The sequence below is a fragment of the Triticum urartu genome, chromosome 1 (assembly GCF_003073215.2).
Source record: "Triticum urartu cultivar G1812 chromosome 1, Tu2.1, whole genome shotgun sequence".
Classification (NCBI taxonomy): Eukaryota; Viridiplantae; Streptophyta; class Magnoliopsida; order Poales; family Poaceae; genus Triticum; species Triticum urartu.
Window position 1 is genome coordinate 321,076,984 of NC_053022.1, and position 72,089 is coordinate 321,149,072.

The window sequence follows — 72,089 nt, forward strand, 5'->3', positions numbered from 1 at the left end:
GGTAATCACACGGCCTCCTCTGGAATCTTTGTACTGCTGAAACCATTCTACAGCTTGGTCTTTGAGTTGGAAGTAAGCGAACTTGACAAAGTCCTCAGGCCTGACGTTACTGCACTCGAAATGCTTGCATATGTCCACGAGCCAATCATCAGCGTCTATTGCCTCAACACAATTGCTGAAGGTCTTTGGCTGGTTAGCAAGGAACTGGTTGAGTGTAGTAAAGTGATTCTGATTGTTGCCTTGGCCCTGGTTCCCTTGATTGCACTCTTGAAGAAGTTGCATGATCAGCTGCGTGTTTGCATTGGTAGCGGCCATCACAGCTTGCCATGCCTCCGTAGGTGGAGGTGGTGGTGGCGGATCAGGATTCGGAGTCGTGCGCGTTGGAGGAGCCATCCTGAAGAGGTTGACATCCATTAGCACATTGACAAACAAAATATTGAAGCTGAATCAAACGGGTTGAAATTGCAACATATAGTCTTCACATCCGGACAAAATGAACGAATGCATTCCAATTGAAATGGTCATATATCCATAAATTGAAGAAGCCACTAGAATTGAGGTAGAAGAAAAACAACAAGGTACGGAACAAGAACGAATACTCGGTAAGGATCACCCAATCTCAAACCAAATATCCGTGGAAGAAGAACTAGAGCTACAAGAATTCCCACCTATGAAACTCCTGAACCTTTCCGGTTATGCAATCAGGTGTTGGGGATACAGGGGAAGCATAATATCTCACCCAAATCTAGCAAATCCTACATCCAGCTGTATCCATCCTTCAAACACATAACCGAGAAAAACTTCGGAAATCGTCTACCTCAACCTTCGAAAAGCATCCGTTATACAAGTTATGGCAATACTCCCGAACTCCCGCCCCAGTACTGGGTGGCGTCGAGGTTATCTCACCAACAACTGCATAAAAGAGATTTTCGATGTCGGCGAAACTCAGGTATTCCAGAATCTCAACGATAAAATTGTGACGACAACACCTCGGAGCTCAACTCCCCGGGACACTGCCACAACCCCTAAATGACAGGAGGCACCAAGAACAATGTTCTCGTCACAAATCGATCGGAACGATTCCAAGATACCCGCGTGATCCTAAATTTTTTTAGTGAAATTTGAGAAGAGAAGAGTCAAAACTCTACGTCAGGATGCCTCACCAGAGCGATGAAGGGACTGGGGAGTAAAAAGAATTCCTAAACTCTCCGATATATATAATTCCTAAATGACTCAAAACATTTTTCTAGACTCAACAACGCCAACGATTCGATCAAGCAGGGGGCTCCTAAGGTCGGGGAAGGCTCTGATTACCAACTTGTAACGCCCTCGATGCGGCTATATCTCCTACGTGTCGAAGCACGACTTAGAGGCATAACCGCATTGAAAGCAATGTCGCAAGTAAGGTAATCTTCACAACAACCCATGTAAATAGATAATAGGGGAAAAGGTACATAGTTGGCTTACACTCGCCACGTCACACAAATACATGAATAACATTACAATCATCCAATACACTCATGGTCCGACTACGGTACCAAAATAAAAGATCAACCCCAACATGCGACACGGTCCCCGATCGCCCCAACTGGGCACCACTACTGATCATCTGGGAAAGACACATAGTAACGACGAAGAGTCTTCATCGAACTCCCACTTGAGCTCAAGCGCATCGTCTGAGCGGTATCATCGGTCCCTGCATCTGGTTTTGGAAGTAAACTGTGAGTCACGGGGACTCAGCAATCTCGCACCCTCGCGATCAAGACTATTTAAGCTTATAGGTAAGGCAAGGTAATATGTGGAGCTGCAGCAAGCGACTAGCATATATGGTGGCTAACCTGTTCGCAAAAGAGAGCGAGAAGAGAAGGCAAAAGCACGGTCGAACAACTATGATCAAGAAGTGATCCTAGAACAACCTATGTCAAGCATTACTCCAACACCGTGTTCACTTCCCGGACTCCGCCGAGAAGAGACCATCACGGTTACACACGCGGTTGATTCATTTTAATTAAGTTAAGTTTCATGTTATCTACAACCGGACATTAACAAATTCCCATCTGCCCATAACCGCGGGCACGGCTTTCGAAAGTTCAAATCCCTGCAGGGGAGTCCCAACTTAGCCCATCACAAGCTCTCACGGTCAACGAAGGATATTCCTTCTCCCGAGACATTCCGATCAGACTCGGCATCCCGGTTTACAAGACATCCTCGACAATGGTAAAACAAGTCCAGCAACACCGCCCGAATGTGCCGACAAATCCCGATAGGAGCTGCACATATCTCGTTCTCAGGGCACACCGGATTGTCCAAGTTCCGGTAGGCCAGCCCAGAGTTGCCCCTGGTGGCCACCGGCAGCTGACAGGTTGGACCAACACTCAGAGGAGCACTGGCCCGGGGGGTTTAAAATAAAGATGACCCTTGAGTCCGGAACCCAAGGGAAAAGAAGGCTAGGTGGCGAATGGTAAAACCAATGTTGGGCATTGCTGGAGAGTTTTATTCAAGGCGAACTGTCAAGGGGTTCCCATTATAACCCAACCGCGTAAGGAACGCAAAATCCGGGAACATAACACCGATATGACGGAAACTAGGGCGGCAAGAGTGGAACAAAACACTAGGCAAAGGCCGAGCCTTCCACCCTTTACCAAGTATATAGATGCATTAATATAACAAGATAATATGGTGATATCCCAACAATAAACAATGTTCCAACAAGGAACGATCTCCAATCTTCACCTGCAACTAGCAACGCTATAAGAGGGGCTGAGCAAAGCGGTAACATAGCCAATCAACGGTTTTGCTAGGACATGGTGGGTTAGAGGTTTGACATGGCAATTTGGGAGGCATGATAAGCAAGTGGTAGGCATCGTAGCATAGGCATAGCAAAAGAGCGAGCATCTAGCAAGCAAAGATAGAAGTGATTTCGAGGGTATGATCATCTTGCCTGCAAAGTTGTCAGAGTTGACTTGATCCTCGTAAGCAAACTCAACGGGCTCCTCATTCGAACTCGTCTCCCGGCTCTACCCAAACAAGAAAACAAGCAAGGAACACAATCAACCACGTGCAATGCTCAAACAACATGATGCAAACATGGTATGCTATGCGGGATGCGATATGTGATGCATATGCAAGATTTGACAAGGAATGATTGAACCTGGCCTCAACTTGGAAATCCAAGAGTGCCACTGGAAAGGTTGAGGTGATTTCGGTTGAAATCGATATAAAGATCACCGGAATCGGATGCACGGTTTGGAAATGGCAAGCAAAACAAATATGGCACCGGTACTGCGATAAACAGCAAGTAGTCATCTAAATGCATCAAGATAAATATGCTACAGCACCCAAACATGACAACAAAATACATGGCAGGGATCCATTCATGATGCTTGACAAAAGATGAACACTGAGCTACGGCTAATTCATCCATTAACAGGTTCAAACAAGCATGGCAAAAATGCAAATGATAACAGGTTTCAGACTTAGTGCAATTAACACAAGTCTGGAATTTAACATCAGGAAGCACACTTTAGAGCATGAAAACTACATGCTACCGGAACTTAACATGGCAAAGCAAGGCATGGCATGAAGCTACTCAAAGCACTTAACAAAAGTCCCTTAGTGACCTTGAGCCAAAAGGGATCAGAAAATAAAAAAACTTAGTGCCAGAAACGGCAACAATTGGGTTACATATAAGGTAAATTACATCCGGGGTGTTACAATGGGCTGTGCAGAAAGCTTGCTGAAACTGATCCCAAGTGACATTGGCTATGGGGAAAGTGGCTGTGTAATTGTCCCACCATGAGGCTGCGGGTCCATCCAATTGATGTGCGGCAAAACGCACCTTCTCAGCATCTGTGCAACCTGCGGTGGTCAGCTCCCTTCTAATCTTGCGGAGCCAGTCATCAGCAACAATTGGCTCGGTGCTACTGAAAAACACCGGCGGATTCAACCTCAGAAAACGGGCTAAGTTGTCAATTGGAGGTGGTTGCGGTGGGTTGTTATTGTTGTTGTTGTTGTTGTTGCCTTGGTTCTGGACTTGTAGCTGCATCAAGGCATTTCGCTGTTGGATCAACTGGGTGAGCTCTGGTGGGAAGACAAATTCGGGGTCACGTCTCGGAGGCATCTGATAGGTTTAGAGGGGAGAGATTAGAATAGAGTGAGGTCTAGAGAGAAAATCACTACCCATATGCACATGAGACAAACACATTCATATCACACCACTCAATTCAAACAAGGGCATACAATCGATCTAACTATCGTTACAAAATACTCGGACTAGTACTATATACATGGGGGAATACTATTGATAATATGGTGGTCGACTAGAAATTTTGATCGCAAGAAGACTCCATGATATCTGCTCCAGCTTCGCCTTCATAATCATCATCACTGTCGGGGTCGGAATCGGTGTCGTTGATGATGATGTAATCTTCAGGATGGTTGTCCTCTTTTGGTGCGGGGTCTCCCATGAATATTCCTAGTTTCTTCTTTAGGTCTTCATTCTTCTCCAGTAGTACATCAATTTCCTCTTCATATCCATGGCGTGTAGACTTGAGTTCCTATTCTAGCTCCATGTTCTTGGTCATCACCTTCTTCAGGTCTATCATGCTGGCGCACATCTGGTTCTCCTGACGACGAATGTGTTGGTTCTCCTGGATGTAGGCTGCAATGGACTTGTCCTTCCTGGTGCAAATCATCTCCCATTGCTCATCTCGGCGTCCACATATCTAGTAGATGGTGTCCTTAAGATTCTTGTGGTATACTTCGTCGATGCATCCCATGGCGATGTGAGCTGCCATGCTCTTTCCTAGACTCCAGGTTGGTGCATCAAAGGAAAACTCTATGGGCTCAGTAACTGGTGTGAATGTCCTTCCTGGAACATGTACTCGAATTTTCCAACGCTCTTCTTCTGGTAGAGTGGCGGTGTAGGTCCCCGTGAAGCTTGGTATTCCGATGTTCAGGTATCTAATGGCTTCCTTCAAGTGTCGTCCAAAAGGGGTGTCTTCATCCGGTTGAGCAAACTTGTTCCTTGGGTCCGCCATCTATAGAGTGGAAAGTGGAGAAGAGTCAGAAATAAGTAGAGAAGAATGTCCTATGGCTCATCTTAGTGGTCGCGTCCTACAGCCAGAGCCCATACAATCCCCTACATCCACTAGCCCATCATGGGAAGGTTTCCCGCAACTTACTCAACTATGCCAGAGCCCATAATGGCTTGTGGCTGCACACAGAAGTTTCCAGCATGAATAACATAACGATCCCTTTGAGCCTGGGTGGCGAACCATAGGAAAAATCACACGGATACCTCGGGATTCTCCTTTGGACAACACTGGATTTCCCCAGGTGCCCACAAACAATCCGCCCAGATGTGTGTTAAAGTAGCCACCTTAAGTAATCCGTTAGTTCATAATAATATTCACAACTATCATGAATCACTCAAACCAAACCACGTCTACGAGCATAGCATAGCAAAGTATAATAAGCGTAACGTAGTAACTCCCAAGGTTTGAATGAAAGGGCAATAGGTACTACCTCAACAACTACTTCTCAATACCCACATGTTAAACAGATCGTACTCATGCAATGCCTGAGGATTGAAACTAATGCAGAAAAACTGGGTAATAAGGGATATGATCAAAGTGTTACTTGCCTTGTTGGCAATCTGAAAACCCTAGTGATTCGTAGTAGTTCGCACTCCGGAAACTCTATCATGAACAAACAATAGCTTACATAAGCACTCAAGCATAAGATGCAAGGGTAAAACTCAAATAAAAAGATCTGAACTGACAGTTCAACTGATGAGCTCCGATTTGCAAAAAAGAATCAAACAAATCGGAGCTACGAAACACAAACTATGATCATAAGAAGTTCAAATTCAAATCTGCTTGCAACCAATTTTTAAATTATCAAAATCATGTTCAAGTTGATTATCTGAAAAGAGGGGAACAAGACAAAGATTTTGGCGTTGGTTTCACTGGATTTGGACGAACGAGCAAAAAGTTGCGAGGGTTTGAAGATTAGGGACTAATCTGTGATAAAAGTATTCACGGATAGGTCCCTGGCTGAAAATAAAATAAAAAACCTATCGAATGAACATTCTTTAACAGAACCAAATGAACGAACGTGTTCATTAAAACGAACTAAACAGAGAACGTTCGCTACTTAGAACCGATTGGAAATAACCGAGAAAAACCAAGAAAACCAAAATAAACCGACAAAACCCTAAAAAGGTTTTTACCTAAAAGCCGGCGGGTCGGCGGTGGGTTTTCTGGCGAGACGGCGGCGCGGGGCTGCGGTGCGGCGGCGCTGCGTCGGGCGGTGGCAGCAGCTGAGTGCGGTGGCAAGGCGGCGCGGCAGCGGCAACAACAGGCGGCGGTAGGCGGCGGCTTGCGGTGGCGAGGAGGCGGCGGGGTGAGGTGAGGAGGAGGGGCGGCGGCGGCTCCGCCTTATAAAGGCCGAGGGGGGTGTGGCTTGCGGGAGGGGGCGCCGGGACGGCTCGGGAGTCGTGCCCCGGCCGGACTCGGACGGCGGCGGCGGGGTGTCTCTTCGCGCGGGAGGAAGGCGGCGGCGCTGCGGGCCGTCCTGCTCGGCTGGGCCTTTGGCCCAGTCGGGCGGGAAGTTTTTTTTTAAATAAAATTTCGCCCGAAGAAAATTCTAATAAAATATAAAAAAATTCTAAAAATATCAGAAACAATTTTTACTGTCTAAATCTAATATTTAGAACAAAGTGAACATTTTTCTGACCTATAAATACAATTTTCAAAAATGCATATTTTTTAATTCAAATAAAATAGCAAATAAAATCTAAAGAAAATATAAATTTGATTTTAAAATTTCTTCTCCAATATTCCTTTCTTTTGAAGAAGTCATATTATCTTCTCTCATTTATTTTTATTATTAGAAATAATTGGAGAGAAAATATTAAAATCAAATTGATCTTCTTTTTAAATTTGAGAAAAATTCAAACATGAAAATAAACGAAATCTTCAACTCTCTTCTTGAATCCTTGAGTTGCTTAAGATTTCTAGGATCACAACCAAAAATGCAAAAAAAATATGATATGCATATAATGACCTATGTATAACATTCAAATTGAAAATTAGGATGTTACAGAGTACGGAGTCATGATTTCCAGGATAAAAACCCAAGGTCTGGCCTTTATCGGTTGTGCTTGGCAATGACCTTGTTGAAGGCATTATTTTTCGGGAACACGGTCTTTCTCTAGGGTGAAAACCTATGATATTTGATCGGGTAAAGACAATGCTTGTGTATTGTTTCCTTTCTGAAGGCGTTGCTTTTATAGAACCTTCTTTATAGTCCGCATGTTGTCTTTTGTGGTGGTTACAGTGCTGCTATTACGGGTAATTGATCATCGTGATAAGGTCTTATTTTTCATTTTTTTCTCTTTTTATTTTATTGTTTGGTTGTATGCATCCTGAATGTTTTTAGATATCTTTTCTTTTAAACACAGTACAGACGCAAGCGCTCATATACACGCGCATACACGTGCATACACTCACCCCTATGAACGCCAACACGTAAACCCTACCCCTATGAGCACATTCGAAAGACTGAGCCGACATATCATCTTAACCCTGATGGGTTGGGGATACCATAGTCTCTCTAACCATCCAAGTCCAACCACAGATTGGTTCACTTTAGACATATTGTTGATGCAGAGGTTGGGTTTATTTGATATCCGCTTGATATCAATATTTATATATTCCCCTTTTAAAAAAATATACCCACCTCGCTTTTTCTTATATACTCTCTCCGTTTGGAAATACTTGTTATCAAAATGAATAAAAAGGGATGTATGTAGTACGGAGGGAGTATTCTTCACGTTGGTGCATACACTAATAAAAAAAATTACAAAATGTACATGCCCTGAAAAAAAAGTCCAAGCTCCAAAATAAAACACCTTACCATTTTTTGTTTCTTTCCGAATCAAATAGCTGCTCCAGGCACCCGGAGTCAAAATCCACCTGCTCCATGGTTTCCTCTCCACCGTCCTGTGCACCATTCTTTCCTCTTCTTCGTCCTCTCCCTAGTCCTGACCTACCCAAGCTCCAACCCGACCGCTGTGCCCAGCCCTAGAGCTGCCGCCGTGCCGTAGCTCATCGCCACCCCTCCGCCTCACCCCCGCAACCCCTCCGCCTCTCACGCGGTTCGCCGCCGTCGCCGTCCCCGTTCCACCTCGTCGCGACCCTGCCGTCTGGACCCCGTCTGCAATTTTGGCCATTGGTTTTCGAGGTACGAGCTTTTTTGCAATCCAGCGATTGGTTAAACCTCACTGGCCTCCACAAATTCTGTGCGCGCCCATCTGGATCCACCCCTAATGTCTGCATGGTCGAATTGGGAAAATTTTGAAGTAGTTTTATTCAGAAGTAAGACTAAGACGCCCTTCAATTTCAATCGAGCTAGGAAATTACTGCTAGTCGTCTGGGAAAATCCTTTAGTTCCTGCTGTGTGGAATTATGTAGCGCCGCGAGATTTTATCGCAAAGCTGTATGGTTTTATTTTTAAACTAAGCAGGGGATTATTATTTTTTACTTATGAGCTTTGAACCGTGACATTTAGATTTTGGCTGCGGTTGGATCAGCTTCAGCTGCCTGTCCTTACCAGAGCTGCTAGTGACAGCTTTAAAGCTGGAATGGGGCACACTTTGTTAGAAGTTGCTTGGTACCTTCCAATGAAAAGCTTTTGCATTCAGATTGCTCAAGTTAGGTAGACAGAGTTTTTCACCTTTTTGTATATTTTTAAATAACCCGCCTATGTTGTACCTAACATGATGTTCCCTTAGGTTGCTTTGTAGTCTTTTCCTTAGTCGCTATCTATTGGTTAGGGATCCTTAGAAGCATTCCCCAGCTGTTTGTAGCCTTGGCCTTTCCAGACATGCAGCATGGCTTCCAGTATTATATTTATGAACCATGACACTTCAGGTAGGATTACGAAATGTCCAGGCTTCGTTGGTCAAACCAGGAGCATGCAATTGGTATTTGATGATTTTCGCCCTTCATAGTCTAGATTATATTACCCAGTTCGTTACATACTTACCTGTATGTACCCGTTTGTCTAGAAGTTATCGCTTCCTAGTTGACTGTTTAGTTTCAGTATGTTACTGTGCTGTAGGAAGGCACTACATTGACTAACATGCAAACCTGGTGAGTATGCAAACTAGGAGCATGTTTATTATGTTGGAGATAAATTCCAGATGCTAAGTTAAATATTCTTTTGCAGTGTTCCAGTTTCATTTATAAATATTTGTATGTCTGGCATAGTTCAGGGAGGGTGGTTTAATTTCTTTAGATCTGTATATGTTGGTATGTAACCCACAAGTGACCACTAGGTAGCTGGCCTATGTACTTTTCTGGACTCCTAGTTTATTGCACTTTTTTTTCGAGAAAACGCAAAAGACTTTGCGTTTCATTTCATTGAACAGGAAGAGAATACAGGTACAGGTACAACCTCCCAGCAGGAGGGACACACGCACACACACCACCGTCCTCACCAAATGAGCAGGTGAGGAGGTGCCACCACCTACAGACAGCAACGACGAAAGGTCTCACCTTGTCCAGCCTCTAACCATGAATGGTGAGGAAGCTAGACTCAGAGTGTCAAGGCCACGTCACAGCCATTGCCAGGCGGCAGGTGCCTCCAAAGAAGACCACATTTCCAGGGCTGCCTGGGCCAACGTACCTTCCACCCCTGTGCCTAGGAGAATTGGCAGGCGGATGGCAGGATCTGGACGGAACTAGGGAAGCCATCGTCTTGGACACGCCGGCACTGGCGTACATTGCGCCCTAGATGCCCATGCCCTATGCTGCAGCCCACATCACAGCAATGCATCGCCAACAAGCCTCGCCGGAAAGACCGGGGAGGCCACCATCTCCAGCTGCCACATCAGGGACTCCAAGTGCAACCCAAGCAGCGCCTTCAAGAAGGGGACGGCGATGAGCCGCTGCCGCTGCCTTGTCCAGCGAACTAGACTAAGGGTTTCCCCCGGTGCTCGAGGAGAGGGGCCAGTCAGGGCCTTGACAGCGCCTCCATGGAGGTAACGGCATCCTCAGGTGTCGCCGTTGTCAGCGCAGGCCGTCGCCGCGCAGGGATTTCGCCCTGGCCCAAGACCACAGACCCCCAAAGACCACCGATGCAAGGGCAGACAGGAGACAGGGAAGCAGATCACCGGAGAGGACCACCAGCACCGAGAAGGAAGCCACTTATCATCACCGTCGAAGTACGGGAGCACCGGCTAGCGCAGTGCAACAGCCGCCGGGTGGCGCTAGTGGCACCATCACAGGGATCTGCCACCCTGCACCTCGCCGCCGTCGACCGTGGCTGCTGACGCGCCAGCTCGCAGCCTCCGCCGCCAGGATTCGCTGGGGCACAGCCAAGTAGCCGCAGCCACGTCCCCACAGGGTCGCGCCGCGCTGCTCGCGTGCTCGCCACGCCAGGCCCAGTGAAGCTCCGCTCCGTCAGCCTCGTCGAGCCCACGCTCGAGGGGGAAGCCGCTGGGGAGAAAGGTCCCACCGCCGCCGGATCTGCCTGGGCTTTGCCCGGCGGCGGCAGGGGGAGGGGAGGGGCGCTCGAGGGGGGTGGGGGGGGAGGGGGAGTGTTAGCGGCTAGGGTTCTGCCCGGTCTTGGTCGGAGACAGTAGGGGAAGGAGGAGGAAGGGCGAGGGTTTGAGCGCGGCGGCCGCCGGCGGGGCGCCGTCCTGGCGCGGTGCGGCGGCGGCGAGAGAAGGAGGCGGCTAGGGTTTAGGGTTTCCGGCTCCTCTGGGAGCCGGGCAATAGAAATAGTCTTATTGCTTAATTCCAAAAAGAGTCTTACAACCTATATTTATATCCTAGATAACTTGCAGAAGAATTAACCTAAGATAACTTGTATAAGAATTAACCTAAGATAACTTGCATAATCTGAAAATAAAAACTAAGATAACTTGCGGACCTAAGCCTGCCTGTTGGGCCTCCTTCGGCCATAGACCTGGCCGGTCATAACATCTCTCCCCGCCTGCGCAAACAACTCGTCCTCGAGCTGAAAGTCGGGGTAGTGCTGGAGGAACTCCTCGCGCTGCTCCCAAGTAGCATCCTCCTCTGGTAGTCCAGTCCACCGGATCAAGACGTACCAGGAGCCTCGGCGCAGCTGAGCCTGCAACGCCTTCTTTGGTTCAGGAAGGAGACGCCCGTCCGTGACCGGTGGAAGAGCCGGCGGTGCCGCAGGTGGCTCGCCGCGGAATGGCTTGAGCAGCCCGACATGGAAGACATCATGGATCCGGGCGCCTGCCGGAAGCTGCAGACGGTAAGGCACTTTTCCAATGCGTTCCAGGATCGCAAAGGGACCGGCATAGCGAGGACCGAGCTTCTTCCTCGCGCGGGGGTCCAAGGACTGCGTAGAGTGGTGAAGTAGACACAGCCAGACCCAATCACCCACCGCGTACTCCGCCTCGCGATGGTGGCCATCATAGTAACGTTTAGCCAACTGCTGGGCCTGCAGGAGTCGTTGCTGGATCTCCGCGATCATCTCATCACGACTTCTCAGAAGGGCCCCGGCTACCTCGGTCCGCGCCGAGGCCGGATCAACCGGCAGGATCGGCGGGGGTGGCCGGCCATACACCACCTCAAAGGGCGTAGCTCGCAGGGCGGAGTGATAAAGAGGTGTTGTAGCAGTACTCTGCCCACGAGAGCCAGTCCACCCATGCACGAGGGCGATCACCTGTAACACAGCGCAAATACATGGCAATCACCTTGTTAACGATCTCAGACTGGCCGTCCGTCTGAGGGTGGAAGGCTGTGCTGAGGCGTAGCTTCACGCCCGCCAGCCGGAAAAGGTCACGCCACACGTGTCCCGTGAACATGGGGTCCCGATCACTGACGATCGAAGAAGGGAACCCATGGAGACGGACAATGCCATCGAAGAAGGCCCGGGCAACCGATGCCGCTGAATATGGATGGCCGAGCGGTATGAAATGAGCATACTTGGAGAAGCGGTCGACCACCGTGAGAATGACAGACTTGCCGCCCACCTTGGGAAGGCCCTCGATGAAGTCCATGGAGATGTCCGCCCAAACCTGAGTAGGGACCTCCAAGGGTTGCAGCATGCCAGCCGGCCGTAGAGTCTCCGTCTTGTTGCGCTAGCACGTCACACACGACCGTACCCAGTCACGGACCAAGGCACAATCACCGGGAATGTAGAAGTCGGCGCGGAGACGATGGAGCGTCTTCTGCACTCCCTCATGGCCCGCCGAGTGAGCGAGGCGCAGCACCTGCTGGCGAAGATCGTCGTGCGCCGGAACGAAGACCCGGCACCCATGGAGAAGCAGGCCATCGGCAAGGCGCCACGGTTCCTCCAGCTCACCCGCCGCCAACTGCTGCTGTAGGAGGAGGGAATCAGCCGCAGCAGCAGTCGCCCGGCGGATGTCGTCGTAGAGGGCGAAGGAGGGCCCGGTGATGATGCAGAAGGCCGCCCCCTCCGCCGCACCGTCGTCCACATCGGCATCACGCCGAGACAGGGCGTCGGCGACGGTGTTAAGGCGACCCGGACGGTACTCGACGGTGAAGTCAAAGCCAAAGAGTTTACTGATCCATTGGTGCTGGGGCACCGTCGAGAGCCTCTGATCTAGCATGAACTTGAGGCTGTAATGATCCGTGCGGATCCAGAAAGAGCGACCCCAAAGATAGGGCCGCCAATGGCGTACGGCCTGCACCAACCCAATGAGCTCACGCTCATACGCCGCCAACTTAAGATGATGTGCGGCAAATGGGTGACTGAAGAAAGCGAGGGGTCCCTCGCCCTGGTGTAGGACCGCACCGAACCCCGCACCGGAAGCGTCGCAGTCGACGGTGAAGGGGAGGTCAAAATCCGGCATCTGCAGTACGGGTCCCGTCGTGAGGGCCCCCTTGAGGGCCTCGAAGGCTGAAGTGGCCTCCTCGTCCCAAGAGAAGGCGTCGCGCCGGAGGAGACGCGTGAGTGGGGCCGCGATGAGGCCAAACTCCCGGATGAACTTTCGGTAGTACCCCGCGAGGCCAAGAAACCCGCGAAGAGCACGCGGAGACTGCGGAATCGGCCAGGCGGCGACGGCCGCGACCTTGTCGGCATCCATGGCCACTCCCTTGGCCGAGATGACGTGGCCGAGGTAAGCGACCGACGGCGTCCCGAACGAGCACTTCGAGCGCTTAAGATGAAGATGATGCGCCCGAAGCTCGTTGAAGACGATGGCCACATGCTGGAGGTGCTCTGCCCAAGAGGCGCTATAGATAAGAATGTCATCAAAGAAAACGAGCACAAACCGGCGTAAGTAGGGCCGAAGGACATCGTTCATCAAGGCCTGAAACGTCGCCGGGGCGTTGGAGAGGCCAAAGGGCATCACCAAGAACTCGAAGTGGCCGTGATGAGTCCGAAACGCCGTCTTGGCGATGTCGTCTGGATGCATGCGCACCTGATGATACCCTGATCGAAGGTCCAGCTTGGTGAAGAAGCGTGCCCCGTGCAGCTCGTCGAGAAGCTCATCGACAACCGGAATAGGAAACTTGTCCTTCAATGTGAGAGCATTAAGGGCACGGTAGTCAATGCAGAAACGCCACGTGCCATCCGACTTAAACACGAGGAGGACCGGTGCTGTAAACGGGGACGTGGAGATGCGGATGATGCCGGCGGCAAGCATGAGTGCACACTGTCGCTCCAACTTGTCCTTCTGCAGCTGTGGATACCGGTAAGGCCGCACGGCCATAGGGGCCGATCCCGGAAGGAGGTGAATACGGTGGTCGTAGATCCGGGCCGGTGGCAGACCCTGCGGCTCCTCAAAGAGATCCCGGTGCTGCTGCAGGAGCCCGTCCAAGAGCGGATGCTTGGCCTCCGTGGTCGCTGTGGCCAGCTGAAGAGGGGGCGCGGGTTCGGCCCCCCGAATGCCCTCCCACCGAATGCGACGACCCAAACGCCAGAAGGTCATCGTTAGCGCGTCAAAGTCCCAAAGGATAGGACCCAACGTGCGCAAGAAGTCGACGCCGAGGATAAAGTCGAAGCAGCCCAAATCGATGCCGGCGCATGTGATGGTGAAGTGCTCGTCGCCGATAGTGATGGGCACGTCGCGGGCGAGCCCATGGCAGCGTAGACGGTCGCCATTCGCGACCGTGACCCGTAACTGCTCTCCTCCGGCCGGCTGGAGCGCAAGACGCCGCATGGTGGCCTCTGGCAGGAAATTATGCGTGGAACCTGTGTCCAGGAGGGCCACCAGGCGCTCGCCATGGATCATGACCGGTAAAAGCATCGTCCGTTCATCACGGATGCCGGCCAGCGCATGAAGGGACACCACGAAGGCGGTAGCCGGGCCCGGTGCGGGTGCCGCTGCGGGCTCCGCAAGAGTCAGGGCGCCGAGGTCGGCCTCCGGGGTGTCATCCTCGATCTCGTCCGTCGTCTCCAGGTAGAAAAGGCGCGGACAAACATGGCCCGGCGCATATGGCGCATCGCAGTTGAAGCACAGGCCCAGGCGCCTGCGTTCCAGCTGCTCCGCCTGAGTGAGGCGCCGGAACGGCCGTGTCGGGGCTGGGATAGCGGCCGGGGCGGTGGTAGAGGACGCCGGTGCTGCCGGAGGCGGGCGGGGAGGCTGGCGGCCCCCACGCGGCGCGGATGGCCGTGGCGACGTCAAAACCTGGGCACGCTGCTCGAACGCCCGCGCGTAGTACATGGCCGTCTGAAGGTCTTGTGGTCCCTTCATCTCAACGTCCACGCGGATGTGGTCGGGAAGGCCGCCGACGAAGAGCTCCGCCCGCTGTAAGGCTGTCACACCAGGCGCGTGGCACGCTAGAGCCTGGAAGCGGTCGGCGAAATCCTGCACCGTGGAGGTGAATGGTAGGCGGCCCAACTCGGCCAAGCGGCTCCCGCGTACCGGTGGCCCGAACCGAAGAAGACAGAGCTCGCGGAAGCGATCCCACGGTGGCATGCCGCCCTCGTCCTGCTCGAGGGCGTAGTACCAGGTCTGGGCGGCCCCGCGAAGATGGTAGGAAGCCAGCCACGTGCGCTCGGACGCGGGCGTGCGCTGTCCACGGAAGAACTGGTCACATTGGTTTAGCCAGTTAAGCGGGTCTTCGGAACCGTCGTACGTGGCGAAGTCAATTTTGGCGAACCGGGGCGGCTGCTGGTGTGGGGTGCCCGGGGCCACGGCCTCGGCGATGCGGAGGGCGGAGGACGGCGCCCGGTCCAGGGTAGACGGCCCGGCGTACTGCCCTGGGACGCCCGACGCCTCGGGCTGCCACGGGGACCCTGACGAGGGCCGGGCCTCCGTGGGAGCCGACGGCGGCCCGTGGAGCTAGTCGGGCAGCGGCGATGGCGACGAAGGAAAGCGGGCCTCCTGGATAGGGAGGCCGCTCGGCGAGGACCCGCCCGGCCCAGGGTTGGGCGGTGGCGGTGGTGGAGCGCGCGCCGTGGCCGCCGGGAGGGACGGCGCGGTGGAGGGTGGCGCGGATGGTGGAGTCCAGGTCGGCCACTGCGGTCCCTGGGCGGAGGCGGATGGCGCGGTTGGCGCCGTGAACGGCGTCGGCCATTGTGGCCAGGGCGTCGTCGAAGCCGTCGGAGCGGGAAGCGCCGGGTAGCCGCCGGTGAGAGCCGCCGGTACGGGGTACCACGGCAGCGCCTGCTGGCCCGTGGCCGCGGTCTGGTGGAGCGGTGGGGGCGGCCCGTATGGGCTGGCCAAGTAGAGACGGATGCCCTGGACCGCCACGACTAGGTCATTGAGCACGCCGGCCATAGCTTCTGGTGTGAACTGCGGCGGCGGGGGGGAAGGCGGCGGCGATGGCTGCTGGATGGGAAGCTGCGGCGATGGCTGGATGGGAAGCTGCGGCTGGCCCTGGCCCGGCGTGGTGCCGGGGGCGGAGGAGAGCGGCGCCGACAGGGAGGCCGTAGTGCCCGTCGACGCGGCGGCGGTAGTGGAGGAATCGGTGGCAGCGGCGGTGGGGGAGGCGTGGGGCAGCGGTGGTGGGATTGGCGGGGAAGACATGGTCGAAACCCGGGTACCTGATACCAAGGTGTTAGCGGCTAGGGTTCTGCCCGGTCTTGGTCGGAGACAGTAGAGGAAGGAGGGGGAAGGGCGAGGGCTTGAGCGCGGCGGCCGGCGGCGGGGCGCCGTCCTGGCGCGGTGCGGCGGCGGCGAGAGAAGGAGGCGGCTAGGGTTTAGGGTTTCCGGCTCCTCTGGGAGCCGGGCAATAGAAATAGTCTTATTGCTTAATTCCAAAAAGAGTCTTACAACCTATATTTATATCCTAGATAACTTGCAGAAGAATTAACCTAAGATAACTTGTATAAGAATTAACCTAAGATAACTTGCATAATCTGAAAATAAAAACTAAGATAACTTGCGGGCCTAAGCCTGCCTGTTGGGCCTCCTTCGGCCATAGACCTGGCCGGTCATAACAGGGAGTTTATTGCACTTTGATCAGTTGTTGCCAGTTATTTCTTATACAACATACTAAGGCACACATCTGTTTTATTACTATCTGTTTGATGTTCTGTTACATGTATTCTGCAGGCTCAGTCATAAGTGGCTTCACATGAGCTTTGTGGAGTGATGCCTTTATTGTCGTAGGCTTTTCCTAACATGTAGCTCCAATGCTATGCTTGTACTGGATTTACTTTTAGAAGAAAGAGATGCAGAAGTCTGACCATCACGAGCAGAATCTTACTTCACCAAGGGGACTGATCCATAAAGTGCTTCGTCGTACAAGTAGCAGGCGATCTCCAACTGCAGCAGAGCAAGATCCTTCTCCTGTATTTCCAGAAACAAGCAATACAAAATTCTTAAAGCAAAAGAATGTAGAAGGTGCAAGCAAAGATCCAGAAAAGGGGAGCACTCACGATAACCGAATTGAAGATGAGAAGTCTGATTTGTTAGGATACGAAGTTTGTTCTGGGAAGCTTACATTAGATAACAAAGACAGAAGCGTTTCAGGTGAACAGTCGGGATCAGGGTCTAGTGGTAATTGTTTTGATGCTAGGCTCACCACTGAAGCCTTAGTATGGGGCTCTAACATCCTTAAGCTCGAGGACATTGTATCTGTAAGTTGTTAGCTCATTGACTTCAGTCTGCAACTAGCATATATGTGTTTCTGAGTTTTACCACAAGCATATATCACATTAATAATAAGCTCTTGTTTAACTTAACCCACAGGTATCATACAATTCTGGGCTTCGGCATTTCACCGTGCATGCATGCCCTCTTGAAAGGAGATCTAATGGACTTTCCTGCTTTATGAAGCCTAGAAGAATCCAGAAGGACTTGCGTTTCCTATCTACTGCTCCACATGAGGCCTTTCGGTGGGTTAATGGTTTTGCAGATCAGCAATGCTATGTAAATCTGTTACCACACCCCATGGCATCAAGCAAAAAGCATTCTTCTGAACTCATTCCATTTGATGCCATGCTTGATCCATATGTTAAATGTCGGTCTCCGCCAAAGATACTTGTCATCCTGAATCCTCGATCTGGACATGGTAGATCTAGCAAAGTTTTCCATGGGAAAGTGGAGCCCATATTTAAGGTATGTCTAGTTAAGTAGAAGCAGTTAATACCGAGATCACATCTACTTGGGTGGTTGCCAAATAAGATATTAATTCAGTTTATAAGCAATTAAGCATGCTTTCAAAATTAGATTAGTAAGGTATTTCACATGTTCAACGGTGGTCGCTACGATGATCTTCACCCAACTTAAAAATGTGTTCTCATCTAAAAAGGAAAACATGTTTCCATGTATGTGTTTTAGATTTCCTTGTTTACCACTTCCTGTATTGAGCAATTTAGTTTAAGTTACGAAGTGATGAATTAGAAAATTATTCCCTCCATAAAGAAATATATTTCTTTACAGAGGGAGTACCTCACATCGACACTGTCATACCATTGATTACCTTCAAATGCAATGTTGTTAGGATCACGATCCTAAGTAGAAACCTTTTTGTTTGATGTAATCGGATCTAGATCCGGCCATCGAATCATTGTTTTACCAGATTTTTGAAGTTGACACAATTCGTGTAAAAATGAGTCATTTATGCAAATCTGCAAATTTATACTGCAAAGTTGTATTTGGGTTGTTCTTTTTGTAAACTGGGAACACTTTCTTACATTACATTCAGTTGAACTCATTTCTGGTCTTATTCAATTCATTTTGTGGTTATATTGATTACTAAGATGTATAATATGTGGATCTTAATATATTTTACTTAGGGTGGCATGTAGAAGGCAAAAAGGCAATACGATAAAATAAACTGATGTACTTTAGATTAGTAACGTGTAATACTGAGTCTTGTATGCTGTATAGTTTAAAATCCCAATCTCAATCACTAGCCTGATTTTACCTTTGATTCCATTCATTAGCCTGGCCCTACATTCGGACCACGGTTCTATAAACATTTCGATCCATGTCATGTCGGCTCCATGGCCTTTGACATCTATATTGACTTCTTATGTCAGTTACTCAGTTCTGGGATGCTGAATTTATTAGGAATGCCATTTCTGTACTCTTTGACATTTTGCCATTCAGTTATATATAAAAAGTTTATAGGTGATGCTCGTTTATGCAGATGTTTTTTTTTGTACCTCAAGTACTTTTGTCTGGTTTAATAATAATAATAAGTGTTAGAGACAGCTTGCAGGTTTCAAGATGGAAGTGATTAAAACTACACATGCTGGTCATGCAAAATCTCTTGTATCAACTATTGATTTTAGTACCTGTCCAGATGGTATATTTATCTTTACATCTTTCCTTAGTAGTTTATGTTGATCATCTAAATCATTTTTTGCCTGCACTTTCTAGGAATTGTATGTGTCGGTGGCGATGGAATTGTTAACGAGGTTAGTGTATATTAATTCCATGCATATTCTTTTTGTTGGTCTCTCTGTCATGTTAGTTTTTTAGGGTCTAGTGTGGTATAGTAACGAGAAAAGATAATCCTAGTGTCAGTCTTATTACTCTTATACATCTGGATTTTCTAAATTTTCCGAACTTTCCCCCAATGGCCACACAGCATCAGTTTGTGCTTTGGGATTCATATATTTTCAGCATATTTGCCAACCGCCATAGCAAATACTCATTTCACACATTTGTGGTCTGGATTCGACTACTACTTAATTTTTGATTAATTTTGAATGCCTGACATGCGGGGGGGCGGGGGGGGGGGGGGGGGGGGGGGGGGGGTTATAGTCCACAGAATGTACAAAATCCACACTCTTATTAGTAATAGCTACAACGAAGAGGTTGCCACAATACCCTGAAAGAAATTCTGCACCTTTATTTTGTTACCAATGTTTTAGCTCCCTAACTTCACCCACTCGATTGGTAATTACTAGGTTCAGGGGTTTTATCTAGGGACATAAAAAGTTTGCATACACCATATTCTACTTTGCTATGCCACAACAATTTTGAGTTCATTGAACAAAGTTGCTGGGTTTTGGATACTCAGAAGGTTTAAATTGTTTCAGTAGTACTACCAACTAAATACTAATCTTTAACATTTGAGGGCCATGTATGTTTACTACTGTTATATTTCCATGAGCACTCAAGGAGCCTGTTTGTTTGGTAGTTTCCCGAACTCATCCTCTCCCTGTTGTCAAAATAGATATTTGTGTGCTAGGTGCTAACTACAGGTCCTGATGCAACAATCAACTTATTCCGTAGGTACTCAATGGTCTTCTGTGCAGAGATGATCAAATTGAGGCAGGCTCTCTTCCAATTGGTATAATACCTGCAGGATCTGATAACTCACTTGTTTGGACAGTCTTGGGTGTTAAAGATCCAATTTCTGCAGCATTGTCCATTGTCAGGGTAAATAACATTTCATTTGTACAGTTTTACTGACGGTTTTCTATGTATGTTTAACTCCTCTTTGCAACTTTGCATATAATTTGTTGACGTCGCATTTTAAAAAGTTTATTAAAGAACCTAAATGTTACTCATCATGTTGGGTAGGATTATGTTCATAGATACACCTTTAGGGATTCAGTTCCCTGATGTAAAACAATTTAATCATGAATTAGGTTCAGCTAAATCTCATCAATTGTGGTTAATGGTGCTTGTACACTGAAATGCCAGTATCCCAAATATCTTTCGGTTTCTGTTTCTTTTCTTTTACAGATAAATATTCTTCTTTCATTTGTAATTGTCTGCCCTCCCTATGGTTCCATTTGTGTGGGCCTGTATGTCACTGCCCTAATGTTAGCTGTTCTGTTGGACCTTCATCCCAAATTCACGTGACTATAGCGTGTCCTACTGTTGAGCCTTTCTTATCATACATCTTTTCTCATGTTTATTATATGAGGCAGGTAGCGACCGCTAGACAGTACATCTTCCTCACATGGTCACATGCGAGTTACTTCTTTGTAATTGTTCATTAGGCTTCCCTGAGATCCCTCCACAATGGACCCACACAAAAATACAACACAGCTCCACTCTTAATACGACCATAACGCTCCTCGATGTAGCTTTCTTTCGATTCTGCATTACTGTGTTATTGTCATGTTGCCAGCAACACCCAACCATGTCTTAACACTGACGCCAACAAAGTGAAAATATGTTGTACAGTACCTGTATGTCATGTTTGCTATTGACTATGTAGTTTCATCTAAGAGATGCTACCCTATACTTATTTGAATTGTTTAGTGTCGATACCATCAATTATTGTGCTTGCAACTTTATTATCTATGTTTTTTCATATAATATCTAGTCAAAGTAATAATATTCATTAAATTGTTTGTTCGTTGCAGGGAGGTTTTACACCTATTGATGTTTTTTCTGTTGAATGGATTCAGAGTGGGACTACGCATTTTGGCACAACAGTCTCGTATTTTGGCTTTGTTAGTGATGGTACCACATACTTGAATTTTCAGGAAATTTTCTCTTATTTTTAAAATATAAATTAGCTTCTTGAACTAAAGTGAGTTTCCATTTATCTGCTGCAGTTCTTGAACTCTCAGAGAAATACCAGAAGCGTTTTGGTCCTCTCCGTTACATTGTTGCTGGTTTTCTGAAATTCCTGTGCTTGCCAAAGTACAGTTTTGAATTGGAGTATCTTCCAGTAGCAGATGTTGATGGTGCTGGGCATAAAATTGTGGAGGGACAAGAAAAGGTTGATACGTCAGACCTCTATGACGATGTAGTTCAGAGGTCGAGAGCAGAATGTTTACCACGTGCCTCAAGTTTGTCTAGCATTGATTCAATCATGTCTACGAGCATAATGTCTGGGGGAGAACCAGAAGTTTCTAGTCCACGTGCTAATAATGAACCATCTGAACTTGTGCGGGCACTTGATCCGAAATCAAAACGCCAGTCATTAGGGAGGACAAGTACTTTCAAGGAACCAGAAGAATCGCTCCATCCTCAGGCATCAACTCCCAGCTGGCGTAGATCCAAATCAAAGTCAAGGACAGAAAAAGCGTGGCCAGGTTTGACTGCTACAAATGACACTAAACCTTCTAAGGGCACCACAACACATGATAAAGAAGACACATCATCCACAATTTCAGATCCTGGACCTGCGTGGGATACAGGACCCAAGTGGGATATGGAGCCTAAATGGGATAATCAACCTAATTGGGAACCTGAAACTCCTATCGAGCTACATGGTCCATCAGATGACATTGAGCTTGGTCTGACTAAGGAACTAGTCCCAAGCTTAGATGAAAGATGGGTCATTAGGAAAGGGCGCTATCTCGGTGTATTGGTATGCAACCATTCATGCAAGACCGTGCAGAGTTTAAGTTCCCAGATTGTTGCTCCCAAGGCTGAATATGACGACAACTGTCTGGACCTGCTGCTGGTTGGTGGAAGTGGGAGGCTAAGGTTATTAAGGTTTTTGGTGCTTTTGCAGTTTGGAAAACACATTTCTCTTCCGAATGTGGAATATGTAAAGGTGGGATTTGGCTCCTCTTTGTCGAGCATCCAGTTTTACTCATCACGACAGAAACAATTATCCAATTCTAGTTTCATTCATTTGACAAACTGCTGTGCTTATTTTCAGGTACGATCCGTGAGACTTAAGGCAGGCCCGAATACACATGATGGGTGTGGTATTGATGGGGAGCTCCTCCATGTCAAGGGGCAGGTCCGGTGCAGTTTGCTACCTCAGCAAAGTCGTTTGATCGGGAGGCCAGCCAAAAACCCTGTACAGTAACTGTAAATACATCACCCTGCAGCCCTATATCTGCCTGGAAATTCGCACCTGTACAACCGGCAACTTTCTTGATCTTTTTACCTCTGCATCCAGAACAGCCTCACTGACAGACAGGCACATATAACTCCAGCGCTGTACATTGGTGCTTGATGACCGAAAGTGCCAGATGGTGACATTTATCCAAGAAATGTAAAGCCTATTTGGTCTGCAGCCCACTGCGCTCTCTTCGTTTCGCCTTTTCTTTGGCTGGTATCGGATGTGCTAGAGCGCCATCTATCTGATCAGCGTACTTGGGGGGACGGTTCTGTTCAGAACAGCATGGTGCCTACACCTGGTGTGTGCGGTTGTTTGGAGGTCCCTGGTGCCGGCCACTTGATGCTTGTCACCCCCCATTAGAGGGACAAGCAAAACACTGCCAATGCTATGTCCCTGATCAGCTTGTGCCGTTTACAGAAAGCGCGAACAGATTTCTATCATGTCGTGTTCCCGGTATAGTATAGGATTTGGACGAACCAAAAAAGGAGAGAAGATATTTGTGGTGCTGCTGGCTTTCCCACCTATAGTTCTTTTTGTGTTTGTGTTTGTGTTTGTGCGCCAAGTGTGATGTATTGAGTTGTAATTTGTCCCAGCTGTCTGCCATAAACGTTTTGGATCATAAATCTTTGTCAAGATAAACCTGCAGGTACATATGTGGTACTAATGTGTTGTTCTCTGCTGGGGAATAAATAGCATGGTTTGATAGTATGACATTGTTGGTTACATATGCCTGATTTTATCATTTCGTCCATGAGGACCATACAACCCCTGCAGGGCTGAAACTTATTAATCATCAAAAAAGGCAAAAATACAAAGGTGAACATGGGTGTGCGTGCACCCACGTGAATAGTAAATTCATAAAAAATACTAGAAAAACTAAAAAAATTCTGAAATTTTTGCGGTATGAACCTTAGTCGATCATTCTACTCACGTGTGAAGTATCATCATGTATTGACATCCATGGTATTCTTAGTGAAGAAAATACAAATGCGGTCATACTATTCATTAAACAGTGTTTTTTAATATAGATTCGATTAGCTTTGATTTTGTCATTTTTTCCCAGATTACCACGGATGTAATTTCTTCGTGAAACTTCATATGCGAGTACACCGGTTGACTATGTATATTAAAAAAAATATTCCGAAATTTTTGATTTTTTCTATCATTTTTTTGGAATTTATTATTCATAAAGGATGCGCGTGCATCCATGTTCACCAAATCCGTGTCCTCAAAAAAGGTCTGTAAAGCATTCGGCACGGACAAACCGACAAACGCCACGCTTCTGGTAACCAGGATCATTAGAATCTTTATTTAGGTACGGAAACCATCACTGGCAAAGATATATAGAACCGTTGGTTTGATAATTGTAGGACGCAGTTGGTAGCTAGCACGAGCTGGAGGTTGCTAAAAAGGGTAGCGAACAAAAGGCACCTGGCGATTGCGACTCTTTCCTTAAAAAAAAGAAGGGCATTTCTAATACGGATCCTCAAATGGCCTGCGAAATGTTCGGACAGTCCAGACGCACTTTTGTCATTTAATACGTATTTGTCCGCAAACGTGTCTGTAGTCCGTTTTCTCACAAATCAGACGCAAATCAAGGGGAGCTTTGCGTTTGGACCTCTGCCACGTACGTGTCCGGCAAACGGTCCCATTCGAAACCCCTCTCATGCAGACACTTGCCTCTCTTGTGCGACCGCTCCAGCCGTCCCGCGCCACATTCTATCGGTTTAGAGTGGATGCGACCGCTCCGCAACATGATGTAGATTGAAGGGACACACTGGCCAAGAGCGTCCCTGGCGCCGTGTCCGCTCGCTCGCTCTCCGCGCAGTGTTCAATGCCGTCTCAGAGCAAAGTGACCAGACTGGGCGACGAGACGGCTTCCTACTGCATGGATCCCGGCTATTCGTCCGTCCGCCTACTCGGCATATAACAAGTGCGCCATCCGAGAAACCCACCGCCCGCATTCAAACCGCTGCTTTGCTTGATGGATGCCTGCTATAAACACGGTCGCACACAACCCAAATTGCACCACCTCTGCTTCTCCTTCCTCATTCGTCCATGACCGCTGACGCAATGATGGCGATTGGCAGAGCGCCGTGGAAGCGGCTCTTGTCGGCGCAGAAGCACGAGAAGGCGGTCCTTGCTAACAACCGCCAGGCCCGCGTGTATGGCACATAGAGGGCGGACTGTCTCCGAGCTCGCTGGAGGAAAGATGGAGGATGATGACCGCACAATGCAGGAGGCGTCTGACGATAAGGTCGAGCCCTCAACCGTTTCCGCGCCGGTTGTCGGCTTCACCATGACGCGGGCGCAGTACGACTCCGTCATGGTAGTGGAGTAGGAGCCAACACAACCTGCACTGTCGGTCTCCGTGTTTTGGATGCTGCAAGAGGAGCAGCGATACAACCTCCGGCTTCTCGAGCAGCACTGGCTCGGCAAGGGACAAATCACATACGAACGAAGATGCCGTTGTGGCCATGGTCGCGGAGAATTCAGGCTCCCGGGATGAGCAGCGCCGCTGTTCCAATCCATGCGCAGCGCCACAACATTGGCCGCGAGTGATGGCAGCTGGCCGCCCTGCGGGCAGAGACTGACGCCCTGTTCAGGAAGATCGATGCGGAGGCACACACAGAGGCGATGCAAGCGATCATGGACGGGAATGTTGCTGCCTACGTCGCCAGCTCCGTGCCGGCCACACCGTTCACACGGTTCTTGCCCGGTCGCAACGACCACAAGACCAGCTCATCCATGTCGATCGTGGACCTCATCTCGACCTATGACGTTCATACGACAGACTCCGGAGAAGAAGAGTAGAGGTGGGACACATACGTAGGCACGTCTCGTGCCTCATGTGGGACAGCTCCGTGTCCCATGTCCTACTCTCCTCCTCGCCGATTACCCACAACTTCACTTCTCGAAGCCACGAACATAGGGAAGAATAGGACATGAAACACGGGGGCCTCCACGGCACGTGGAGATTTAGACTAGGTTAAAAAAAATGTCATGTGCACTTTTGTTAATGAAATGTGTCAAAAATATTATTCTCTCCGATCTGAAAGAAGTGTCGCAGTTTGAACCAAGGTTAGTTCAAACTTAGTTCGAAGGCATGACACTTTTTTTCTGATCGGAGGGAGTATTAACTTGGTTCAATTTGTCCAGTTTGCTTAAATTCAGGTTTAGAAGGACAGTGACTCTAATTTGAGAAACGGCTTTTGGCCTTAGGACGCGTTCGGCAGTCCTCGCGGAGCGAAGCGCGTAAAGCGGGGTTTAACCAACTCCTTAAATTATGGTGTAAATTAAGGGCCTGTTCGGCCTTCCGCCAGCTCCACAGATCTGCGGAGCGCGTATATCCCAGCTTCACCTTTTCAGCCTGCAGCTCCGCCGGCTCCGCGAGCTGACTCGGGAGTGGAGGGATTCCGAACGCTCCCTAACTGGATTGCCGTTCTGCTCCGGCGCGGAGCCGCGGAGCGGAGGGAATCCAAACGCGGCCTTAATCTGTGCATGCAGAAAAACGCAGGAGCAAACAAAAGCCACCGACTGCGCAGGTGAAAACACCCAACGCAATATTGCACAGATCGTACCACTCAAACACACACAGAGGGGAAAAAAGGCCGGGAAGAACCGCTGGCGAAGTGCAAGAACATGGAAGCTGCCGCGCGGCAGGCTAGCACCTGCAATGGCAGCCGCGTCCCCTGGCGAAGCCGAGCGACACGCAGCGGCCGCCGCGGCGGCACCCGCCGTAGTGGCACACGTCCATGCAGGCGCTGTTGGCCGCCGCGTCCCCCGGGTCGCACTGCTCCACCGGGATCGTCGCCCCGCACGGCACCCCCGACGGGTAGTCCTCCACCCACGCCGCCCTCGCCGAAGGCGGCGCCACCAAAACCACTGCAAAAAACGGGTCACGCCACATCAGACGCATGCATGCACACGTTTCAAGAGATGCATGCAGCTCGCGCTTCGCCACTCCATGCGAGCTTGCGGTTGCACGTACGCGGCTTACCGGTGAGCATGGCGACGAGGACGACGAGGAGGAGGCGCCGCGGTGGCAGTGGCAGCAGGGGCAGACTGCAGCGGCACGCGGCGGCATCGCTTCCCTGGGCCATGGGTATTAGCTTGTGTTCGCTCGCTCTGTTCCGGTGTTCTGCTCGGGCACGGGCGGGAAGGTGACAAGCTGATGGCTTGGCGCGCCCTGTGCATGCTGGCCATGGTGATATATAAGGCCAACTCCAACGACCACCGGCCTGTCCGTTTCGGCCCAAACGGACCGAGGAGACAGTCCAACGCGCAACCTCATCCATAAAAAATATTTCTTTAGAGTCCGACTCAACCCATTTTCGATGCAAACATGCGTCCTGTTTGCGTCAGACGGACAGCAAATGGACGCTCACGTGCCCGCTCCTCGTCCATCTCGGACCCGCATGTCGACCGCCCACCCACCTCCCACCGCCCAAATTAATTGTACACGGGCGATCGGACCCACTTTGGGTGGTTGGGCACATCGACGGCTACACAACCATAAACAAACGGGGTGTCCGTTTTTCTGCCCCAAAGAGATGAAACCCGGACGAAACAGACATCCGTTTAGAATAGTGTGTTGAAGTTGGCCTAAAGAAGATAAGCAGACATTCTGACAAAGCGAATAGGTGGAAAGCTGCGGCAAGTACATGTGAGCGATTAGACGCCGATACGGTTGTTTGCTGCTTTTGTGCGTGGATCGTTAGCAATAATAGTGTATGTTATCCAGGCATCAACTTGTAATAAGGCTGGTTATTATTGCTGTATAATTGCTTGATTTGGACGCGCATATCTAGCGTGCTTTTGCTACCTGTAGATAAGGAGGATTAAAATTCATGGCATTGGTATTGTGTGCTCGATTTCGACATTATAAATTCATAGTGCACGGATTTCACTGATCAAGTTAGATTCAACATCATCCATCTATATGCTTAATGTACCATGTACCAATGAGGCAACCCTTTTGTTTTATAAATTCCTTTCAGTGGCAAAAGCAATAAAGTGATGGTGCCCACATGTTGTGACGTTGGTTAGTACTTCGGTATGTTTGTTAGTTTGCCCCTAGCACCCCCCTTACACTACTGCCTCCATCCTACGTTCTGAAGATTCAACTTTGAACAATTAAATACGAGTTATATGCCAAAAATATCACACCATTTGATTATTATTTTTCAAATTTTGAATCTAACATTATCAATTTTGTATACTATAAACCACATATTGTTGGAAAATTCTTGATCAAAGTTAAATCTCAAGAAGTGTATGTGTGCCTACTAAACAAGGGTGAGGGGAGTACTACACGGACAACCGTCGATGGTTGGTCATCTCTGATGGGCAGATAGATGTATGCCACTAGTAATACTTATCATTGGCATACAACAGAAGACAGTCAGTGGTGACTCTAAGAAATTGTCTAGCACATAAAGGCATATATGACTTTCGGATTCAAAATCGGGATGGAGCAGGTTCAAATATCGGCCAGATTCAAAATCGTATGGTTAGGGAATAGACTTAGGTCGGAAGTGGGCACATACCACATGCATATACAAGGGATATATAAACAAGAGCAAGTATTAATTAACACATATACTCTTTAAACTCACAAAAAGCACTAGAAGGTACTAAAATATTCCAAACAAACCACTAAAATATTCCAAACAAACCACTAAAAATAATATGTCTCATCACATAAGCAAATATAACATTCACGTATTGCTACCTAATACTTTTAACCTTATAATAAAACATATATCCATATTTAGCAATATTAGTGTATGTTACCCGGGTATCAACTTGCAATAAGGCTAGTTATTATTGTTGTATAGTTGGTTTCTTTGGACGTGCATATCTAGCGTGTTTTTGCTAGCTAGATAAGGATGATTAAAAATTCATGCCATTATGTGCTTGGTTTAGACATTGTACATTCATAGTGCATGGATTCCCTTGGTCAAGTTAGATTCAACATCATATATATGCCTAATTTACCATATAATAATGAGGGAACCCCTAAGTTTTTTAAACTCCTTTAATTGACAAAAGCACGATTGTAGAACCAAGTGTGGTGCCACATGTTGTCGTGTTGGGCATGTCTGTTAATTTGCCCCTTGCGCCTCCTTACTCTACTCTTTCCATCCTAGTTTAGTAGATACACACATTTTTAAGATTTAGCTTTGAACAAGAATTTTACCAATAAAGTATGAGTTATACACCACCATAAATGTCTACCAACTTATTATTCAGATGTGCATCTAACATTATTAGTTTTGTATAATAGTACCACATATTGTTGGACTAATTCTCGGTCAAAGTTACATTCTTAAAAGTGTGTGTGCCTACTATCCTAGGACGAAGGGAGCACAACAAAGGCAACCATCGATGATCGGTCATCTTAGATGAGTAGAAAGATGGATGTTAGTAGCAATGTTAATCAATGACATACAACCGAAAATCTATCAATGGTGACTCTATCAAATGGTTTAGTGAATAAAGTAATCTATGACAACACATAATATACAACGGTGGTGTCTCGATCCTCTCTGTATTCATGATTCACACCACTCTGACACATCTCGAAGGCGATGAAGGGATTCCCAGAGCACTAGCGTGAAAGGTCACCGTGTAGACATGAATAGCGGGACCCATGGGATATGTAGCGTCACCTCTCGATCCCGCCACTTGCCACCGAGTCCACTGCGGTGCCATCAAATCCTGTTGTACCCCCATGGAATCTGGTTGCTACTTCCTTACTCTCTCATATCACCATTTTTGGTGCTGCTGAGCTTGATCTACCCCCTCCCCAGATCCATATGTACTCGAGCCTGCACCGTTCACTACAAGAAAAAGCGAGTTATGTGGGAAAATGACCATACCGAAAAGATAATCCATCATAGAAGTGTCCACATCCATGGAGAAAAAAAATTATTTTGTCATACATGTAGCGACACTAAACTAGGAAGACGAAAATCTATGACAATTTCTAAAAATTCGTGCAGGAAGTGCGCCTATGCTCCGCCTGGGCACTCGTATGATGGTCTCTACACTATCTATGATAAGGTGGTTCATGGTAGAAGCGAGGTCGACATTTCCCCCATGATTGGTATGCTTAGTTTCACCTCGTTCATTATACGCAGGGTAGCTTCAACCCGGTAGGGCCTGGATGCCAACCTCTCAATAGAGGAACTAAATATTGTGTACTTGGTGTGATCATTGGAGCCTCTCATTCCATGAAACATACTTGATCTATTCTCTAGCAGCAGGAGTACCACGAGTTGGTGATGGTGGTGTGCTCACAACTCGAGAGGGCTGCAAGGGACCTTTTATTTCCAACATGGGTGACGGTCCAGTCTTCACATCAAAATATCTTCTTGCAATCTTTATAAACAATTATGTTTCTACACATGTTATCTTGAACAAATTTACTTTCTTACCGGGTTTGACCTAGTTTTCGTGTGCATTTGTTTTGTTATGTGCATCCCTAGTGCAGAGATCGGGAGTTGAGATCTTTGTGGTTGTATAACCAAGATACATGTAAAAAGAATCTTCCATTTCTAAAATGGAAGTACTTTCAAAACAGGAAATGATTACCTCGGGCGGGTGATATTAGTTCACGTAGGTTGTTTCATGTGCCAACTATGTGTCCCATGGTTCCTGATGTTTCTCTTCCCAAAATGATTTGTTCCTCTCTGCATGATCCCCTCTCTATTCGGCGTTGCACTCAAAGTGTCACTATCATTGATTGCCTCCACTACCACTCCTGAACACCTAGAGCCATGTTGTTACCTAAAACCCCACATTAGTGGCGATTGCATGCACCATTCAGCTCACCATCGCCCATGGTCCTCTGCTTCTTTTGCACATATTGGGTAAAGGTCATGGAGCTTTGTTTTCATTGATTTACATGGTGGAGCTCAAGCTAGAGCATGAAAACAAGATATCTTTTGCCCATGACACCAGGCTTAGAAAGGATGGGGTTGTGAGTGGATGGATCCGGGCCCAATGGATTAGATGGGGAGAGAGCTCTAGCGAGCTCGAGGTGAAGACACCGATGTTCAAAAATTTTGTTGCAGAAGGTTAGCATTTTGGGGGGAAATCAAGTCGGATATATATAATTTTTTGGAAAAGGAGGCTTACCCCCGGCCTCTGCATCTGAAAGATGCATGCGGCCATTCATCAAGTCGGATATGTTCCTTGGACATGTTACAACATTATTTGTGATTTGCTACAAACACATGTGTGACATGCTGCAATGACTTTGAATGCACAGCAAAACACACAGCATTTTTTATGTTGTTGCAAGCGTTGGTTACTATGCTATATAAGTGTGATAATTCTTCTCGGCAATTAGCCCTGACCATCAGTGATTTATTGCACGCACAAAGCATTGTTGCACGGTTTGTGTGAAGTAGGACAACGCTAACGCCTACATATGTAGTGGGAGCCAAACATGCCCACACGCCTTATAACTTACAGACTTCGTCATGTCACCGCATGCATGCATGTGGAAATCTTTCTGGATTTTCAGTTTTTAAAATGTTTTATCTCTTAAATGAAAAATCCGACTGAAAATCCGTTTTCATCATTAAATCCCTCGCGACGAGATCTTTAAAACTAGATCTCATATCAATATATTTTGATGATTTTTTTTAAAAGTTGCCATGTCTATTGCACATGAATTGTCATGATGTTTACACTGAAGTTGCCATTATATGTTTCAGCTATTTTCTTCTATATTTAAAAGTAATTTTTGACATATTATAAAATGGAGAATTAAGAAACTAGACTTGCCATGCACCATAAACTAAAATTGACATGATACATGCACTTAAAATTGTCATGGTTCATAGAAAAAATATTTTCATGATCAAAGTACTGGAATTACCATCATCAAAAAACTGAAATTGACATGATCTACAAACTAAAATTGCCACATGGCAACTTTAGTTTAAGTACTATGACAACTACAGTGTAAACATCATGGCAACTTTTAGGCAAATTTTTTTTCGTCGAAACATATCAACATGGGGTCTAGTTTTGAATATCTCGTCGAGACGGACTTTTAATTCGCCTTTTAAATTAGGAGATAAAATATTTTTAAGTCGAAACCAAAAAGATTTCTGCTGATGTTATCTGTTCATACATGACAAATGAGTGGTGATGGAAGCGTATAGGCAATGTGCAAACGCCCACACGTGTGTGCATTAGTTTTTCCGTTGAAGTATTGTGACGTTCAGATGGGGGCGATGATGTAGTAAACGTTTGTAAGAAAAATATTGTGTCCGCTGATTTTTAGCTTGCAACCAACAAACGGTCCAAAATTCACGTTTAAGTGGATCTAACGGCCAGGAGGAGGCGGAGGTGAGGGTCGTCCGCTAGCCTTGCCCTTTCATCAAGCTAGCGATGCCTTTCTATGGTTGCATCATGTCGGGACGTTGCCGGATGGCCCAAATCCGTGCTCGTCCGCCGCTCAATGATCGGTGCGTGGCACATACGCCGGCCGTAGCTTAGTTACAGCTAGGGGAATGAATTCCCGTTCCCGCCCCAGGCTAAAGCTCTATCGGCCACTCGTCACGGCCGGAGACACGGAGATCAAGCTGCCTCCAAAGCGGCGGATCAGCCACGGTACGTGTTGCTCGGTGAGGAAGGCCCCGGCACGTTCGTGTTCCTCGTGTCTCCCTTGTTGCTTTGATAGATACCTAGGCTATTCGCATTGCTTACTGCACCGCCGGCCCCGCGTGGCTTAGGCTAGTCATAGTGGGAGTAACTTAACAAGTAACATAGCATCTTTTAAATTTTTTTTGCTTATGTGGCATGTAGTTAATGAAAAGTGGTAACATAATATGTTACTGTAACATAGCGCTTCCCAAGATGGAATGAGTCTACAAGCTAATAGATGAAGACCTCTATGACACTACTACTATGTTACTCCCTCCCTCACGGTTTAGAATGCACAGTTAAATTTGCGTGCGTTTTCACAATAGACAAGGTTTAGGGCGCATTGCATTTATTTCTAGTAGCTAATTAGTACTCCGATATACTATTTCTATATGCATGCGTAGTGTGAATACTATTTTTTAGCCCGTCCCATAACCAATAGATAACCACCTAGATTTCAGAGAATTTCCAAGTGCGCCTTTTAAACCGTGATGGAGATAGTACTCTGCATTATGAAGGTAGTAATTTAGACTAGTGTCATATGCATGACATTACTATAAGTTACTTTCCACTATGACCAGCCTTAGAAGAATATTGATGGAAAGTCATATTCCTTCCGTCTCAAGATAAGTGTCTCAACTTTAGTACTAATTTCAATATAATTTTGAAAGTACTTCTCGTCTGTGATGTGACTAAATATGATCGAACGGCTTCGGTTTTTTCGTTTTGCCGTAGTCTCTAGCGTAGCCAGGATGGATGAGACTTCTATCTATGCCCACTGGAGCGTCGCCTCTGTACAATTTTTTTTTTGGTTATATGCAGCTAGCTACGAACCTAATCCCTGGAAGATATCAAATCCTGTCTTGTATCAAAATCAAACTAGCCAATGAAGCCCACGGGACGTGCGCGCGGCATATAGAGATGTTGCCTCATGTCGACCAATCGATCTCAGCTTATCCTCGAAAGGAAACACGGGGAAAGGGAGCCTCCACTACTCGGCGCGCTAGCTTAGCTGCTCGCTTATCTCCCGCCTTTTTTCGCAGGGGATAGCGTCGCACTTGGATTAGAAAATGGGATCCTGCTCCCTCTCCGTATCCTCTCCCGATCGATCGGTCTCTTGTCTTTTCGCACACCTACAAATGCTGCTCACCGTACCTATATATGTGCATAGTTTCTTTTGGAAAGGTGGCATCGATCGATCGGTCCGGCTCGAGGGCGAGGCTCGAGCGTGCATGCACATGGCAGATCACTGGTACGATCGACGTGATCATGGAGGGTTACCGTAGCTAGCTCGGTCGTGTCTTGACGCAATGATCATTCGCTGCAAATTGTATATATATAGAAGCCTATATCAACTTGCGCTTCCCACTCGCCGTAAAGCAAAGCAAACCTGATCGATCACTACAGGCCTGGTAGATCGAGTAGCCGCACAAGAGAAAGAAAACATTGTTAGTGCCTCATCAGTTAGTTCTGAAAGATGCCGGCCGGTCGCGACATCGAACTGTGAGAATGACGGCTGCACTAGTTGAGGATGCGGCATGCGCGCTTCTGTTCAACCAGTGGACAGTGGTGTCGTGCGTAGCATAGAGAGTCTCGTGTCGAACACTGTCCATTGATCAACCCTACCGGCCCCTACCGCTGGGGTTCAAAGTACATCTGATCGTGAGTGGTCTCGAGCGCTCCCTTCACCGGGAATCCAATTTGATCGGTTCCACTATTCAGATGCCGGAAATCCATGTTTGAACTGCTTTTTTTTTTGTGGGAGCACAAGATAATCGCACGCAGCCCCACACGAATACTAAAAGGAGCACTGCTATGCACACGATACTTGGCAGACGACATGTGCACGAGAACACATCTGCTCCATCCATTCCATGCCAACAGCCGGCAGCAGACCCTTAGATGCTCATCGTGCACTGGTCGTGCACTTGTCCGTCGTCTGCACAGCAGTTCCATACTAAAAGATGTAGACGGCGAACTTACCGTGGCTTGGACGGTTAGTTTTTTTTATGGAACCAGTCTACCAAGTTTAAGTCCTAGGCTTAGCACAGGTGCTCACATTTGTTTGAATTTATTTCAGACATTTTAGCGATGTTTGTTCAGTGGGAGGAGAAGTCCCCGTGACTATGACGGTGTCCATGATGAATTCGTCAATTTCAAGATGTTGTTCCGCCTCAGTACCTCGAAGGTGCCCGTAGGGGTAAGACACGCGTGCGTGCATTCATAGGCGTGAGTGTATGTGTATGTGTGTAGGCATTTGTGTATGTACTATGTTAAAAATAGATGTAGCCCGGTTGGGCCAACTTCCAAATGTGTCATCAGATTGTTCGCCACTCGGCCCCGTGGGCCTCCACAATCGGCCAAGCTCAGTCGTCTTCCTTAAGCACGCAAGCACGAATTCTATATCTTGTTTATAGTGAGGATAGCATCTGTTTCGCCCGCAACTCCTATTAGCGCCCCACAGTGATGAGGCATATGCGCCGATCCAGTAATATGTGCCTTCATCTTTTTTTTGTCTCCTTTTGGTTTTCTTTGTTTCTTCTTAGTATTCTTTGATTTTTCTTTGTTTATACTTGGCTTTCTTTGTTTTTTTCATCAGGTTTTACTTTTCTAGACGCAATGATCATTCGCTGCAAATTATATACATATAGAAGTCTATATCAAATTGTGCTTCCCACTGATAGTAAAGCAAAGCAAACCTGATCAATCACTACAAGCATGGTAGATCGAGTAGCTGCACAAAAGAAGAAAGAAAATATTGTTAATGCTTTATCAGTTAGTTTTTTTGAAAGACCATTGGCTTTATTGATCACTTAACAAAGTTCTGAGTCTCCCGATGCAATTCGGAGTAGAATGAAAAACAACAAGGCTAGACAAATTCTTACAAGATTTAGCTAACAAATAAGCCACTATATTAACTTACCGTCGGACATGCTTGAATGCCACAATAAAAATCCCCAAGAAGCAAATTTGATGTCTTTGACAACAGTACCAATGCTGGAGCGATCACAAGGTCTCGAATTCATTCTCTGCACTAGCGATAGGCAATCCGAAGCAAATATAACATTAGAGAAGCCTTCATCTTTTGCCAATTGCACAGCTCTACGAAGGGACAAAGCCTCAGCCAATTCAGGTTTGAGAGCACCATAAACAGGTTCAAAACAAGCAGCAATACAACACCCATCATGGTTCAATGCAACCACATCAGCTCCAAACTTGTTCAAGTTCGACAAAATAATATCATCTGAGTAAATCATGACCATACCTGATGGCGGCGGAGTCTAGGAAGGATTGGTTGAAGCCGACTAACGCGTGTTGATAGGTTCAGAGATGAAAAGGTCTTGCATGATCAAGTCTGAATATGCTTGAATCTTATCCACTGAATTGCGAATCGATGGTGCTTCAGGTGATTGTCGAGCATCATTTAGAGCTTCCCAAATATGCCCCATAGCAACAACCAAAACCGTAGCATCTCTATCTAAAGATCTGGACAAAAAAAAATTCAAAGAGCCACAAATTGGTATTGCTGCATTCTAAATCCCATAGCACTATGCCGGTCAAGTTTTTGATTTCATCCCATACCGCTTTGGCCCGCGGGCAGAAAAGAACACGCTCCACCGTTTGAAACCGGGAACATAAGCAATAAGACTCGCGTCCAGCACATGACGTCGTTGTAGTTGAGCCCACCTTCATTTGGTTTGGGGCTTTGGCAACCCAAATGGCCTTCCAACTCCTCTCCTCTCTTCGACATCCATGTTTGAACATAGGCCATGCCCAGCCTTGCTGCCAGCTATCTGAAATTGCTCCGTTGGAGCCATGTTGTATGCCGAGCGGACTGAATAATTTCGAAATTTTGTAAATTGGCAGCTAGCAAAATCTTCACCTCCCCGCGTACTAATAGGAATCTGCAGAATGTCCTCAGCAACATCATTCCTGAAAAAAAGCTCTGGCAAACTCTTCATTCCAAGAACCTTGGCATTTCCAGGGATAGGCAAAAGAGGATGCATGCATTGCGTAGACGTCGATGGGATCCAGTGATCAAAGAGGATACAAACTTGTTTTCCATTACCAATGCCCCGTTGAATTCCTTTTTAATAGACAACGACCGGCCAGAACTGCACGACACGCAGCTGGCGCCGATCTCGGCACCTCGGCATTCTAGAAATCTGAATTGAGAAAGTACCTTTCCTTAAGGGCACGAGCACAGAGAGACAAAGGGTTTGTTAGTAGCCTCCAACCTTGCTTGGCAAGCATAGCCAAGTTGAATAAAGCCATGTATCAAAAACCCATTCCTCCAAGCGACTTTGTGGTAGTAAGTCAGTCCCACGAACTCTAGTGCAGTTTCCTCGCTTGCCATCTTCATGACCCCACCACTCACCGAAAATAATTTGATGAAATATCTCACATGTGGTGATAGGAAGTTGAAGGAAACACATAATACATGTCGGGATCACCTGGATGATCGCTTTCAATGGGACTTCCTTGCCTGCCCAAAACATAAGCCATTTAGACCATCCAAATAGGCTAGCACATGCCCGATCAAGTAGTAACTTGAAGGTATTGGTTGGAGAGTTGCCAACCTTTGTCGGCATACCAAGATATGATTCATTAAAAGCATCATTGGCAATCCCAAGTCGTGATTTAACCTTCTGTTTGACATGTTCTGTGCAACCCTTTCCAAGGAACAATGCAGATTTACCTTTATTAGTTGACTAATGAGAACCCTGACAGTAGAAATTTAAGGTAGACTCCAAAACCTCCACACTACGAGTATCGCTTCTAGCAAAGAAGATGCTGTCATCAGCAAAGAGAAGATGTGAGATAAGTGGGCCAAGAAGACCATTTTTGATACCATTTAGCCTGCCGCGATTCTCCTTCTGAACTAACAAACCTGACAAACCTTCTGTGCATAAAAGGAACAAGTATGGACTGATTGGACCCTCCTGTCAAATGCCCCCTAATGGCACAACTGGAACAATGAGCTTCCATTCACCTTGACTGCATAGCGAACATGCACAAACAAAATGAAGTTTGGGGAGGTGTCTCATGGGTCATGATTATCTGGGATAAATATTACAACCCAAACAATGGTGAGATGTGGGTCCTTCTGCTGGCATGACACATTCTCCTTGATCGGTATTTACAAAGGTATAACTTCGTGTGTGCCAAGACCTGGTGACGCTATCCTTCTACGGAAGGATTTCTGGCTATCCGAGGAGGTTTTATAGGATAGATTCGACCACCTGTTTTCATTTGCTTTGGATGAGTATATCTCTCTCACCAAGTTTTATGAAAACCCTGATCCAACGTCCAACTTCTACCTAACATTGTCTTTGGAAGCCAGACAAGAATTGGATTCACCCAATAACCAGCTAAACATGGTTGCCCTCGAGCCTCTAGTGGCAGACGAATGGATAACCTGTTGGGGGACACTGATAACCCACAAGTATAGGGGATCGCAATAGTTTTCGATAAGTAAGAGTGTCGAACCCAACAAGGAGCTAAAGGCAGAACAAATATTCTCTCAAGTTCTATCGACCACCGATACAACTCTACGCACACTTGACGTTCGCTTTACCTAGAATAGGTATGAAACTAGAAGTACTTTGTAGGTGTTGTTGGATAGATTTGCAAGATAATAAAGAACGCGTAAATAAAAGCTAGGGGCTGTTTAGATAAAGACATAACTAAATTAGTTTTAGTAGAGAGCTTATTGTTACGAGAAAGTTATTTGTCCCTAGGCAATCGATAACTAGACTGGTAATCACTATTGTAGTTTCATATGAGGGAGAGACATAAGCTAACATACTTTCTCTACTTGGATCATATGCACTTATGATTGGAACTCTAGCAAGCATCCACAACTACTAAAGATCATTAAGGTAAAACCCAACCATAGCATTAAAGCATCAAGTCCTCTTTATCCCATATGCAACAACCCCCTTACTCGGGTTTGTGTTTCAGTCACTCACGCAACCCACTATAAGTGAATCATGAACGTATTGCAACACCCTACAGCGGGGATCCCTCACGCTTGCGCGAGATGGAGAGCACCATAGGATAACACCAATAATAAAACATGCAACTCAAACCAATCACGATCATCAAATAGCCCATAAGACAAAACAGATCTACTCAAACATCATAGGATAGCCATACATCATTGGGAAATAATATATAGCGTTGAGTACCATTTTTAAGTAGAGATTACAGCGGGTAAGAGAGGGATTACACCGCTGCATAGAGGGGGGAAGAGTTGGTGATGATGGCGGTGAAGTTGTTGGTGAAGATTGCGGTGATGATGATGGCCCCCGGTGGCACTCCAGTGCCACCGGAAGCAAGGGGGAGAGAGCCCCCTTCCTCCTTCTTCTTCCTTGACCTCCTCCCTAGATGGGAGAAGGGTTTCCCCTCTGGTCCATGGCCTCCATGGCATGGGAGGGGCGAGAGCCCCTCCGAGATTGGATCTGTCTCTCTGTCTCTCCCTGTTTCTGTGTTCTCAGATTCTACCCTTTCACCGTTTCTTATATTCCCGGAGATCTGTAACTCCGATTGGGCTGAAATTTTAACACGATCTCTATCCGGATATTAGCTTTCTTGCGGCGAAATAAGGTCACCAACCGCCTTATGGGGTGGCCACGAGGGTCAGGGGCGCGCCCCCTGCCTCGTGGGCCCCCCCGAGCATCGTCTCGCGTTGATTTCACTTCCCAAAAATCACATATATTCCAAAAAAATCTCCGTCCGTTTTTATCCCGTTTGGACTCCGTTTGATATGGATTTTCTGCGAAACAAAAAACATGCAACAACAGGAACTGACACTGGGCACTGGATCAATATGTTAGTCCCAAAAATAGTATAAAAAGTTGCCAAAAGTATATGAAAGTTGTAGAATATTGGCATGGAATAATCAAAAATTATAGATACGATGGAGACGTATCAGCATCCCCAAGCTTAATTCCTGCTCATCCTCGAGTAGGTAAATGATAAAAAGATAATTTTTGATGTGGAATGCTACCTAGCATAATCTTGATCACATATCTAATCATGGCATGAATATTAAGATACGAGTTATTCAAAGCAATAGTCTATCATTTGACATAAACACAATAATACTTCAAGCCTACTAATAAAGCAATCATGTCTTTTCAAAATAACATGGCCAAAGAAAGTTATCCCTACAAAATCATATAGTCTGGCTATGCTCCATCTTCACCACACAAAATATTCACATCATGCACAACCCCGATGACAAGCCAAGCAATTGTTTCATACTTTTGACGTTCTCAAACCTTTTCAACTTTCACGCAATACATGAGCGTGAGCCATGGACATAGCACTATAGGTGGAATAGAATGGTGGTTGTGGAGAAGACAAAAAGGAGAAGATAGTCTCACATCAACTAGGCGTATCAACGGCTATGGAGATGCCCATCAATAGATATCAATGTGAGTGAGTAGGGATTGCCATGCAACGGATGCACTAAGAGCTATAAGTGTATGAAAGTTCAAACTGAAACTAAGTGGGTGTGCATCCAACTTGCTTGCTCATGAATACCTCAGGTGTTTGAGGAAGCCCATCATCAGAATATACAAGCCAAGTTCTATAATGAAAATTCCCACTAGTATATGAAAGTGATAACTCAAGAGACTCTCTATATGAAGAACATGGTGCAACTTTGAAGCACAAGTGTGATAAAAGGACAGTAACATTGCCCCTTCTCTCTTTTTCTCTCATTTTTTTGGGTCTTCTCTTTTTTTGGCCTTTCTCTTTTTTTTGTTCGCCCAGAGTCTCATCCCGACTTGTGGGGGAATCATAGTCTCCATCATCCTTTCCTCACTGGGGCAATGCTCTAATAATGATGATCATCACACTTTTATTTACTTACAACTCAATATTACAACTTGACACTAGAACAAAGATATGACTCTATATGAATGCCTCCGGTGGTGTACCGGGATGTGCAATGATCTAGCATAGCAATGACATAAAAAAACGAACAAGCCATGAAAAAATCATGCTAGCTATCTTACGATCATGCAAAGCAATATGACAATGAATGTTGAAGTCATGTATATGATGATGACGGAAGTTGCATGGCAATATATCTTGGAATGGCTATGGAGATGCCATGATAGGTAGGTATGGTGGCTGTTTTGAGGAAGGTATATGGTGGGTTTATGGTACCGGCGAAAGTTGCGCGGTACTAGAGAGGCTAGCAATGGTGGAAGGGTGAGAGTGCGTATAATCCATGGACTCAACATTAGTCATAAAGAACTCACATACTTATTGCAAAAATCTATTAGTCATCAAAACAAAGTACTACGCGCATGTTCCTAGGGGGATAGATTGGTAGGAAAAGACCATCGCTCGTCCCCGACCGCCACTCATAAGGAAGGCAATCAATAAATAAATCATGCTCCGACTTCGTTACATAAAGGTTCACCATACGTGCATGCTACGAGAATCACAAACCTCAACACAAGTATTTCTACTAATCCACAACTACCCACTAGCATGACTCTAATATCACCATCTTTATATCGCAAAACTATTGCAAGGAATCAAACATATTATATTCAGTGATCTACAAGTTTTATGTAGGATTTTATGACTAACCATGTGAACAGCCAGTTCCTGTCATCTCTCTAAATAGATATAAGTGAAGCAAGAGAGTTTAATTCTTTCTACAAAAGATATGCCCGTGCTCTAACAAATATAAGTGAAGCAAAAGAGCATTCTACAAATGGCAGTTTTCTATGTAAAGAGAAACAGGCAATCCAAACTTCAAATGATATAAGTGAAGCACATGAAGCATTCTATAAAGCCGTACTCAAAGGATATAAGTGAAGTGCATAGAGCATTCTATAAATCAACCAAGGACTATCTCATACCAGCATGGTGCATAAAAGAAAAGTGAAAACTAAATGCAAAAGACGCTCCAAGATTGCACATATCGCATGAACGAAACGAATCAGAAAACATACCGATACTAGTTGAAGAAAGAGGGGATGCCTTCCGGGGCATCCCCAAGATTAGACGCTTGAGTCTCCTTGAATATTTAATTGGGGTGCCTTGGGCATCCCCAAGCTTGAGCTCTTGCCTCTCTTCCTTCTTCTCACATCGAGATCTTCTCGATCATCGAACACTTCATCCACACAAAACTTCAACAGAAAACTCGGTAAGATCCGTTAGTATAATAAAGAAAATCACTACTCTAAGTACTGTTGCAAACCAATTCATATTTTGTTTTTGCATTGTGTTTACTGTAATATAACTTTTTCATGGCTTAATCCACTGATATGAATCGATAGTTTCATCAAAACAAGCAAACTATGCATCAAAAACAGAATCTGTCTAAAACAGAACAGTCTGTAATAATCTGAACATTCACCATACTTCTGATGCTTGAAAAATTCTGCAAAAATTAGGAAAAATAAAAAAAAATTGTATAGAAATACAGTGCAAAAAGAATCAGAACCATTTGATGTTCCAGCTAAAAATGTAAAATCGCGCACTACAGCCAAAGTTTCCGTCCTGCACCGTACAGACCATTAAGCAAATGTAAACATCCTAAAGGCAAACCTTGGCACATTATTTTTATAATACAATGGAATTGTACAAGAGGATAATTATTTTTGTTGAAAAGTTTCTGTAATCAAGATTCACAAAGTTGCCGTGAGCATGAACAAAGTTCAAGGAGCTCTCCCACTTCAACAATGCTTGTCTTTCTCACTTTCACTTTCCTTTTTGAAAAAGTTTTGGGTTCCCCTCTTTATTTTTGTTGTTTTTAAACTATATGAAAGCACACAAAAGAAATAAATGACTCCCTAAAACTTCCGGGTTGTCTCACTGGCAGCGCTTTCTTTAAAGCCATTAAGCTAGGCATATAGTGCTCAAGTAATGGATCCACCCGGATCCCAAGGTATATCAAAGCCAATTTTAATTAACAATGATTTCTAATTTAGTAGTGAGCACAAAGTAACATATATCATGCAACAACGAAGTCTAACTCTCTTCCTATGCATCGGCATGTCATAAAAGAACAATTCATGCACACAAAGTAAAGGCCGATGCATAGCATAAGCAGTTTCTTGCAATTTTATTGTATTGGAAACATAGAGAGGTGGAGATATAGTTCCTCTCTCATAATAATTGCAAGTAGGAGCAGCAAGCACATGCATATTATATTCATCAAAATCATCATGTGCAACGGTAAAAGGCTGTTGGGGAACGTAGTAATTTCAAAAAAAAATCCTACGCACAGGCAAGATCATGGTGATGCATAGCAACAAGAGGGGAGAGTGTTGTCTATGTACCCTTGTAGACCGGAAGCGGAAGCGTTAGCACAACGCGGTTGATGTAGTCGTACGTCTTCACGGCCCGACCGATCAAGCACCGAAACTACGGCACCTCCGAGTTCTAGCACACGTTCAGCTCGATGACGATCCCCGGACTCCGATCCAGCAGAATGTCGGGGAAGAGTTCCGTCAGCATGACGGCGTGGTGACGATCTTGATGTTCTACCATCGCAGGGCTTCGCCTAAGCACCGCTACAATATTATCGAGGATTATGGTGGAGGAGGGCACCGCACACGGCTAATAGATCTCAAGGATCAATTGTTGTGTCTATAGGTGCCCCCCTGCCCCCGTATACAAAGGAGCAAGGGGGAGGGGCGGCCGTCCAGGAGGAGGCGCGCCAGGGAGGAGTCCTACTCCTACCGGGAGTAGGACTCCCTCCTTTCCTTGTCCAACTAGGAGAGGGGGAAGGAAGGGAGAGAGGAGGGAAAGGAAAGGGGGGCGCCACCCCTCCCTCCTTGTCCAATTCGGACTAGAGGGGGAGGGGGCGCGCAGCCTGCCCTGGCCGCCCCTCCTCTGCTCCACTTTGGGCCCATGAGGCCCATTAACCCCCTGGGGGGGGGTTCCGGTAACCCCCGGTACTCCGTTTTATATCCGATAACTCCCGGAACCATTCCTGTGTCCGAATATAGTCGTCCAATATATCAATCTTTATGTCTCGACTATTTAGAGACTCCCCGTTATGTCCGTGATCACATCCGGGACTCCGAACAACCTTCGGTACATCAAAAAAAATATAAACTCATAATGAAACTGTCATCGTAACGTTAAGCGTGCGGACCCTACGGGTTCGAGAACAATGTAGACATGACCGAGACACGTCTCCAGTCAATAACCAATAGCGGAACCTAGATGCTCACATTGGCTCCTACATATTCTATGAAGATCTTTTATCGGTCAGACCGCATAACAACATACGTTGTTCCCTTTGTCATCGGTATGTTACTTGCCCGAGATTTGATCGTCGGTATCTCAATACCTAGTTCAATCTCGTTACCGACGAGTCTCTTTACTCGTTCCGTAATACATCATCCCGCAACTAACTTATTAGTTGCAATGCTTGCAAGGCTTATGTGATGTGCATTACCGAGAGGGCCCAGAGATACCTCTCTGGCAATCGGAGTGACAAATCCTAATCTCGAAATACGCCAACCCAACAAGTACCTTCGGAGACACCTGTAGAGCACCTTTATAATCACCCAGTTACGTTGTGACGTTTGGTAGCACACAAAGTGTTCCTCCAGTAAACGGGAGTTGCATAATCTCATAGTCATAGGAACATGTATAAGTCATGAAGAAAGCAATAACAACAAACTAAACGATCAAGTGCTAAGCTAACGAAATGGGTCAAGTCAATCACATCATTCTCCTAATGATGTGATCCCGTTAATCAAATGACAACTCATGTCTATGGTTAGGAAACATAACCATCTTTGATCAACGAGCTAGTCAAGTAGAGGCATACTAGTGACACTATGTTTGTCTATGTATTCACACATGTATTATGTTTCCGGTTAATACAATTCTAGCATGAATAATAAACATTTATCATGATATAAGGAAATAAATAATAACTTTATTATTGCCTCTAGGGCATATTTCCTTCAGTCTTCCACTTGCACTAGAGTCAATAATCTAGATTACACAGTAATGATTCTAACACCCATGGAGCCTTGGTGCTGATCATGTTTTGCTCGTGGAAGAGGCTTAGTCAGCGGGTCTGCAACATTCAGATCCGTATGTATCTTGCAAATTTCTATGTCTCCCACTTAGACTAAATCCCGAATGGAATTGAAGCGTCTCTTGATGTGCTTGGTTCTCTTGTGAAATCTGGATTCCTTTGCCAAGGCAATTGCACCATTATTGTCACAAAAGATTTTCATTGGACCCGATGCACTAGGTATGACACCTAGATCGGATATGAACTCCTTCATCCAGACTCCTTCATTTGCTGCTTCCGAAGCAGCTATGTACTCTGCTTCACATGTAGATCCCGCTACGACACTTTGTTTAGGACTGCACCAACTGACAGCTCCACCGTTCAGTAAAAACACGTATCCGGTTTGCGATTTAGAATCGTCCGGATTAGTGTCAAAGCTTGCATCAACGTAACCATTTACGATGAGCTCTTTCTCACCTCCATATACGAGAAACATATCCTTAGTCCTTTTCAGGTATTTCAGGATGTTCTTGACCGCTGTCCAGTGATCCACTCCTGGATTACTTTGGTACCTCCCTGCTAGACTTATAGCAAGACACACATCAGGTCTGGTACACAAACATGATAGAGCCTATGGCTGAAGCATAGGGAACATCTTTCATTTTCCCTCTATCTTCTGCGGTGGTCGGACATTGAGTCTTACTCAACTTCACACCTTGTAACACAGGCAAGAACCCTTTCTTTGCTTGATCCATTTTGAACTTCTTCAAAACCTTGTCAAGGCATGTGCTTTGTGAAAGTCCAATTAAGCGTCTTAATCTATCTCTATAGATCTTAATGCCCAATATGTAAGCAGCTTCACCGAGGTCTTTCATTGAAAAACTCTTATTCAAGTATCCCTTTATGCTATCAAGAAATTCTATATCATTTCCAATCAATAATATGTCATCCACATATAATATCAGAAATGCTACAGAGCTCCCACTCACTTTCTTGTAAATACAGGCTTCTCCAAAAGTCTGTACACAACCAAATGCTTTGATCACACTATCAAAACGTTTATTCCAACTCCGAGAGGCTTGCACCAGCCCATAAATGGATCGCTGGAGCTTGCACACTTTGTTAGCTCCCTTTGGATCGACAAAACCTTCTGGTTGCATCATATACAACTCTTCTTCCAGAAATCCATTCAGGAATGCAGTTTTGACATCCATTTGCCAAATTTCATAATCATAAAATGCGGCAATTGCTAACATGATTCGGACAGACTTAAGCATCGCTACAGGTGAGAATGTCTCATCGTAGTCAATCCCTTGAACTTGTCGAAAACCTTTTGCAACAAGTCGAGCTTTATAGACAGTAACATTACCGTCAGCGTCAGTCTTCTTCTTGAAGATCCATTTATTCTCAATTGCTTGCCGATCAACGGGCAAGTCAACCAAAGTCCACACTTTGTTCTCATACATGGATCCCATCTCAGATTTCATGGCTTCTAGCCATTTTGCGGAATCTGGGCTCACCATCACTTCTTCATAGTTCATAGGTTCATCATGATCTAGTAGCATGACTTCCAGAACAGGATTACCGTACCACTCTGGTGCGGATCTTACTCTGGTTGATCTACGAGGTTCGGTAGTAACTTGATCTGAAGTTTCATGATCATTATCATTAGCTTCCTCACTAATTGGTGTAGGTGTCACAGAAACCGGTTTCTGTGATGTACTACTTTCCAATAAGGGAGTAGGTACAGTTACCTCATCAAGTTCTACTTTTCTCCCACTCACTTCTTTCGAGAGAAACTCCCTCTCTAGAAAAACTCCAAATTTAGCAACAAAAGTCTTGCCTTCGGATCTGTGATAGAAGGTGTACCCAACAGTCTCCTTTGGGTATCCTATGAAGACACATTTCTCCGATTTGGGTTCGAGCTTATCAGGTTGAAGCTTTTTCACATAAGCATCGCAGCCCCAAACTTTCAGAAACGACAACTTTGGTTTCTTGCCAAACCACAGTTCATAAGGCGTCGTCCCAACGGATTTCGATGGTGTCCTATTTAACGTGAATGCAGCCGTCTCTAAAGCATAACCCCAAAACGATAACGGTAAATCATTAAGAGACATCATAGATTGCACCATATCTAATAAAGTACGATTACGATGTTCGGACATACCATTACGCTGTGGTGTTCCGGGTGGCGTGAGTTGCGAAACTATTCCGCATTGTTTCAAATGTAGACCAAACTCGTAACTCAAATATTCTCCTCCACGATCAGATCGTAGAAACTTTATTTTCTTGTTACGATGATTTTCAACTTCACTCTGAAATTCTTTGAACTTTTCAAATGTTTCATACTTGTGTTTCATTAAGTAGATATACCCATATCTGCTTAAATCATCTGTGAAGGTGAGAAAATAACGATATCCGCCACGAGCCTCAACATTCATTGGACCACATACATCTGTATGTATGATTTCCAACAAATCCGTTGCTCTCTCCATAGTACCGTAGAACGGCGTTTTAGTCATCTTACCCATGAGGCACGGTTCGCAAGTACCAAGTGATTCATAATCAAGTGGTTCCAAAAGTCCATCAGTATGGAGTTTCTTCATGCGCTTTACACCGATATGACCTAAACGGCAGTGCCACAAATAAGTTGCACTATCATTATCAACTCTGCATCTTTTGATTTCAACATTATGAATATGTGTATCACTACTATCGAGATTCATAAAAAATAGACAACTCTTCAAGGGTGCATGACCATAAAAGATATTACTCATATAAATAGAACAACCATTATTCTCTGATTTAAATGAATAACCGTCTCGCATCAAACAAGATCCAGATATAATGTTCATGCTCAACGCTGGCCCAAAATAACAATTATTTAGGTCTAATACTAATCCCGAAGGTAGATGTATAGGTAGCGTGCCGACCACGATCACATCGACTTTGGAACCATTTCCCACGCGCATCATCACCTCGTCCTTAGCCAATCTTCGCTTAATCCGTAGCCCCTGTTTCGAGTTGCAAATGTTAGCAACAGAACCAGTATCAAATACCCAGGTGCTACTGCGAGCATTAGTAAGGTACACATCAATAACATGTATATCACATATACCTTTGTTCACTTTGCCATCCTTCTTATCCACCAAATACTTGGGGCAGTTCCGCTTCCAGTGACCAGTCTGCTTGCAGTAGAAGCACTCAGTCTCAGGCTTAGGTCCAGACTTGGGTTTCTTCTCCTGAGCAGCAACTTATTTGCTGTTCTTCTTGAAGTTCCCTTTCTTCTTCCCTTTGCCCTTTTTCTTGAAACTGGTGGTCTTATTGACCATCAACACTTGATGCTCCTTCTTGATTTCTACCTCCGTGGCTATTAGCATTGCGAAGAGCTCAGGAATAGTCTTATTCATCCCTTGCATATTATAGTTCATCATGAAGCTTTTGTAGCTTGGTGGCAGTGATTGAAGAACTCTGTCAATGACACTATCAATAGGAAGATTACCCCCTAGTTGAGTCAAGTGATTATGGTACCCAGACATTTTGAGTATATGTTCACTGACAGAACTATTCTCCTCCATCTTGCAGCTATAGAACTTATTGGAGACTTCATATCTCTCAATCCGGGCATTTGCTTGAAATATTGACTTCAACTCCTGGAACATCTCATATGCTCCATGACGTTCAAAACGTCTTTGAAGACCCGTGTAATGCCCTCGATGCGGCTATAGCTCTCACATGCCGAGGCACGACTTAGAGGCATAACCGCATTGAAAGCAATGTCGCAAGTTAGGCAATCTTCACAACATCCCATGTAATATAGATAATAAAAGGGGAGAAACATAGTTGGCTTACACTCGCCACGTCAATCAAAGTACATAAATAGCATTACAACATTCAAACACTCATGGCCCGACTACGGCACCAAAATGAAAGATCGACCCAACATGCGACACGGTCCCGATCGCCCCTACTGGGCACCACTACTGATCATCAGGGAAAGACACGTAGTATCAGGGTGAGTCCTCGTCGAACTCCCACTTGAGCTCAAGCGCGTCATCTGGAACGGAATCATCAGGCCCTGCATCTGGTTTGGAAGTAATCTGTGAGCCACAGGGACTCAGCAATCTCGCACCCTCGCGATCAAGACTATTCAAGCTTATAGGTAAGGCAAGGTAAAATATGAGGAGCTGCAGCAAGCGACTAGCATATATGGTGGCTAACCTGTTCGCAAAAGAGAGCGAGAAGAGGAGGCAAAGGGCGAACGTATATCTAGAGAACAACCTGCGCAAGCATTACTCCAACACCGTGTTCACTTCCCGGACTCCGCCGAGAAGAGACCATCACGGTAACTCACACTGTTGATTCATTTTAATTAAGTTAAGGTTCAAGTTATCTACAACCGGACATTAACAAATTCCCATCTGCCCATAACCGCGGGCACGGCTTTCGAAAGTTCAAATCCCTGCAGGGGAGTCCCAACTTAGCCCATGACAAGCTCTCACGGTCAACGAAGGAACAGACCTCCTCCCGAGACGTTCCGATCAAACTCGGTATCCCGGTTCTTCAAGACACTTCGACAAGTTAAAACAAATCCAGCAACACCGCCTGAATGTGCCGACAAATCCCGATAGGAGCTGCACATATCTCGTTCTCAGGGCACACTCAGATAGGTCAAGCTACGAGTAAAACCAACCCTCGAGTTTCCCCGAGGTGGCCTCGCAGGCTGCCTGGTTCGGACCAACACTCAGAGGAGCACTGGCCCGGGGGGGGGGGGTTTAAAATAAGATGACCCTCGGTCTCCGGAAACCCAAGGGAAAAAGAGGCTAGGTGGCAAATGGTGAAACCAAGGTTGGGCATTGCTGGAAAAGCTTTAATCAAGGCGAACTATCAAGGGGTTCCCATTATAACCCAACCGCGTAAGGAACGCAAAATCCGGGAACATAACACCGATATGACGGAAACTAGGGCGGCAAGAGTGGAACAAAACACTAGGCGAGAGGCCGAGCCTTCCACCCTTTACCAAGTATATAGATGCATTAAGATAACATGGCAATATAATGATATCCCAACAAGTAAATAATGTTCCAATAAGGAACGGTCTACAATCTTCACCTGCAACTAGCAACGCTATAAGAGGGGCTGAGCAAAGCGGTAACACAGCCAATCAACGGTTTGCTAGGACATGGTGGGTTAGAGGTTTTACATGGCAATTTGGGAGGCATGATAAGCAAGTGGTAGGCATCGTAGCATAGGCATAGCAAAAGAGCGAGCATCTAGCAAAGCAAAGATAGCAGTGATTTCGAGGGTATGATCATCTTGCCTGCAAAGTTGTCAGAGTTGACTGGATCCTCGAAAGCAAACTCAACAGGCTCCTCGTTAGAGAACTCATTCCCGGCTCTACCCAAATAAGACAAACAAGCAACAAGGACACAATCAACCATGTGCAAAGCTCAAACAATATGGTGCGAAGATGGTATGCTATGCGGGATGCAATATGCGATGCATATGCAAGATTTGACAGGGAATAAATGAACCTGGCCTCAACTTGGAAAACCAAGTGTGCCATTGGAAAGATGAGATGAAATCACTTGAAAACGATATAAAGATCACCGGAATCGGAGTTACAGTTTGGAAATGGCAAGCAATTCAAATATGACACCGGTCTACGATTTACAACAAGTAGCCATCTAAATGCCACAAGACGAACATGCTACAGCACTCAAACATGACAACAAAATACATGGCAGGGATCCATTCATGATGCTTAACAAAAGAGGAATACTGAGCTACGACCAATTCATCCATTAACAGGTTCAAACAAGCATGGCAAAAATGCATTTGGTAAACAGATTTCAGACTTAGTGAAATTAACACTTGTCTGGAATTTCAGATCAGGCAGCACTCTTTGGAGCATGAAAACAATATGCTAACATGGCAAAGTAAAGCATAGCATGGAGCTACTCAAAGAGCTTAACAAAAGTCCCTTAGTGACCTTGAGCCAAAAGGGATCAGAAAATACATTTGCAAGCATGTGAACATGACAAAAATATAAACAGATCACAGACTTAGTGAAAAACTGGAGCATGCAAATCAGATATCAAGTAGGCATGTTTACGCGCTCGATGCACTCACTACAGAGCATGTCATGACATTCTAAGCATACACCCATCACGAATACACAAAATACACGCTAGACATGGCAAGAACAATAACATAGCATGCACGGATCAACTACAACATCCTCGGCAAAATCGCTAACAAGTAGACAATCTGCCCAGATTCACGAAATAGCAAAAGTAGAGCTCGATTGACTCAAGCTAGGGTGCTCCATAATTGCAAACAAAGACATGGATGGATAGACCACTACAAGATTAACAAAACTTCCTTACTGATCATCCTCAAAAGAGGCACGGATCACTAGGAAAACAACATGAGCATATGGCATATTGAAATAAACAGATCAAGGACTTAGTGGAAATGCTAAGTCCCTGAAATCAGCATTAACGAATGCTCCACTTTGCAAGCTTGTGATAGTCACCAAACACATCACAAAACTACATGGGTTGCACCTCTGGAAATATGGAAAAACATATAACAAAACACATGTAGAGCACAGGGGCATATCATGCACACAATAATCATGGCAAAAATGACAAATATCTAATTGGAGCAGCAGATCTGACAATTATCTCAAATAGCATTCTTCCAACAGCATTTCGGGCATCAAGATGAACTCAAATGAAAATGATGCAATGAGATGAAATGATGTGCTCTCTGAGACGAACATTTTGATATGCTATATGCCCAAACCGGAGCTACGATGAGGAAGTTACGGCATGTCAAAGTATGTAAAATATAACTGGAGGAGAGGGAAAAGTCAACCCCGAGGAGTGGATCTGAGATCTAGGGTTCGTCGGGTACTGTAGCACTTCATGGAAACCAAGGATGGCCGGATGGAGTTCTTGTCGAGGTCGCCGGAGGAGGGCCGCAGGGACGCGGGGAGGCTCGCCGGAGACCTGATCCGGCCACGGGGACACGGGACAGCGAGGTGGGGCGGCAACCGCGGCGCGGTGGAGCAGGGCGCGGTTGCCGGAGCACGTCGGGGCGGCGAGGCCCGAAGTCCGGCGATGGCGTGCGGTGGCCGGCGTGGGGCTCCCCGCCGGAGCTGGAGGCGATGGGCTGCCGGGCGAGAGGAGGCGGCGCGGGCGAGGACGCGGGCTGGGAGGGCCGGCTCCGGGCTGAGCGGGCCCGCAGTGCGGCGAAGTGGGCACGGGGTGGCGGCCAACGAGAGGACGCCATGTGGCAGCGGGCGGCTAGCCGGACATGTCTGTCGGTGCGGATTGTGTGCGGTGCGCGAGGAGAGGGAGTGATCTAGGGTTTGCCCGAAAATTTCGGGGAGTGGTCTTTATATAGACATAGGAGGAGCTAGGAGAGTCCAAATGAGGTGCGGTTTTCGGCCACGCGATCGTGATCGAACGCTCTAGATGATGGATAGGGTTTTGGTGGGTTTTGGGCCAAAATGGAGGGGTGTTGGGCTACAACACACATGAGGTCTTTTCAGTCCCTCGGTTAACCGTTGGAGCATTAAACGAAGTCCAAATGGTACGAAACTTGACAGGCGGTCTACCGGTAGTAAACCAAGGCCGCTTGGCAAGTGTCGGTCCAATCCGGAAATGTTTAATCCCCACACACGAAAGAAAGGTAGAAATGACCACCGGAGGAGAACGGAACGCCGGAATGCAAAACGGACAACGGGGAAAATGCTCGGATGCATGAGACGAACACGTATGCAAATGCAATGCACATGATGACATGATATGAGATGCATGACAACGACAACAACACATGGAGACAAAAACCCGAACCCGAGAAAATAAAATAACTTAACGCCGGAAACGACAAGAGTTGGAGTACATATTGGGTAAATTACATCCGGGGTGTTACAACACTCCACCACTACGAAAGGATCTCGTCCCGAGATCTAGGACTGAAAGAACGCCGGGTACTCAGAACGGAGGTGATCCTCGAGTTCCCAGGTGGCTTCACGGTTGGAATGGTGTGACCACTTGACTTTGAGGAATTTGATTGACTTGTTGCGAGTCTTGCATTCAGTCTCTTCAAGAATAGCAACGGGGTGCTCACGATAAGAGAGATCTTCTTGGAGCTCAATGTCCTCGAAGTTGACGGTGCGATCAGGAGTCTTGAAGCACTTTCGGAGCTGAGAGACATGGAACACGTCATGCACATTTGCAAATTTTGAAGGAAGCCTGAGTTGATAGGCGAGATCGCCTCTCTTGCTGACGATCTTGAAAGGTCCCACGTATCTAGGGGCAAGCTTCCCTTTGATACCGAAGTGACGAGTACCTTTCATAGGAGAGACGCGGAGGTAAACATGATCTCCGATCTCGAAAGCCAAATCACGGTGCTTACTATCGTAGTAGCTCTTCTGGCAGGATTGGGCTGCTTTGAGGTTATCTCGAATGACTTTGCACATTTCCTCTGCCTCTGTGATTAAGTCATTACCCAAAAGCTGATGTTCACCGATTTTAGACCAGTTGAGAGGGGTACAACACTTCCTGCCATACAGAATTTCAAATGGGGCCTTGCCCGAACTTGCTTGAAAACTGTTGTTGTAGGAGAATTCAGCATATGGAAGACAATCCTCCCACTTCATGCCGAAGGAGATCACACAAGCCCTGAGCATATCTTCAAGAATCTGGTTGACACGCTCGACTTGACCGCTAGTTTGAGGATGGAAAGCTGTGCTGAAGCGGATGTTGGTGCCCATGGCCTTGTGAAAAGAATCCCAAAACTTGGAGGTAAAGATGCTGCCACGGTCTGAAGAGATCACTTGTGGAATACCGTGCAGAGAGACAATTCGAGAGGTACAGATATCCACCAATTGAGCTGCAGTGATTGACTCTTTGATAGGCAGAAAGTGAGCCACTTTAATGAGTTTGTCGATGACAACGAATATAGCATCATTGCCACATTTGGACTTTGGAAACCCAGTCACGAAGTCCATCTCAATGTGGTCGAACTTCCATTCTGGAATGGCAAGAGGTTGGAGGAGACCAGCTGGCCTTTGGTGTTCTGCCTTCACTCTTCTGTAGACATCACATTCATTCACGAATTGAGCGATCTCGCGCTTCATTCGAGTCCACCAATAAGCCTGCTTGAGGTCCTAATACATCTTCGTGCTCCCAGGGTGGATGGAGAGGAGAGAATTGTGAGCCTCGTTCATGAGAACCTTACAAAGATCACCTTTGGGCACAACAATACGATCCTCGAAGAAGAGAGTATCCTTGTCATCAAGGCGGTAGCACTTGTACTTGGGTTGACTCTTGGCAATCCCAATCTTCACCTTTTTCACCATAGCATCAAGAAGCTGAGCTTGGCGAATCTGATCTTCCAAGGTAGGAGAGACTTGAAGGTTGGCGAGGAAACCTTGAGGAACAACTTGCAGATTAAGTTTGCGGAAAGCTTCACAAAGCTCGGGTTGATAAGGCTTGATAATCAGACTGTTGCAATAAGCCTTTCTGCTCAATGCGTTAGCAATCACATTGGCCTTGCCTGGAGTATACTCGATACTCATATTATACTCTTGAATCATTTCGACCCATCGAGTCTGCCTGAGGTTGAGATTAGGCTAAGTGAAGATGTACTTGAGACTCTTGTGGTCAGTGAAAATGTCCACTTTTATTCCCAATAAGAGATGTCTCCAAGTCAAAAGAGCATGCACAACTGCCGCCAACTCGAGGTCATGAGTGGGGTAGTTCTTCTCGTTGGGCTTCAACTGGTGAGAGGTATAAGCCACAACTTTCTTCTCTTGCATCAACACTGTGCCGAGACCTTGGAGAGAGGCATCGCAGAAGACCTCGTACGGCTTGGATTCATCAGGAGGAGTCAGAACTGGAGCAGTGATCAATTTCTCTTTCAAAGTGTTGAAAGCGATGTCACACTCCGGAGACCAAACGTACTTGACGTGCTTCTGGAGAAGATTTGAGAGAGGCTTCGCAATCTTAAAAAAGTTTTCAACGAATCTTCGACAGTAGCTTGCGAGACCGAGGAAGCTACGGAGTTGCTTCACGTTCTGAGGTGGTTCCCAATTCACAATTGCAGGCACCTTCTCAGGATTCACCGCAATGCCCTTGGCAGAGATGATATGACCAAGATAAAGAACCTCATCGAGCCAAAATTCGCACTTGGAGAACTTGGCATAGAACTGGTGTTCCCTCAGCTTATCGAGCACCAAATGCAAGTGCTTGGCATGATCTTCCTTGTTCTTCGAAAAGACCAGAATGTCGTCGAGATAGACCAAAACGAAGTCATTGGTGTAGGCTTTGAAGATGAAGTTCATCATGCGAGAGAAAGTCGGAGGAGCGTTGACGAGGCCAAAAGACATGACAGTGTATTCATATGAACCATAGCTTGTCCTGAAAGCCGTCTTGGGAATGTCTTGCTCACGGATTCGATTCTGATGATAACCCATACAGAGATCAAGCTTGGAGAATACTTGGGCACCTTTGAGTTGTTCGAACAGCTCATTGATGTTGGGAAGTGGGTATTTGTTCTTGATGGTCTTCTTGTTCAATGGACGGTAATCAACACAAAGTCGGTCCGTTCCATACTTCTTCTTCACAAAAATAACACCACAACCCCACGGAGAAGAACTAGGCCGGATGAGACCCATTCTCTCTTGAATATCGAGTTGCTTCTTCAGCTCCTTCAACTCTTCAGGTCCGAGCTTGTAAGGACGCTTGCACACTGGTTCCGTGCCAGGCTCAAGATCGATGACGAATTCAACTGGCCGGTGCGGAGGCATTCCTGGAAGCTCTTCTGGAAAGACGTCTTGATATTCGCAAACGACTGGAATTTGCGAGATAGCATCCAGTTCACCCTTCTCATTGAGAGAAAACAGACGGATGGTATCATCACGAGCGGCAAAGACAATTACATCCTCAGACGAATGAGTCAATTAAATCTGCCTGGCTGCACAATCAAGCTGAGCCTTGTGCTTAGAAAGCCAATCCATTCCGAGAATAAGATCAATATCCGAGTCACCAAGAACATTTGGAGAAGACAAGAACTTATAGTCACCCAAAGTGATTGTAACATCCGGAACGCATACTCGAGATGTCATTTGACGGGCCAGAGAGACAATAGCCAACAGTTTCGACAACACTTGAGTAACAAAATCACGCTTAGATGCAAAAGGTCTCGAGATGAAACAATGCGATGCACCCGTGTCAAAAAGAACTTTTGCAGGAATATCATTAACAGGAAGGTTACCCATGATGACATCTGACGAGTCCTCCACCTGAGCTGCATTCATCAAGTTGACCTTGGCGTGCTTGGGGTTATGCTTGACCACGGCTGTACTTGCCGATCTCACAGGAGGAGGAGGAGGGAGGCGCCTCTGATTGAAGCACTTGTTGGCATAGTGACCCTTCTGTTGGCACTTGTTGCACGTAACCTCTGAAAGCGGACAGTGATACAGAGCACTTGATCTTGGAGCTTGAGACGAAGTCTTGTTCTGAAAGCCAGGGTTGGATGGGTGGGAAGATCCACTGCCACCTTTGCTCTTCTGCTGAAACGACTGACGGAACGGAGGAGGAGGAAGCCAATACTTCTGCTGCTTGGCCACTTGAGTAGAGGAAGAAGGAGTAGCATCTCTGACTCGCTTCTTAGAAGCATCACAGCTCAGTTGAGCGGCCTCTTGCTTCAGTGCCATGTTGTAGAACTCACCGTACCTCAAGGGCTCAAAGAGAACAAGAGCTAGCTGGATTTCTTCTCTGAGACCACCCCTGAACTGGTATATCATGCTCTTCTCATCAGGGACGTCCTGCTTAGCAAAGCGGGCGAGTTTCTGGAACAACTTGTTGTAGTCATAGAAAGACAAAGAGCCTTGCTTCAGGTTGCAGAATTCCTCACGCTTGCTTTCAACCACGCTCTGAGGGATATGGTGAGCTTTGAAGTCTTGACGGAATTTATCCCAAGTAATCACACGGCCACCTCTGGAATCCTTGTACTGCTGGAACCATTCTGCAGCTTGGTCTTTGAGTTGGAAGGAAGCGAACTTGACAAAGTCCTCAGGCCTGACGTTACTGCACTCGAAATGCTTGCATATGTCCACGAGCCAATCATCAGCGTCTATTGCCTCAACACAATTGCTGAAGGTCTTTGGCTGGTTAGCAAGGAACTGGTTGAGTGTAGTAAAGTGATTCTGATTGTTGCCTTGGCCCTGGTTCCCTTGATTGCACTCTTGAAGAAGTTGCATGATCAGCTGCGTGTTTGCATTGGTAGCGGCCATCACAGCTTGCCATGCCTCCGTAGGTGGAGGTGGTGGTGGCGGATCAGGATTCGGAGTCGTGCGCGTTGGAGGAGCCATCCTGAAGAGGTTGACATCCATTAGCACATTGACAAACAAAATATTGAAGCTGAATCAAACGGGTTGAAATTGCAACATATAGTCTTCACATCCGGACAAAATGAACGAATGCATTCCAATTGAAATGGTCATATATCCATAAATTGAAGAAGCCACTAGAATTGAGGTAGAAGAAAAACAACAAGGTACGGAACAAGAACGAATACTCGGTAAGGATCACCCAATCTCAAACCAAATATCCGTGGAAGAAGAACTAGAGCTACAAGAATTCCCACCTATGAAACTCCTGAACCTTTCCGGTTATGCAATCAGGTGTTGGGGATACAGGGGAAGCATAATATCTCACCCAAATCTAGCAAATCCTACATCCAGCTGTATCCATCCTTCAACACATAACCGAGAAAAACTTTGGAAATCGTCTACCTCAACCTTCGAAAAGCATCTGTTATACAAGTTATGGCAATACTCCCGAACTCCCGCCCAGTACTGGGTGGCGTCGAGGTTATCTCACCAACAACTGCATAAAAGAGATTTTCGATGTCGGCGAAACTCAGGTATTCCAGAATCTCAACGATAAAATTGTGACGACAACACCTCGGAGCTCAACTCCCCGGGACACTACCACAACCCCTAAATGACAGGAGGCACCAAGAACAATGTTCTCGTCACAAATTGATCGGAACGATCCCAAGATACCCGCGTGATCCTAAATTTTTTTTAGTGAAATTTGAGAAGAGAAGAGTCAAAACTCTACGTCAGGATGTCTCACCAGAGCGATGAAGGGACTGGGGAGTAAAAAGAATTCCTAAACTCTCTGATATATAATTCCTAAATGACTCAAAACATTTTTCTAGACTCAACAACGCCAACGATTCGATCAAGCAGGGGGCTCCTAAGGTCGGGGAAGGCTCTGATTACCAACTTGTAACGCCCTCGATGCGGCTATATCTCCTACTTGTCGAAGCACGACTTAGAGGCATAACCGCATTGAAAGCAATGTCGTAAGTAAGGTAATCTTCACAACAACCCATGTAAATAGATAATAGGGGAAAAGGTACATAGTTGGCTTACACTCGCCACGTCACACAAATACATGAATAACATTACAATCATCCAATACATTCATGGTCCGACTACGGTACCAAAATAAAAGATCAACCCCAACATGCGACACGGTCCCCGATCGCCCCAACTGGGCACCTCTACTGATCATCTGGGAAAGACACATAGTAACGACAAGAGTCTTCATCAAACTCCCACTTGAGCTCAAGTGCATCGTCTGGAGCGGTATCATCGGTCCCTGCATCTGGTTTTGGAAGTAAACTGTGAGTCACGGGGACTCAGCAATCTCGCACCCTCGCGATTAAGACTATTTAAGCTTATAGGTAAGGCAAGGTAATATTTGGAGCTGCAGCAAGCGACTAGCATTTATGGTGGCTATCCTGTTCGCAAAAGAGAGAGCGAGAAGAGAAGGCAAAAGCACGGACGAAGAACTATGATCAAGAAGTGATCCTAGAATAACCTATGTCAAGCATTACTCCAACACCGTGTTCACTTCCCGGACTCCGCCGAGAAGAGACCATCACGGTTACACACGCGGTTGATTCATTTTAATTAAGTTAAGTTTCATGTTATCTACAACCGGACATTAACAAATTCCCATCTGCCCATAACCGCGGGCACGGCTTTTGAAAGTTCAAATCCCTGCAGGGGAGTCCCAACTTAGCCCATGACAAGCTCTCACGGTCAACGAAGGAATAGACCTCCTCCCGAGATGTTCCAATCAGACTCGGTATCCCGGTTCTTCAAGACACTTCGACAAGTTAAAACAAATCCAGCAACACCGCCCGAATGTGCCGACAAATCCTGATAGGAGCTGCACATATCTCTTTCTCAGGGCACACTCAGATAGGTCAAGCTACAAGTAAAACCAACCCTCAAGTTTCCCCGAGGTGACCCTGCAGGCTGCCTGGTTTGGACCAACACTCAGAGGAGCACTGGCCCGGGGGGGGGGGGTTTAAAATAAGATGACCCTCGGGCTCCGAAAACCCAAGGGAAAAAGAGGCTAGGTGGCAAATGGTAAATCCAAGGTTGGGCATTGCTGGAAAAGCTTTAATCAAGGCGAACTATCAAGGGGTTCCCATTATAACCCAACCGCGTAAGGAACGTAAAATCCAGGAACATAACACCGATATGACAGAAACTAGGGCGGCAAGAGTGGAACAAAACACTAGGCGAGAGGCCGAGCCTTCCACCCTTTACCAAGTATATAGATGCATTAAGCTAACATGGCAATATAATGATATCCCAACAAGTAAATAATGTTCCAACAAGGAACGGTCTCCAATCTTCACCTGCAACTAGCAACGCTATAAGAAGGGCTGAGCAAAGCGGTAACATAGCCAATCAACGGTTTGCTAGGACATGGTGGGTTAGAGGTTTGACATGGCAATTTGGGAGGCATGATAAGAAAGTGGTAGGCACCGTAGCATAGGCATAGCAAAAGAGTGAGCATCTAGCAAAGCAAAGATAGTAGTGATTTCGAGGGTATGATCATCTTGCCTGCAAAGTTGTCAGAGTTGACTGGATCCTCGAAAGCAAACTCAACGGGCTCCTCGTTAGCGAACTCGTCTCTCGGCTCTACCCAAACAATACAAACAAGCAACAAGGACACAATCAACCACGTGCAAAGCTCAAACAATATGGTGCGAAGATGGTATGCTATGCAGGATGCAATATGCGATGCATATGCAAGATTTGACAGGGAATGAATGAACCTAGCCTCAACTTGGAAAACCAAGTGTGCCACTGGAAAGATGAGATGAAATCGCTTGAAAACGATATAAAGATCACCGGAATCGAGTTACGGTTTGGAAATGGCAAGCAATTCAAATATGACACCGGTTTGCGATTTACAGCAAGTAGCCATCTAAATGCCACAAGATGAACATGCTATAGCACTCAAACATGACAACAAAATACATGGAAGGGATCCATTAATGATGCTTAACAAAAGAGGAATACTGAGCTACGACAAATTCATCCATTAACAGGTTCAAACAAGCATGGCAAAAATGTATTTGGTAAACAGATTTCAGACTTAGTGAAATTAACACTTGTCTGGAATTTCAGATCAGGTAGCACTCTTTGGAGCATAAAAACAATATGCTACAGGACCTGAACATGGCAAAGTAAAGCATGGCATGGAGCTACTCAAAGAGCTTAACAAAATTCCCTTAGTGACCTTGAGCCAAAAGGGATCAGAAAATACATTTGCAAGCATGTGAACAAACTGGAGCATGCAAATCAGATATCAAGTAGGCATGTTTACGCGCTCGATGCACTCACTACAGAGCATGTCATGACATTCTAAGCATACACCCATCACGAATACACAAAATACACGCTAGACATGGCAAGAACAATAACATAGCATGCACGGATCAACTACAACATCCTCGGCAAAATCGCTAACAAGTAGACAATCTGCCCAGATTCACGAAATAGCAAAAGGAGAGCTCGATTGACTCAAGCTAGGTTGTTCCATAATTGCAAACAAAGACATGGATGGATAGAGCACTACAAGATTAACAAAACTTCCTTACTGATCATCCTCAAAAGAGGCACGAATCACTAGGAAAACAACATGTACATATGGCATATTGAAATAAACAGATCAAGGACTTAGTGGAAATGCTAAGTCCCTGAAATCGGCATTAACGGATGCTCCACTTTGCAAGCTTGTGCTAGTCACCACACACATCACAAAAATACATGGGTTGCACCTCTGGAAAGATGGCAAAATATATAACAAAACACATGTAGAGCACAGGGGCATCTCATGCACACAATAATCATGGCAAAAATGACAAATATCTAATTGGAGCAGCAGATCTGACAATTATCTCAAATAGCATTCTTCCAACAGCATTTCGGGCATCAAGATGAACTCAAATGAAAATGATGCAATGAGATGAAATGATGTGCTCTCTGAGACGAACATTTTGATATGCTATATGCCCAAACCGGAGCTACGATGAGGAAGTTACGGCATGTCAAAGTATGTAAAATATAACTGGAGGAGAGGGAAAAGTCAACCCCGAGGAGTGGATCTGAGATCTAGGGTTCGTCGGGTACTGTAGCACTTCGTGGAAACCGAGGATGGCCGGACGGATTTCTTGTCGAGGTCGCCGGAGGACGGCCGCAGGGACGCGCGGAGGCTCGCCGGAGACCTGATCCGGCCGTGGGGACGCGGGACAGCGAGGTGGGGCGGCAACCGCGGCGCGGCGGAGCAGGGCGCGGCTGCCGGAGCACGTCGGGGCGGCGAGGCCCGAAGTCCGGCGATGGCGTGCGGTGGCCGGCGTGGGGCTCCCCGCCGGAGCTGGAGGCGATGGGCTGCCGGGCGAGAGGAGGCGGCGCGGGCGAGGACGCGGGCCGGGAGGGCCAGCTCCGGGCTGAGCGGGCCCGCAGTGCGGCGAAGTGGGCACGGGGTGGCGGACAACGAGAGGACGCCATGTGGCGGCGGGCGGCTAGCCGGACATGGCCGTCGGCGCGGATTGTGTCCGGCGCGCGAGGAGAGGGAGTGATCTAGGGTTTGCCCGAAAATTTCGGGGAGTGGTCTTTATATAGGCATAGGAGGAGCTAGGAGAGTCCAAATGAGGTGCGGTTTTCGGCCACGCGATCATGATCGAACGCTCTAGATGATGGAGAGGGTTTTGGGCCAAAATGGAGGGGTGTTGGGCTACAACACACACGAGGCCTTTTCGGTCCCTCGGTTAACCATTGGAGCATCAAACGAAGTCCAAATGGTACGAAACTTGACAGGCGGTCTACCGGTAGTAAACCAAGGCCACTTGGTAAGTCTCGGTCCAATCCGGAAATGTTTAATCCCCACACACGAAAGAAAGGTAGAAATGACCACCGGAGGAGAACGGAACGCCGGAATGCAAAATGGACAACGGGGAAAATGCTCGGATGCATGAGACAAACACGTATGCAAATGCAATGCACATGAGGACATGATATGAGATGCATGACAACGACAACAACACACGGAGACAAAAACCCGAACCCGAAAAAATAAAATAACTTAACGCCGGAAACGGTAGGTGTTGGAGTACATATTGGGTAAATTACATCCGGGGTGTTACAACCCGGTTCTGAGCCATAAAGCATGACACACTGAACTATCGAGTAGTCATCAGCTTTGGTCTGCCAGACGTTCATCACATCTAGTGTTGCTCCTGCAGCAGGCTTGGCACTTAGCGGTGCTTCCAGGACGTAATTCTTCTGTGCAGCAATGAGGATAATCCTCAAGTTATGGACCCAGTCCATGTAATTGCTACCATCATCTTTCAACTTTGCTTTCTCAAGGAACGCATTAAAATTCAACGAAACAACAGCATGAGCCATCTATCTACAATCAAACATAGACAAGCAAGATACTATCAGGTACTAAGTTCATGATAAATTTAAGTTCAGTTAATCATATTACTTAAGAACTCCCACTTAGAAAGATATCCCTCTAATCCTCTAAGTGATCACGTAATCCAAATCAACTAAACCATGTCCGATCATCACGTGAGATGGAGTAGTATCAATGGTGAACATCAATATGTTGATCATATCTACTATATGATTCACGCTCGACCTTTCGGTCTCCGTGTTCCGAGGCCATATCTGTTATATGCTAGGCTCGTCAAGTTAAACCTGAGTATTCCACGTGTGCAGCTGTTTTGCACCCGTTGTATTTGAACGTAGAGCCTATCACACCCGATCATCACGTGGTGTCTCAGCACGAAGAACTTTTGCAACAGTGCATACTCAGGGAGAACACTTATACTTTGATAATTTAGTGAGGGATCATCTTATAATGCTACCGTCAATCAAAGCAAGATAAGATGCATAAAAGATAAACATCACATGCAATCAATATAAGTGATATGATATGGCCATCATCATCTTGTGCTTGTGATCTCCATCTTCGAAGCACCGTCATGATCACCATCGTCACCGGCGCGACACCTTGATCACCATCGTAGCATCGTTATCGTCTCGCCAATCTTATGCTTCCACGACTATCGCTACCGCTTAGTGATAAAGTAAAGCATTACAGCGCAATTGCATTGCATACAATAAAGCAACAACCATATGGCTCCTGCCAGTTGCCGATAACTCGGTTACAAAACATGATCATCTCATACAATAAAATTTAGCATCATGTCTTGACCATATCACATCACAACATGCCCTGCAAAAACAAGTTAGACGTCCTCTACTTTGTTGTTGCAAGTTTTATGTGGCTGCTACGGGCTTAGCAAGAACCGTTCTTACCTACGCATCAAAACCACAATGATAGTTTGTCAAGTTGGTGCTGTTTTAACCTTCGCAAGGACCGGGCGTAGCCACACTTGGTTCAACTAAAGTTGGAGAAACTGACACCCGCCAGCCACCTGTGTGCAAAGCATGTCGGTAGAACCAGTCTCGCGTAAGCGTACGCGTAATGTCGGTCCGGGCCGCTTCATCCAACAATACCGCCGAACCAAAGTATGACATGCTGGTAAGCAGTATGACTTATATCGCCCACAACTCACTTGTGTTCTACTCGTGCACAACATCAACGCATAAAACCTAGGCTTGGATGCCACTGTTGGGGAACGTAGTAATTTCAAAAAAATTCCTACGCACACGCAAGAGCATGGTGATGCATAGAAACGAGAGGGGAGAGTGTTGTCTACGTACCCTCGTAGACCGGAAGTGGAAGCGTTAGCACAACGCGGTTGATGTAGTCGTACGTCTTCACGGCCCGACCGATCAAGCACCGAAACTACGGCACCTTCGAGTTCTAGCACACGTTCAGCTCGATGACGATCCCCGGACTCCGATCCAGCAGAATGTTGGGGAAGAGTTCCGTCAGCACGACGGTGTGGTGACGATCTTGATGTTCTACCGTCGCAGGGGTTCGCCTAAGCACCGCTACAATATTATCGAGGATTATGGTGGAGGAGGGCACCGCACACGGCTAATAGATCTCAAGGATCAATTGTTGTGTCTAGAGGTGCCCCCCTGCCCCCGTATATAAAGGAGCAAGGGGGAGGGGCGGCCGGCCAGGAGGAGGCGCGCCAAGGAGGAGTCCTACTCCTACCGGGAGTAGGACTCCCTCCTTTCCTTGTCCAACTAGGGAAGGGGGAAGGAAGGGAGAGAGGAGAGAAAGGAAAGGGGGGGGGGCGCCGCCCCTCCCTCCTTGTCCAATTCGGACTAGAGGGGGAGGGCGCGCGCAGCCTGCCCTGGCCGCCCCTCCTCTGCTCCACTTTGGGCCCATGAGGCCCATTAACCCCCCCCCCCCCCCCCCCCCGGGGGGGGGGGGGTTCCGGTAACCCCCGGTACTCCGTTTTATATCCGATAACTCCCGGAACCATTCCTGTGTCCGAATATAGTCGTCCAATATATCAATCTTTATGTCTCGACTATTTTGAGACTCCTCGTTATGTCCGTGATCACATCCGGGACTCTGAACAACCTTCGGTATATCAAAATATATAAACTCATAATGAAACTGTCATCGTAACGTTAAGCGTGCGGACCCTACGGGTTTGAGAACAATGTAGACATGACCGAGACACGTCTCCGGTCAATAACCAATAGCGGAACCTGGATGCTCATATTGGCTCCTACATATTCTACGAAGATATTTTATCGGTCAGACCGCATAACAACATACGTTGTTCCCTTTGTCATCGGTATGTTACTTGCCCGAGATTTGATCGTCGGTATCTCAATACCTAGTTCAATCTCGTTACCGGCAAGTCTCTTTACTCGTTCCGTAATACATCATCCCGCAACTAACTTATTAGTTGCAATGCTTGCAAGGCTTATGTGATGTGCATTACCGAGAGGGCCCAGAGATACCTCTCCGACAATCGGAGTGACAAATCCTAATCTCGAAATACGCCAACCCAACAAGTACCTTCAGAGATACCTGTAGAGCACCTTTATAATCACCTAGTTACGTTGTGACGTTTGGTAGCACACAAAGTGTTCCTCCGGTAAACGGGAGTCGCATAATCTCATAGTCATAGGAACATGTATAAGTCATGAAGAAAGCAATAGTAACAAACTAAACGATCAAGTGCTAAGCTAACGAAATGGGTCAAGTCAATCACATCATTCTCCTAATGATGTGATCCCGTTAATCAAATGACAACTCATGTCTATGGTTAGGAAACATAACCATCTTTGATCAACGAGCTAGTCAAGTAGAGGCATACTAGTGAAACTATGTTTGTCTATGTATTCACACATGTATTATGTTTCCGGTTAATACAATTCTAGCATGAATAATAAACATTTATCATGATATAAGTAAATAAATAATTACTTTATTAGTGCCTTTAGGGCATATTTCCTTCAAAGGCAACCCATCAATATAATCCTTAATAAGGGCAAACTTCTCCGATATAGTGTAGTCGGGAGAGTTTAGAAAGATAATAGGACTATCATGTGTGGGTGCAGTAGCAACAATTTCATGTTTAACATAAGGAACTATAGCAAGTTCATCTCCATAAGCATAATTCATATTGGCATCTTGGCCACAAGCATAGCAAGCATCATCAAAAAGGGATATTTCAAGAGAATCAACGGGATCATAACAATCATCATAGCAATCATCCTTCGGTAAGCACGAAGGAAATTAAACAATGTATGAGTTGAAGAGTTACTCTCATTAGAAGGTGGGCACGGGTAGCTAATCCGCTCTTCCTCCTTTTGTTCTTCGCTCTCCTCCTCATCTTTTTCATCCAATAAGCTCACAGTTTCATCAATTTCTTCTTCCATAGACTCCTGCAAAATATTAGTCTCTTCTTGGGCAGCGGGGTAGTCCTCAATATATGGTTCAACATAGGCATTAGAAGCATAATTATCATAGCAATATTTAAGTATGGCAAATTTTTCAGATTTGTGAAGAGTAGCATCATATGTTTCAATCAAAGAAGCAATTTCATAAGCACCCTTAAAGCAACAAATTCTTCAATTTGTTGAACATCATAGTAACTATAAACACCCTTAGCATACGAAGATACGATTCCATTATCAATAAACTCACATTGATAGGGAAGGTGTTTCTTAGGGTTTTCAGAACAACAAGTAATATAATATATTTCGCATAAATTCCAAGCATAGCATTGCAAACGATGAATTTGACCCAGTAAATTTTTTTCCTTTTTCAGATATTCGGTGTCGCACATAACAAGCATGCTCATCTAAGGATTTGACCTCAACTAAGCTAGTTGGGGTTTCAGCACGAGCACATAGGGATCGAAGATGATCCAAGTAATAAGCTTCAGCAGTGTGATAGATTTTGAGTGGTTCTTCAACCATTGGTTTAGTAGGTACAACTAATTTTTTTGGTATTTTGCGTTTCCTACCCATAACTAAAGATGAAAACAACTAAGAACAACAAATAAAAATTACTTAGTGATAAAGCAAACAAGCACACACGAGAATATTCGCCCCACGCTATTGCTCCCCGGCAACGGCAATGGTGCTAGAAAAAGGTCTTGATAACCCACAAGTATAGGGGATCGCAACAGTTTTCGATAAGTAAGAGTATCGAACCCAACGAGGAGCTAAAGGCAGAAAAATATTCCCTCAAGTTCTATTGACCACCGATACAACTCTACGCACGCTTGACGTTCGCTTTACCTAGAACAAGTACGAAACTAGAAGTACTTTGTAGGTGTTGTTGGATAGGTTTGCAAGATAATAAAGAGCGCGTAAGTAAAAGCTAGGGGCTGTTTAGATAAAGACACAACTAAATTAGTTTTAGTAGAGAGCCTGTTGTTACGAGAAAGTTATTTGTCCCTAGGCAATCGATAACTAGACCGGTAATCACTATTGCAGTTTCATATGAGGGAGAGGCATAAGCTAACATACTTTCTCTACTTGGATCATATGCACTTATGATTGGAACTCTAGCAAGCATCCGCAACTACTAAAGATCATTAAGGTAAAACCCAACCATAGCATTAAAGCATCAAGTCCTCTTTATCCCATATGCAACAACCCCCTTACTCGGGTTTGTGTTTCAGTCACTCACGCAACCCATTATAAGCGAATCATGAACGTATTGCAACACCCTACAGCGGGGATCCCTCACGCTTGCGCGACACGGAGATCACCATAGGACAGCACCAATAATAAAACATGCAACTCAAACCAATCACGATAATCAAATAGCCCATAAGACAAAACAGATCTACTCAAACATCATAGGATAGCCATACATCATTGGGAAATAATATATAGCGTTGAGCACCATGTTTAAGTAGAGATTACAATGGGTAAGAGAGGGATTACACTGCTGCATAGAGGGGAGAAGAGTTGGTGATGATGGCGGTGAAGTTGTTGGTGAAGATTGCGGTGATGATGATGGCCCCCGGTGGCACTCTGGTGCCACCGAAAGCAAGGGGGAGAGAGCCCGCCTCCTTCTTCTTCTTCCTTGACCTCCTCTCTAGATGGGAGAAGGGTTTCCCCTCTGGTCCATGGCCTCCATGGCATGGGAGGAGCGAGAGCCCCTCCGAGATTGGATCTGTCTCTCTGTTTCTGCGTTCTCAGATTCTACCCTTTCACCGTTTCTTATATTCCCGGAGATCCATAACTCCGATTGGGCTGAAATTTTAACACGATCTCTATCTGGATATTAGCTTTCTTGCAACGAAATAAGGGCACAAACCGCCTTACGGGGTGGCCACAAGGGTCAGGGGCGCGCCCCCCTGCCTCGTGGGCCCCTCGAGCATCGTCTCGCGTTGATTTCACTTCCCAAAAATCACATATATTCCAAAAAAAATCCCCGTCCGTTTTTATCCCGTTTGGACTCCGTTTGATATGGTTTTCTGCGAAACAAAAAACATGCAACAAACAGGAACTGGCACTGGGCACTGGATCAATATGTTAGTCCCAAAAATAGTATAAAAAGTTGCCAAAAGTATATGAAAGTTCTAGAATATTGGCATGGAACAATCAAAAATTATAGATACGACGGAGACATATCAGACACATAATTCAAATTGATCAAGTTCTACAAATTCTATTTCAGAACTCTCAGCTCCCCACAATACATTACTAGAATTTGGAAGACCAAATGCAAGATGAAACAAAGTGTTCGTGTGGTAAATGCTGATGTATAGAGTGAACACCAGGGACATGTTGTGCAGGAGACATTTCAATATAGGGGATGACCATTCATGCTTGCTTTGCAACACCCAACCTCTAGATACCAACAAACATCTTTTATTTCGATGCAACTTTAGTGCATGCTAGGTTTCCCTGCACATTCATTGGGACACTTCCTTGGGGCTGCAAGAAATGTTCAATTGGGCCGTTGCTACTTGGTCACAACCTTTGTTCGAGGAAGTTATGATTCTAGCTGCATGGAATATATGGAAGCAGAGGAATAGATGCTACTTTGATAAGGTGGACGCTTCTATCCAGGACCGATGTAGGCTTTTTAAGGCAGATCTTTCCATTCTAAAACTCAGAGTTAAACCCGAGCTTGTGGCCTTCGTTGAAGGCATTTCTCAGGGGCTGATTGTGTAACTCCTACCCTTGTTGTATTAGACTCTTTTGTGTTTTTCTTCTTCTCTTTTGGTCGCTGACCATGTAAACACTCTTTGTAAAAACCCCACAAAAATTTAACATGCAACAGTAGGAGCCTCTCCTGTTGTTTTAACCAGTAAAAAAAGTTTGGAAAGGCAGCCATGAAGATAATTTCACTCGACAAAATCGCAAGCCTTCACCATATCAATCTTCATGGCGAAGAAAGGTTGCAAGAAATGTTACCAATGGATGGTGTGTAGGCATTCGTAGGCAATTACAGTGTTATCTGTAATCAACCGGTTAGGCACAAACGCGCTTGCTACTTCTTGAGTTTGCGTTGGTTTTTCCCTTGAAGAGGAAAGGGAGATGCAACAAAGTAAAGATAAGTATTTCCCTCAGTTAGAGAACCAAGGTATCAATCCAGTAGAAGACAACACACAAATCACCAATACCTGCACAAACAATCAAACAACTTGCACCCAATGCGATAAAGGGGTTGTGAATCCCTTCACGGTTACTTGCAAAAGTGAGATATGATCGAGATAGATGAAACTAAACAAACGATAAAATAAATATTTTTGGTATTTTTGGTTTATAGATCGGAAAGTAAAAGATTGCAAAATAGTAGATCGGAAACTAATATGATGGAAAATAGACGCGGGGGCCATAGGTTTCACTAGAGGCTTCTCTCAAGATAGCAAATAATACAGTGGGTGAACAAATTACTGTCGAGCAATTGATAGAAAAGCGCAAAGTTATGACGATATCTAATGAAATGATTATGAAATATAGGCATCAAGTCAGTGTCAAGTAGACTGAAACGATTCTGCATCTACTACTATTTCTCCACACATCGACCAACTCCTGACTGCATCTAGAGTATTAAGTTCATGAAGAACAGAGTAACACATTAAGTAAGATGACATGATGTAGAGGAATAAACTCAAGCAATATGATGTAAACCCCATCTTTTTATCCTCTATGGCAACAATACAATACGTGTCTTGCTGCCCCTACTGTCACTGGGAAAGGACACTGCAAGATTGAACCCAAAGCTAAGCACTTCTCCCATTACAAGAAAAACCAATCTAGTTGGCTAAACTAAACTGATAGTTCGAAGAGAATTGCAAAGATATCAAATTATGCATAAAAGAATTTAGAGAGGATTCAAATAATATTCATAGATACGCTGATCATAAATCCACAATTCATCGGATCTTGACAAACACACCGGCAAAGAAGATTACATGGTATAGATCTCCAAGAAGATCGACGAGAACATGGTATTGAGAATCAAAGAGAGAGAAGAAGCCATCTAGCTACTAGCTATGGACCCGTAGGTATGGGGTAAACTACCCACGCTTCATCGGAAAGGCAATAGAGTTGATGTAGATGCCCTCCATGATCGAACCCCCTCCGTCAGGATGCCGGAAAAGGCCCCTAGATGGGATCTCACGGGTATAGAAGGTTGCAGCGGTGGAAAAGTGTTTCCGTGGATACTTCTGGTGGTTTGGGAATATATGTGAATATATAGGCGAAAGAATTAGGTCAGGAGAGTCACATGGGCCCACAAGGTAGGGGGCGCGCCCTCCATCCTTGTGGCTGCCTCGTGGCTCCTCTGACTTGAACTCCAAGTCTCCTGGGTGTCTTCTGGTCCAAGAAAAAATCATCACGAAGGTTTTATTCCGTTTGGACTCCGTTTGGTATCCTTTTCTGCGAAACTCAAAAACAAGGAAACAAAACAGGAACTAGTGACGGAGTCCTGGATTAAGGGGTCCTCGGGCGTCCGGCCTGTATGTCATGGGCCAGACTATTGGGTCATGAAGATACAAGATAGAAGACTTCCTCCCATGTCCGGTTGGGACTCTCCTTTGCATGGATGGCAAGCTTGGCGTTTGGATATGTAGATTCCTTCATTTGTAAACCGACTCTATACAACCCTAGGCCCCTCCCGTGTCTATATAAACCGGAGGGTTTAGTCCGTAGAGGCAATCACAATTATACATGCTAGACTTCTAGGGTTTAGCCACGACGATCTCGTGGTAGATCAACTCTTGTAATCCTCATATTCATCAAGATCAATCAAGCAGGACGTAGGGTATTACCTCCATCAAGAGGGCCCGAACCTGGGTAAACACCATGTCCCCTATCTCCTGTTACCATCGACCCTAGACGCACAGTTCGGGACCCCCTACCTGAGATCCGCCAGTTTTGACACCGACATTGGTGCTTTCACTAAGAGTTCCACTATGACGGCGAAGTTAGGGTTGATGGCTCGCCTTGTTATCAAAGATATGTAACATCCCAAATTTTCAATTTGGAATGTTATACATTAGATCATCATGCATATCGTATTTTATTTGCTTTTGGGTTTTGATCCTAGAAAATTCTAAGCAACTCAAGGACCCACGGAGAGAGTTGGGGATTTCGTTATTTTCATATTTGAGTTTTCTCAAATTTTGAAAATAGGATCATTTGATTTTATTTATTTTATCATCGATTATTTCTATTACAAAAATATGAGAGAGGGAATAAAATGACTTTCCCAAAATATAGAAATATTGAGGATTTAATAATAAAATCAAATAAGATTTATTTCGGAGTTTTTCGATATTTTTATTTTTATTTAGGAAAAATACGTGTTTTTCAAATTTGCATTTAGGGCCCAAATAAATGTTCACTTTGTCGGACTTGATTTTAGAAGCCCGGGAAAATTTATTTCGGAATTTTTGAAGTCCGTTTACTATTTCTTTTTATTTTTCTTCCGAGCGTATATATATATATATATATATATATATATATATATATATATATAACGAAACCGACCTTGGGCCGTGCCCGAGCGGGGCTCCGCCCGGGGGACGCCTTTAAATAGCGCCGCACCCGAGCCCCCAGCCCATAACCGCCGCCGCCAGCCCACCCGCCCGCCGGAGCTGCCGCCGCCGCCGCGACGCGCGTCGCCCGAGGTTTGCTGCCGCCTCGAAATCCGTGCCGTTTAAAAAAACGATTGGTTTTCGTCGCTTTTATTTTCGTTTTTTTGGTTTTTTTTAATTATTTTATTATTTTCGGATTAGGTTAATTAACGAATTAATCCGTTCGTCGTTTTTCTTTTTCGTCGGATTTTCCGCGGTTATTTTCTGATCGCGATTTCTGATCCGATTTTCGTTTTAGTATAACTTTTTGCTTGTTTATCGGAATCAGGCGATTCAAGCGCCTAGAGTTTCGTCTCGAAACCCTCTATCCGTTTAATCAACTTAAACAAGATTTTGCTACTGTAAAATTTGACTTAGATCCAGATTACTAAAACGAAGTTGTTTTCTTTCGCCGTTTGACTTTCTTTGCTTCGTTCGATTTGATTCTTTTTGCCAACCGGAGTTCTTAAGTTGAACGTTCTGGTTAGATCTCTTATTTGAGTTTTACCTGTGCATTAGATGAGTACTTATTGTATGCTTTTTTGTTTGTCCGCGGTAGAGTACCCGGAGTGTGCCGCATGTTACTTCGAATCGTTAGGTTTCCCGGATCATCAGCAAGGCAAGTAACACTTTGATCATACCTTTTCTACTACCCAGTTTTATTGCATTAGATCAATCCTCACATATTGCATGATTAGGATCTAATTAAATTGTGGGATTGGAAGTAGATGAGGTAGTACCTGTTACCTATTTATTATCAAACCTTTGGGAGTTACTTCTACGTTTGCTTATTATGCCATGCTATGCTAGTAGACGTGGATTGGGTGAGTGAAATCCATGACAGATGTGAGATTGTTAATTAATGGTTTATCTAAGGTGGCAACTTAAACACACATCTGGGTGGATTGAGGCACCTGGGTATTCCAGGACTTGCGTGTTTTCTTTTGGACCGCCACCCAGGCTCAAAGGGATCATGAGACTATCCATACTAGAAACTTCCGTGTGCAGCCACACGCTATTATGGGCTCTAGCATAGTTGACTAAGTTGTGCGAACTCTTACAGTGGTAGACTAGCAGATGTAGGGGATATAGGTGGTACGGTCTACCCGATCGTAAGGTGCTAGCGCTTCTGAAAGACTATGTCTCGGTCATCCGTCTTCTCAAACACCATGTAGTGCGAGAAAACAAACGGAGGCGATCGAGTCTTGTGGGGAAAAGTACGCAAACCTCTGCAGAGTGTAATAAACTAATCATGGTTAGCCGTGTCCCCGGTTATGGACATCTTGAGTATCTAGTACTTGGATTTTCATGTGAATCTCAACATGTTACTCTAAATTAAT

At 45.9% G+C, this 72,089-nt stretch overlaps 2 protein-coding genes across 2 annotated transcripts; one reads left to right on the forward strand and one right to left on the reverse strand.

The window, feature by feature from the left end:
- Positions 1–7,963: 7,963 nt before the first annotated feature.
- Positions 7,964–22,883, forward strand: LOC125509818 (sphingoid long-chain bases kinase 1-like). The gene is made up of 9 exons (XM_048674846.1): positions 7,964–8,247; positions 16,511–17,037; positions 17,150–17,518; positions 18,620–18,713; positions 18,788–18,825; positions 19,649–19,795; positions 20,734–20,833; positions 20,929–21,878; positions 21,987–22,883. Exons 2-9 carry the CDS (start codon positions 16,630–16,632, stop codon positions 22,137–22,139), a joined length of 2,259 nt encoding a protein of 752 aa, XP_048530803.1. The 5' UTR covers positions 7,964–8,247; positions 16,511–16,629; the 3' UTR covers positions 22,140–22,883.
- Positions 22,884–25,696: 2,813 nt separating this feature from the next.
- On the reverse strand, positions 25,697–26,351 carry LOC125509830. Its single transcript, XM_048674856.1, has 2 exons — positions 26,176–26,351; positions 25,697–26,060 (listed from the first exon to the last, which is right to left on the reverse strand). Exons 1-2 carry the CDS (start codon positions 26,276–26,278, stop codon positions 25,840–25,842), a joined length of 324 nt encoding a protein of 107 aa, XP_048530813.1. The 5' UTR covers positions 26,279–26,351; the 3' UTR covers positions 25,697–25,839.
- Between the last annotated feature and the right edge of the window lie 45,738 nt (positions 26,352–72,089).

Excerpts from the sequence above, each read along its gene's own strand:
- LOC125509818 (XM_048674846.1), top strand. The coding sequence starts at position 16,630 with ATGCAGAAGTCTGACCATCACGAGCAGAATCTTACTTCACCAAGGGGA. Across the intron at positions 17,519-18,619 it reads AAGTGGAGCCCATATTTAAG|CTTGCAGGTTTCAAGATGGA; the intron begins GTATGTCTAGTT and ends TGTTAGAGACAG. Across the intron at positions 18,714-18,787 it reads TTTTAGTACCTGTCCAGATG|GAATTGTATGTGTCGGTGGC; the intron begins GTATATTTATCT and ends TGCACTTTCTAG.
- LOC125509830 (XM_048674856.1), bottom strand. The coding sequence starts at position 26,278 with ATGGCCCAGGGAAGCGATGCCGCCGCGTGCCGCTGCAGTCTGCCCCTG. Across the intron at positions 26,061-26,175 it reads CCTCGTCGCCATGCTCACCG|TGGTTTTGGTGGCGCCGCCT; the intron begins GTAAGCCGCGTA and ends CGTTTTTTGCAG.